Source organism: Amphiura filiformis, chromosome 3 (genome assembly GCF_039555335.1).
Source record: "Amphiura filiformis chromosome 3, Afil_fr2py, whole genome shotgun sequence".
NCBI classification, from domain to species: Eukaryota; Metazoa; Echinodermata; class Ophiuroidea; order Amphilepidida; family Amphiuridae; genus Amphiura; species Amphiura filiformis.
This window is the reverse complement of record NC_092630.1, coordinates 72,895,268-72,961,871: the sequence shown is the minus strand read 5'-3', so window position 1 is coordinate 72,961,871 and position 66,604 is coordinate 72,895,268. Positions and strand designations below refer to the sequence as shown.

At 37.5% G+C, this 66,604-nt stretch overlaps 3 protein-coding genes across 3 annotated transcripts in view; 1 reads left to right on the top strand and 2 right to left on the bottom strand.

The window, feature by feature from the left end:
• Positions 1-12,616: 12,616 nt before the first annotated feature.
• On the bottom strand, positions 12,617-34,649 carry LOC140149080 (ATP-dependent RNA helicase SUPV3L1, mitochondrial-like). Its single transcript, XM_072171243.1, has 15 exons — positions 34,024-34,649; positions 33,095-33,172; positions 31,917-32,139; positions 31,322-31,490; positions 27,989-28,100; positions 27,350-27,427; positions 26,123-26,266; positions 25,467-25,595; positions 23,582-23,675; positions 22,960-23,050; positions 21,777-21,986; positions 17,485-17,661; positions 16,427-16,575; positions 15,516-15,640; positions 12,617-13,216 (listed from the first exon to the last, which is right to left on the bottom strand). The coding sequence occupies exons 1-15, from the start codon at positions 34,481-34,483 to the stop codon at positions 13,041-13,043; spliced, it is 2,415 nt and encodes an 804-aa protein (XP_072027344.1). The 5' UTR covers positions 34,484-34,649; the 3' UTR covers positions 12,617-13,040.
• On the bottom strand, positions 23,866-25,440 carry LOC140149312 (uncharacterized). The gene is made up of 3 exons (XM_072171578.1): positions 24,846-25,440; positions 24,708-24,776; positions 23,866-24,569 (listed from the first exon to the last, which is right to left on the bottom strand). The coding sequence occupies exons 1-3, from the start codon at positions 25,438-25,440 to the stop codon at positions 23,866-23,868; spliced, it is 1,368 nt and encodes a 455-aa protein (XP_072027679.1).
• Positions 34,650-65,954: 31,305 nt separating the features above from the next.
• The window catches only part of LOC140147486 (uncharacterized), a 21,334-nt gene continuing 20,684 nt past the window's right edge, over positions 65,955-66,604 (top strand). The window contains exon 1 of the mRNA XM_072169263.1: positions 65,955-66,071. Within this exon, the coding sequence (XP_072025364.1) occupies positions 66,008-66,071 (64 nt within the window). The 5' untranslated portion in view covers positions 65,955-66,007. The remainder of the gene's footprint in view (positions 66,072-66,604) is intronic.

Sequence of the window (66,604 nt, the reverse complement as noted above, 5' to 3'; positions counted from 1 at the left end):
GCCAAAGTATTGTGATATGTATGCAACCACAAAGCTTGTGGAGAAGAAACTACAGCCCTTTTAAAAGGAGTTTCTGTTTGATTACGATGAGCGACTTAGGATGAACTGTTTAGACAAAGTCCAAAAAAAGATGTGAGTTAAGGTGATCTCCAAACTGTCCTTTTTAGTTGCATTTGATCATCTGCTATTTAGCCAGATATCATTTCACTTGTAGTCGCATCAAATTCTGATTATGTGATCACTTTTGGAGTGCAATGTTTGTCGGCAAAGTGGAATAACTCAAACTTGTTTTCCTTTCGTTATTTTATTCACTACTTCCACTCTTCTAAATTCTATCCACATAACATTTGTTCAAAAATTGACCTGTTTACAGCATTTAAGAAGCTGAAGTTCAAAGGGGTCAATAATTCAGTTGCTGATGTATAAGAAGAAAGTACAGTCCAACCCAACTTTTATATCCGGACCTTTCTTATACTGATATTTCAGTTATCAGACAAATGATCTTCAATAGAAAACATGTTTGTCAATTTTTATAACAACTTATTTCAATTCTCTGAAGCATTTGAATAACAACTCTTTGTTGTATACCACACTGTATTTTACTCAAATACCATTTTTTCAGTGTTATTAACCCATCCCTAATATCAGAACAGAATTCAGTGCAGAATAATTACACTTAATTAACTTTTCCAGATGTTTCACTTTTCTGGCCAATTTGAGGTTTAAACTGAACATGGATGTATTGGGACTAGTACTAGTCAATTTTTAACTCATTATATTATGTTTGCAACATGAAGACATTTTATTATTAAATAAGTACCAAAAAATATGATGTTATCATTAATAGCTGTTATTGCATTTGAAACTATGGCAATGAGTAGAATGCCACTTCCGCATGGCATGCCACATGAATTACTACAAATGTCTGTTTTACACCTGAAATTGTTTGCCAAAAATGTTGAAATCGGCAATGAATTATTCAAGATTCCATTTCATTTGATATTTCATATGAAAGATGCTCAAACAAATCTTATGTTAAATGTGTTTACTTCATTAACTGTCTCTAAATATGATTTTTCTTTTCTTTTCTGGATTTGTAGAATTTGTATATTAATTGTAACTTGTTTGAATTGCCTAATTGACTTCATGAAAAAAAAATATTAAAAAAAGTAATGTAAACTTGGGGTTTTTATTGACAACCTGTCATCAAAATAAGCTGCAAGCTGAATTATTTAATAAAAGCTGCACTCACTGTATGATGATCTGTAAAGTATAAAACTTTGTGTTGACTTTTATTTGTGTGAAAATGTATATCTCTTGTGGTCCATTATCCAACTCAAGTTGTTATATCCAGTGAAGGAATTATACAGTAAGCCAAAAAATTAAGGTACCAGTTATGTATACCCCTTGTATATCCTAAACAAAGACAGATATGTCAAAATTGGAACCAGCAGTCAATAGCTGCATCTTTTAGCTCAAATTTAAGACCTCATTTGTTGAAGTTGTTCAAGAAATAAAGATATGACGATCCAAAAACCCAAGGAAGATGCCAATGTAAAAGTTGCAGTTTGTTCCATTGCGAGTCCTATTGATTTGCACACAAAGCGTTCACGAACAAGAGAACCAGCGCCGTGCTTCCATTGATTTACACGTTAAAATGAGAGATGTGCTTTCATTGATTAGAACACAAAAGTGCAACTTTTGATTTCGTTTCTTTATTAGGTTTTAGACCACCGTTTCTTTCTTTTTCAACAAATGAGGTCTTAAATCAGAGCTAAAGAGCACAGGTATTGGCTGCTTGTTTTAATTTTGACACATTTTTCTTTATATAGGATATACAGGGGTGAACACAACTGGTACCTTAATTTTTTGGCTTACTGTAGTACGCTTGGAAAAGTTTTTTTAGCAGGTGAGGATTTTGTGCACAAGTGTTTTCAAGAACACCAACTGAAGAGTGCTATCCCAAAACTTATTCAGTCCACCACCAACTTGTTGGCCATTAACATTTATTATTGGAACATTAGATTACAAATCAATATGTCAAATGACCAATTACCATATCAAAATTCATGCATCACCTGCCTATTTTCATGGGAAAGAATTGGTTTGTGGTGGAGTGAGCAATCTAATCTAAACACAAGGTAAACAGTGGTGTTTAGCTTGTGTTTATAGATTATAAACAGGTTGATGTTTAAGGGATCTGGAATGAGCGTTTCGAAAGTATTTTTTGTGGGACATGAGCACATCGGACATCGAATTGCATTCAGAATACGAAGAATGTCTTTCTGATATCAAATCAGTTTCATTTTCTTGAAATTCAAATTTTATGACAAATTATTAAAATTTGATATTTTTCACATTTTTGATATATGATAGTCCTCGAAGTAAATTTTATAAATCTAATGATATATTCTTAAAGTGTATGTAGTTGAGAGGAAAAGCCGTCGATCAATTGAAAATTTTGACCTTTCATATTGAAGATATGGATTTTTTTCCCCCAAAACACCTAAATTTTTTTGGTGTTATGGGAAAAAAGATCCATATCTGCAATACGAATGGTAAAAATTTTCAATTGATCGTCGGCTTTTCATCCCACCTACATACACTTTAAGTAGAAATCATCAGATTTATAAAGTTTACTTCGAGTACTGTTAAATATCAAAAATACCAATTTTTAATCATTAGCCATAAAATGTGTATTATATTACAAATTTCAAAAAATCAAAATTATTTGATATCATAAGGACGTTCTTTGTATTCAGAATGCGATTCAATATGTCTGATGTGCTCTAATGTCCCACAATAAATACTGTCCAAACGTTCATACCACATCAATATCTAAACATGTAGATTATCTAAACGGTAGAACGGTAACACTTTGTAAACACGTTAGGCATTTAGGATGTCTTTAGATACAAATTGTGTGATAACATTTAAACCAAAAGGACAGTGTTGATTTTATTTTGGATTTGTGATGTGTAGGAGAGTATGCTTCAAAATATGAAACCTTTTTCCTGAAAAGGTACATATAGATAATAATAACAATTTGGCTGAACGCCTAACATGTTTAAAAAGTGTTACAGCTAGGAATTTACAGTGTACACTTGGCTAAACATAAACATACTGCACAAACATAATATCGCAAGAAGATGTTGTCCAGGTACACTTTACAAGATTGGAATCACCCAGCAACTCGTAGGTGGGGAACCAAGCCGGGAGGAAATGACAAGCTACCGGCAAAAGGCAGACCACTCCACCACCCTGAGTCACTATGCAAGTCCAATCAGGACTATAAGTTCTTTACTTCATGGTGATGGGATGAATGTCTATGCATGAACAAGAAGCTCAAATTCAAAGTGCAGCAATTGTCGTAAACTTCTTTATGAATCATTTCTTAAGCTGTAAACATTTAGGCCTACTTATTAAAGTAAAGATTTCCAGAAACTGGGTTTTGCGTACTTTCCTCAATAATACAACCGGGCTGTATCCAAATGATTGGTACCCATTAATTTTCGTTTATTGATAGGACGGTACCTTCCAAAAGCCAAAAAGTTATGTTTTAAAAATAATCTACAAATTAGGTGGACATTTTGCTTTTTATGTGGCAGGCTTGTCCATATCACTGGAATCAGTACCAATCATTTTGATACAACAGCCTATTAAAGATGTAATTTCCCCAAGACAACATTTGGTACCTTTCAGTTATTTTCTGGATGCACAAAATCTTTACTTTGGAAAAGTTTACAGTTATGCATCTAACTTTGAAAACTCCACAAAATATTGAAAGAACACACTTCACACATGGCATCCATTTGATATGTTCTATTTATTAAAAAAACAATTCAATATTTTATGTTAAAACATGATTTCAATCAAAACCCTGTGACTTCAAGAATCAACATACAGAAACCAGATGCTGTCAAGCATGCATGTCAAGGAATAGGTTCTTTAAGAGGCTGGTCGAGTGCAGATCCGGCGGAAGACATGTTTCAATACGGAATAAATGCTAACCTCATCAATGACATCCAAGCAGCACAGTTCATTTCCCATTGAAAAAGCGTTATCCGACGGATCTGCAGTCGACTGTAGAGGTTATCCGTGTTCTATAAGCTGCATATCCTGTCAGCAACTGCTATACCTTGTTTAATACTTTCAAAATAGCCCGCCAAAGTCATGCACGTAACTCCCGAGGTCGTGCATTGAATTGGTTTGAATGGGGAATACTACAGGAACCAGTACCTTATGTTATAAATCACACACGAGTAAAGTGGATAACCTCTATTCTGTGACCAATATTAATACAATACAAGAAAAACAAATCTCAACTGACCTGTAGCCTCTTTCAATGCTCTACCAACCAAGTCTTTGCAAGAGTTGATACAAGTGTAAAGAGTTGATAAAAGTCTATTATTTGGTACAATAGAATGCTGTTTTATTTAAATAATGCTATTGTCCCAAATAAGAAACCAGGCCAGGGTTTTGAAGCCATCCCTAAACGGGTCTGTGGGTTTAGGTTTAGGGTTATTTGTAATATTAGAGTTTAATAGACCATCATTTTGGGTAATTCCCAGATGTCTTTGCAATTGAAACTGAGAGTATGTCATCATCATTGCACACTTTTGACCAGCAAATGTATGTAGTAACGGTATGTGCATCAAGCTGCAAGGGATTCGTAGATACACCTGACTTGAGTAGAAGGTGAATTGCATGTTGTATGGTTCACTTAAATTTCACTCTACTCCCTATTCCAGAAAAACACAGCACTAAATATTATCTTCTTTTGCCAAATGAAACATGGCTAAATCCTAATCCTTGAGTTAAAGTCAAATTTTAATATTTGCTCAATTTTTGGAAATAAGGGCCAAAAATGTGTGTTTTTAGGGCAGTTTTCATATAATGTGACTAATTTTAAGTTTATGCATTCTAATTTTGTATTCAAATTATGAGCAAACTCTTAGCCTACATTGTATACTCAAGATTTTGAATGCTTAGAATTTTGTGACTACAATTGTAAGAAAACATGCGAAATTGCCAGTTTGAACTAATCAAAGGATTAGGATTTAGCTATGATTTGGCAAAACAAGGTAATATTCCAAAAATAGACCTTTTCACAATTCCTGTTGAGTTTTTGCATCTAAAATCCCATTAATCCTGATGCCTACACTAGGCCTGTTTATTCATTGTACAGTAAAGTGTGTCAAGGCTTGTGGATCAACGTCTAGGCGTTTTGCATATGGCCCTGTGCGTAGCGCACTATAAATCACTATGCTTTATTATTTTTTTTACATTCGATTGCATTCATGTCACAGTTCAGGTCAGATATTGACATTATATTTATCCTCAAAGTTCTGCAAAACTTGCAGAGCTTCTGGGGGATTCCTCTGGACATTTAAGTGGTCCACTGGACCCATGCACATTGGATTGTGCTTTTCACATTGGTTGGTAACATTAACTCATTAACTACAATTTTTCAACATGAATCTATCGAGATTACCTGCCCCTGATATTAATATGCCGTATGAGCAAAACTGATAAAAACAATGAGTATTTTTGTTTCACATCTGTTGCAAATACTTGAAAAAGTCCTATATTATACATATAAAATTCCCACCTTTTTACTACACTCCTCAAAGTAATTAAAGAATCAAAAAATTTCATCCAGATCATCTTGACCATACTTGTACCTCATTGAAATATCTTTTTAAATTATGTGGCCTTATCCATGCTCTACTAAACACTGCAAAAAGTCTCGTCATGACTGCTTCATCTGGCTTAAGGCCAGAGTAATGGAAGACACATTCGTTCACGCCCGAATTTGAGATTTCTTGATATTTATCAACACTAAGATGTATTCTTTCACTTGAAACTGATAAAATACAACTTGCTAATATTTACTCGTATTTTTGCTTGATTTGTTTCACTCTTTTCAACTCTAAAAAGTCACATGGCACAAGACAGCTTAGTAAATTGGCGGGAAAATAATGAGTCAGAAAATGCGAATGCTAAATATTGTGATTACATCGCGCGACACGCCAGTAGCATGACGCGCAACTCTGCGAAAGTATGTCCAACGCAGTCAAGGCGATTCGGGTATGTTGTTCACGCCAGCAAATGTGGTGTAAACAAAACAAAAATTTACAGTCAAAATGCCACTTAGATTTTTTAATTATTTTGAATTTTGGCGCACTGAAAGCAGACATTATAGATTTATTGGTGCAAAAAGATACATATTTAGACCATGCACCAGATACAGCTTTTACAAGCGTGAAAGTCTGACCGTTTTAAAATATAAGGACGTTTTGTGCATAATTTTGACATTTTTTACTAAAACATCGATTTCTCGGAGTTCACTTTTGACAATATTGCACGATTTTTGTGACAAGATAACTCGAAAAATATGTAAGCAAAAGGTTAACTTTTTGCACTATCGTTTAGAGTACATTAAAGCCTAGGGAAGGTTTTCTCATTTTTTCAAAATATTTGTTTTAAACAAAAATATACACTATTATGTGCAATTTTAGCTTAATAGAGTGACAAAATTGCTTTTTTCACATGTTTTTCAATATTTTGAAAAAGAGACTTAATTTCAAAAAAATAAAAAACCTTCCCTAAGTTCATGTCTCTTCTTTATGAAAAGCTAACTGAATTTTTTTTACTCCGAACGGATTTTTTTCTAAGTTGTCACAAAAAAATTGGGGTAAAAAAGTGAATTTTTGTGATTTTTTCAAAACCTCGAGATTTTTGAACAAATCTGACGTCACCATGGGATTCCTTGACTCATTTCCTTTCCAAAAATGTATAGTTTTATATACTTTTGACATACAATTCAGAAATAATGATGTTCTAAAAGGTCCATGTTCGCTCCCATTACACTGCCCTTAAAACATCTTGAAAATTTTGAGGAGTGTATATATTTGCTCTATATTTTTGGCAAAATTTGCCTGTTTTTATCCCTATATTTTTGCAAGGGGGGACACTTGAAGCCCTGAAAAAGTCTTCCAACTGATCCTCATATCCACCTTCGGTATTTACCAGCAGATACTTCAGCAGTATTAAAAAGTAAAAGTGATCAAAAGTAAATGTGATCCAACACTTGCAGCATTCAAGTACATGATTACCCTTGCACACAAAATCCCAACAACAAATCTGGTTATGCATAAAAAAAATCACGACTTAATCTTCTGATAATTGGTCACACAACAAAATGGTAATTTGTTTAAACCTCTTGACCAATTATAAAGCACACACATACACAAACATATCTTCAGCCTTCAAATTCTTCATAATTTGATTCCAAATCATTAAAATCGGTTGCAAATCACCCTGCCATCCAGGAATTCAAATCCAGAAACTTACCAGCTTAATATATGGGCGAGTTCATAATTTGATGTTTTGCCATTGGTGTGAGAGTGTGTCAACGCATCCTATAATTCTATATAATACTTCATTAAGAAGTAAAAGTATCACAGACAGCTATACAGTGCTCGATACCAATAAATGGTAGAGCTATTTTAAAAATATAGACACAGATATTAATACATTTCACAACACTGTGTTTCACCTGAAGATCGCTTTGGCGTGAAACACAGTGTTGTGAAATGTATTAATATCTGTGTCTATATTTTTAATACTTCATTAATATATTCTTGTTAATTAATTGGTTAACCCTAACACCCACCCTGCTTTTTGCTATCAGAAGTTTAGTTAAAGAAGAAATGAAAAAGGAGAGAAGATGAACAAAGAAGTCACTTGGCCCCCCTGGGATTCGAACCACACAGATTCCGTGAGCATATAGCACTTAAGGTGATTGCTTCATCGCAGACCCTGGGATTCATGCATGCGCAGTGGTTTTCATCATGGTATTTTGTGGTATTTATGGGTGTTAGGGTTAAACGAGTATCATGTGACCATAAATAGTCAAAGCAGTCAAAAAGCCGATGAGGGAATGGGGTACTATTCAAAGTACTATTTCCCAAGGAAATAGTTCTACTATTTCCCTCTGAGCACGTATGACCTCAATTTACGTGTCACAAGTTAATTTCCATGGTAATGATGTGTCAATTTTATGACACTAGAACTTGTGATGATAATAAGTAAGCTCTTATGTAACAACGCTAGGCGCATACTCAAGTTATTGCAGTTATATCGCTCACACCTAACTTTGACGCTACGATGAGACTATTTTTATCTCAAATTTCAACTTTGACCGGCGAGAGCAGATGACTGAACAATAACAATAATGGCAGCCTCCAGTGATACTGCTGTTGGTACAGAAACTCCCAGCTTTCACATCGTAAATGAGCATGAGTTTACTCAATTTCTTGTCTCGGCAGATAGTGCGAATACTAAGAAACAAATACGCTAAGGGGTGTCTGTTTTTAGCCAGTTTTGTAAGCAAGGCAACGTGAGTCATGCTGACATGGAGGGTGCGGAACTTGATGTGTTGCTGTCAGTTTTACGCCGGTGCGCGTAACCAGAAAGGTCAACTCTACAGCAAAAAGAGTATGCAATCAATCCATTTTGGATTACAGCGTCATTTTCTTGCCAAGCATGACATTAACATTGTGAAGGGGAACTACCCCAAGTCCAACAAAGCATTCAAGGCCCTGTTGGTTCAGCTGAAAGCAAGTGGGAAATCTAATGTAAATCATCACCCACCAATTTCAAAGATGGACATGGACCGTATACATTCCAACTTGGATATCAGCACTGCGGAGGGATTGCAACATAAGGTATTTGTAGATACCATGAATTATTTTGCCAACCGTGGCATGGAGAACCTAAGAAACATGAAACTCAATGATTTCAACCTGCATCCAGAAGGTGAGAATCAAGGTGAAAGTCGCGAATACTTCTCTCTAAGAGACATGTGAACAAAGAACCATGCAAATGATGACCTAGAAAGCCAGGGAGGTCATATGTATAGAATTCCTGGTAACCTTCGCTGTCCTGTTGAAACTCTGAAACAATACAGAAACAAACTAAACCCAGGCTGCGAATGGATGTGGCAAAGGCCAAAGCAGCATGTACACGAGGAAGATGAGGTGTGGTATGATAACATTCCATTAGGAAAGAACTCATTGAGTAACTTGACCAAAAATATTTCTGCACATGCCAAAATGCTCACAAATTTACACAAATCATTGATTGTGTGCAACAAGCATTACCCTACTGGACCACGCTGGTTACTCTTCTCGCGACATAATGACTGTGTCCGGTCACAAATCTGAGACATCCATTAAGAATTATGTCCGGACAAGTGAAGCTAAGAAGCAAGAAATGTCTGACACCATCTCATTTGTAGTGAGCCATCAAGACCCAGGCCTAGGTGAAGTTTCTGTCGCTGCCGTGGATGATGATCCAATGAGCGACAGCCAAGTTGAAAGGCTCCTCAACGAAATCGCAGAAACCCCTTTGATTCTCCATGATATCACCAACACAATTGGGAATGACACAGATGCATCTCGTGCAGTTGCCCAACACAGTCCACAAAACCTCAACATGCTCACCACCAACCAGCACCATGGGCAAAATGCTTCATTTAATTTTCATGGGTGTACGGTGAACATTTATAATAACTAGGCTTAGGAAATGTGCCTGTGGAATTCACTACTAGTTAACTGGTAGTGTGTTGCTTGAAAGTTTAAACTTTTGGATATCATTGCTTGAAAATTTTGTCAAACTGTTTGAATTTTGAACTTTGGATTGAAAGAAACCTTTATACTGCAAGAAGAACTAGACAAATTGGTGAGGACTGATTTTATGTAATTGTTCATGTTTCACAAGAATATATTAATGAAGGATATAAAACAAATATTTACTGCTCTAAATTTGGGATCTGGTGGACTCTACTGGTCCCCTCGGTGAACTGGAAACCGCAAGCCTACTATTTTCCCAAGACCGCCAACCAGATAGTTGTATACTATGCTATACTATATTATATCACTCATACATAAATTCTAGACAGTTCATTGGTTGATTACCATTTATCATTTTTACCATCAGCCTCTCCGTGTTTTTACCATCATAGTGCTGCGCCAGGCCGTGCGCTGACTTTTAGACTCGCTGATTTAGTTACGGGGTGGACACCAAAATGTGACGTATGTCACGACGAAACATGGTGTTATGTTGATGAAAATATGTATTCCATATCATAAATAGTATTTTTAAGTAATAGAATTTATGTATGAGTGATATAAAACAAATATTAACTGTCTTAATTTAGTGTAATGGTGAAATATAATCACTCGGTGAAAGATGTATTGTTCCATTCCACTCGCCCGCTTGTGGAATGGAACAATCCATCTTTCACCAGTGATTATATTTCACCATCACTCATAGACAGTTAATATTTGTATATTATATACTTCATTAATATATTCTTGTTCATTGATTGGTTAAAAGTGGATCACATGACCAAAAATAAACACACTATTCTGTGAGGAAGTGCAAAAAGTATATTTACGTCCGTAAATAGTACATCCAAGCTGTAAATAGTATTTCTGAATATTTACTCTATATACGGATAGCAGCATACCCACGTCGCAATTCATTTAAAGCATGTATAACATTGAACCGCGACATTGACTATGAGAATATTTTGTCCTACTGACATGCCCTGGGCGACATCATTGCAAACTGCAAGCTGTGCATAGCGTAATTTTACCTTGGTGCAGACGACAATTAGCAGAGGTCATTTCCCACGAAAATCAAAACATGGATGCTACAGAACTGACGAGTGAAGACGTGGCTACACCTCCAGCACAATTTCAGCTATTTAATGATGAAGAACTCGCCAGTTTTATCGACAGTGCCAATAGCGATAACACCAAGAAACAAATCAAATACAGCGTGTCTGTATTTGATGATTATTGCAAGCAGGCTCACATCGATTATGCCGACCTTGACAATGCAGCCCTGGATGTGCTTCTGTCGAAATTCTATGCAGGAGTGAGGAATAAACAAGGAAAGCTATACAGTAAGAAGTCAATCCAAGCCATTCGATTCAGACTGCAGCGTCATTTTCTATCTCAGCGAGGTGTAGACATCGTCAAGAGTCAGGAGTTTTCTGTGTCTAGCAAGGCATTTAAAGCTTTATTGGTCACACAGGAAAGCAGTGGTAAACAAGCATCCACCAGTCAGCAAGCCCGATATGGATCGCATTCAAGCTAGCGCTAGCCTAGATACAACTACAGCCAGTGGTCTACAGAACAAGGTATTCATAGACACCATGGTATATTTCGCAAACAGAGGGATGGAGAATTTAAGGGTGTATGAAACCCGAGGACTTTCTGTTACAGACAGAAGCGGAGAGTGGTACATGTAGGGAATTCTACAGTCTGAAAGACTTTGGCACTAAGAACCACGCGATGGATGACACCGCCAGCCAAGGCGGAAGAATGTACGAGATCCAGGGCAATCCTCGCGGCCCAGTCGCAACTTTGAAGAAGTACTTAGTTGAATCCACAATGTCAGTGGATGTGGCAACGACCAAAGAAAATGGTCACAGAAGATGTCAGTGTATGGTATGACAACTCGCCTCTAGGCAGAGACACGCTACAAAACATGATGAAAAAGATCAGCGTGGCTGCGGGTTGTACAAAAGTATACACCAACCACTGCCTCCGAGCAACTACGGTTACTCTCCTTGATCATGCCGGTTGTGTCAACCGTGACATCATGACGGTATCTGGCCACCGATCGGAGACTTCCATCAAACACTATGTAAGTACAAGTGAGGGCAAAAAAGAGCAGATGTCAGACATAATATCAGCTACGCTCAACCATCCAGGTCCATCTGGAAGTACGCTCAACATGCCACATCATAAGCTTAACAAATCCAGTCCATCTGATGGTGATATTTTGCCTTCTGAAGATACAGAGCCTATGAGTTTGAGCCAAGTGGACCAGATTATGAATAGCATAGCCAATAGTCCCAATGTGCTTCAGGATGTCAGCAACACTGTTTGCAATGTGAGCAATCAGAATCCATCAGCCTTCAATTTCCATGGTTGTATGGAGTTATTTATTGAAACTGTTAAAACTTGTCAGAACCGACTTGGAATTTTTACTGTTGGAACATTGCGAACGTTGGAACTTTTGAAACATTTAACAATATGTTGGAGTTACGAAACTGTTAAAACTTGTTGAAAGCTACTTGGAATTTCTACTGTTGGAACATTAGTTACTACCGTTGGTGTTGGAATTTTTGTTTATCAACATGTTTGTTGGACTTGAACTATTTTGATGCAAGCAGGAAATGTCAAGGTCTAGAGCATCAGGAATGGCTGGTAAGTTTTCACTAAATCTTTTAATTTTTTCTCAAGAAAATCTTTTAACCAGTTAACGAACAAAGAATATATTAATGAAGTATATAAAACAAATATATACTGCCTTTATTCGAGGTTCTGGTTAAAACTATGGTCCCTCGGTGAGATCAATAGTTTTAACCAGAACCTCTCATGGCAGTATATATTTGTATACTATACTATATTATACTATACTATACTATACTATACTATACTATACTATACTATACTATACTATATTATAGAATGTAGTATGTATAATGTGCTAGCGGCAAAGAACATGCAAACCATCAAACTATGTTTCCATTTGTAAATTCATGTTTAATTGTGCTAGTGTGCGATGCGTAATTCTTCTTTCCCCTGTATATTGATATATTAAGAATACGATTAAGCATCATTAATTTGATCTCGTGCGCTAGTTGGTAATGTTTGAATGTTTCCATGTTCCTGTGTATGATGCGTAGGCCTCTTCCCTTGTTTGCATCAAACTATCCTTGGTCTTAACAGAAACTTGAACTTGTAATAATTACCAAACCCAACTGGCTTGTATCATTAAAAAAAGATACAGAGCCCTATCAATCCCTTGATGATGGCTGTTTTATACACTGTCTTGAGTCAGTGAAATCAAGAAAATTGTAAGGTGTACGAATAAGGGTAATTTCAGTTTGAATCTCTGATATTTTTGACACAAAAGCTGGTGTCACAGTACAGGCAGCTGAATACAATACACATTCATTTCCTTCTTCCTTTCTTCCCAGACTGTTTCACTGAACTGGAAAATTCATATCGCAATGCGTTGAGTTGTTTTTTAGAAAGCACACCCATCTCAATCAGTTTCTCACTTGCTTTTGAAGTTCCTACGAGATCTTTTCCAACTTTCCTTCTGCCAACATTTGTAGACTTTTCACCTGTGGGTAATGAAGATGAAGAAAATTTTTAAAAATACACAATTAGAAAGTCTTGCAATGATGTTTGTGAAAGCCTACACTCAGTTTTACAAAATGTTTTGCTGAAGAATTGTAAATTCATGGCATCATTTGAAATAAGATTTATTGCAGGTACATACTATAAATTTACATTGACTTTTAAGTTACATGAGTGGGGAGAACTTATAAATTTATGATGGCTTTTAGATTTAAATGTCTGGTAATCTGGCGGCAATTATAACATCACAGGTAACAACGTTTGGACTGTGGATTCGTCGATGTAAGTGTGAAGATGACATACAGATACGGTACAGCAGACACGTCGCAGTTAAAAGACGGCTTGCATCTAAACCAACGTGGCTTCGAAACTATGTCACAAACTTTTGCTGAATCCATCCCGGGACTAGCTTTGGCAAAGGAAAAGTATTCAACAGTCACCAAGAGGAAAACAAATCCAAGTAGGGTCAATTCAAGGTCCGGTACCTCGCGATCGCGCAACATTAATCATAATCACCACGAACACTATCAAGCAAGAAATCGTAGACAAATGAACTTTTCGCGTCACAATCAACATAGGCATGAAAAGGACAAGCCTAAATTGAATTCTCATTCAAGTCGGAAACTTGAATCGCGTGATCGTGACTCGTACTCAGGTTGTTATAATTGTGGACTCTCAAACCATAATAAGAGCACTTGTTATCATAAGCAAAGAATAAGATGTCATACTTGTAACCGTCTTGGCCACTACAAATGAGATGGTGTCAGACATTTCTTGCTTCTTAGCTTCACTTGTCCGGACATGGCCAACTACCTTACGTCTTCTGATATAATGTTTCCTATATTAGGATGGGAATCACTTCTAAATCGTGCAATGTATTTCAAATCACTGTTAATGTTTAAATGTCTTAACGATATATCACCACAGTACCTTATCAACAGGTTTTCTTATGTGCATGAAAAGCATAATGTGAACACCAGACAAGCTGCGTCCAATTTATTGGCTCTACCGCCTTGCACAAATGGTTATGACACTGGGTACTTTAAATCATCTTTTTCATACAGTGGGGTTGAGGTTTGGAATAAACTGAGTAATGATGTAAGAAGTTCTATAAATGTGCAGACTTTCAAGCAAAGGTTCAAGTCTTAAAAAATTGAGCATGTACTTGTTAATGATGTATTTCTTGTACTTTGAAAATTGTATATATTTCTGTATTTTAATTTTGTATCTAATAGTTGTATATTTTATATAAATTGCATGTTGAAAATTGTTGCCTTTTAATGTTATGTAAATGTATTGCAGGGCCCCATGTAAGACCAGCTATCGGCTGAATTGGGCTACCCTGGATAAATATGAATTAAATAAATAAATAAATAAACAGGGATTTATTACAGGGACTCATTTTAAAGTTATGCTGACTTACAACTTGATGATGCCTCACCTCAGAATTTATATTTCTGGTAAAGTGGTAGCAAGGATAGCATTATATGCAATAGGGATTTATTGCAGGAGCAAACTTTACACTGACTGGGAAGAGCTTGATGATGGCTTCAGGATTTGCCATTTTTGCAGCATGAAAATCTTATTATTGTTGCAATTTAAGAAGCTAAACCTCTATGCATTGTTAATACTAAAGGTGCCACTTCTACAATTTTTGTTACATAGTAAGTTAACAAGGTAAATCAAACATTACACTTAAGATATCTAAACAGATTAGTACTGGTGCATCCAACAACCTCTTCGAAAATATTGCAGAATCAATATATTATTGAACTTCAATGTCAAAGCTTTGTAAGCATGAGCATACAGCACAGATGGATGCAAATTTAGCCAAAAAAAACCAGGATGTTTGGTGTGTCCCCCAGCGCATGAACCAAATTTGGAAAACTGCAAAAAGGTTTTTACTACCATGATTTTTTTAATTCCTCAAAAAGTGGCAGAATCAGTGATTTTATACGGTTGTGTCACCAGAGTACAAACAAATCACCCTCCTATGCGTGTGTAATATGCCCCACAGGATTAGGTTATCCAACATGGCATTACTCTCAACTTTAGATGAGACAGACTATAGTTTAGAACATGAATGAAGGGATATAAAATATAACAGTGGTATAGCTTTATTCACATCTTAGTTTCTTATGCAGTTTCCAGAAAGGCTGTGGAGGATAACTACTGTATACGTTAACCATATTGATGGTTGAGTAAAAGCCATACCATATCACTGTCACATGGGTGGAATGGGACTATTAATTTTTGGGCTCACTGTAGTGTCAAGTCTCTTACCTTCTTGAGTAACTTGTACCAGTTTAGTGATATTTGCTACCCCTTCCTGAATGATGGAAGTATCTAGCTCCTTTTGGATATTCCGCACATGATCTCCATCAGGAAACATATCTATGAAACGGTAACTGTAAGATATCAGAGATAAAACTTGTGTTAAGACAGTAATTTTTTCTTGTATTCAACATCTTGATAATACAAACTTATGTTTTGAGCTCTTGAATCTTACCATTTTAAAATCATGTTATATGCCATCTTTTCTTAAACAAGTTCTGAGCAGGCTTCCTGGTAAATATTTTGACCACCCCCAAGCAAGCTGTCCATCTTCCCCTTCCCTCATTCAACATTGAGGCCTTAAACAGTGTTCATACATACAAGTTAGTTGCCTAACAGTATGTGTGATTGGTTGTGCGCCAGTCATAAATGTTAATAGCATATGCTGCTTAGCGTGGCAATCACTAAATGCACAAATGGGGTTCATTCACCTATAGATCTATAGAAAATGTTGCGATCTATAGAAATAATAGATCTAGAAAATACAGATCTATAGAAAACATTGTGTTACACAGAAGATGCACCTTTTTCAGCAAGCACACTATTCTCGGACTGTCTTTGTATTTGAATGATATTTAATGTGTAATGTCTTGATTTCTTGTAGAAAAAATTAGCATCAAAATATTTATAGTCATTGGATTGCTGTAGAGTCACCAATCGGATAAAAGTTGCTTTGCTTTTCGCAACTGTTCCACCCATTTACTTGGGGAGGCAAAAACACGGACTGCTTTAAAAAAATATACTGTTCTAAAAGCATATTTTTGATTTTCAATTAAGTTGAACTATTTTTTTTCTGTCATAAACTTCTGTGCAAATTTAGTAAAATCAAACACACTAAGGAAAAAGTTGTAAAACTGTACCTGAGCCAAAGGTAGATGTCCATAACATCATGTACAGCTTCCAAGTGGACCAGGTTCTCAATTGTCTTGGGTATATGTGGAGGCCACTTGATCTGACTACAAAACCAATCATATGTAATGGGTTCATGACAACTGAACTGGCGTGCAAACTGTGGAGCAAAAAGTAACACAAATTATAAGTAAGTAAGCATACTCTTTAAAAAGTGTCAGTGTTGCAAATCTGTTAATTACTATTATTCTAATAGAGGACAAAAATAATCTTTCATTAAAAAAAAATTAATAGCAGTTCTATTATCGTCAACTCAAAAGCCAACAATTTAGCAACTTAAACTCTTTTAATAAAGACCAACCTCACAGTGCTGCCTCTCATATGCAATGACCACAACCCACTTTGTGAAAGAATAACACTCTTGTGTGAGTAATACACATCACCTAATTTCTACCAGATGTAATGTGTAACCAATCATGTACCACAATCAAAGGCTGATCCACATATACATATAGGCACAAATGCAACATACCCCCCATAATTTCTGCATGTTAAAAAGAAGGGAAAAAAAGAGGAAAAGGAAACAAGGAAAGGAAGGAGGACCTACGAAGAGAGAGAAAAATTCTAGAGCTTTACCCACACTACCTACTAACCCCACCCCTGACTGCCTACTGGAGCACACCATACACCTCTAATTGCATATCTAGAATCTACCTCTGACAATAATGCCAACTGGCACATCTATGCACTTCAGTTTCAGATGCAAAAATGGTCTAGTTTGTAGGAAATTATCACCAAGTTGCAAAAATAGTAACTCTTCAGAACTAAGATCTTAATCAAATATCATACTAGCAATTGCAGAGTGCGATTGAAAAATTGCCAACGATCAAATGCTGGTAGCACTTGCACACAATCGCTACTAGTCATTCAGTCATGGCTAACAATGTACTGTTTGTGATCAGATGTCAGCAATTGCTTTTTTAATAAGCGCCAGAAATTATGTAAAAAAAACCCCACTACGCTCCTTACGATTGCTTAGTATGATTTGGCATTCGAATCTTTGACTAACCTTGAGGAACATGGTACATACAAATGGTTGTCTCCTATCAATAGGTGCACAGCAGAAGACATAGCGAGCTCGTAGTGATAGCGGGATGTGGTCCAGCATCTCAGCCAGTGCTTTAAAGTCCATCATATTGCACACAAAATAATTGCTTTCTAACTGGGATAACTTGATGAAGATATCCTGAAAATAACAACAAAATGTTTTGATTAAGAGTTAAGTTCAACAGTCCCATTGAGCTTTATCAGGTGACTTCATATGGTTAATTTCAAACACACACGTTACCGTATTTAAAATTTCAAACATTTGTATCACTTTTGTGCATATTAACATACACTAGATTGTTTCCTATGCATGTACATGTAGGTTCTATGTACACCATTTGGATCAATAACCTATTGGTATGACATCACACTTGCCTAAAAGGACATAGTTCTGTAGCCTCAATATACTAATATACTCATAGAACAACCTTTGCATGTTGGGACAACAACTCATACCCCAAGTTCAATTTATTTTTAGCAATGAATATTGAACTTCTGCCACTGGAAATGAGACCAAGACAAAGCAGGAGTTCAAAGTGAACATCTCAAGCTATACTTTGGTTCACCTCAAGTTTGGTAGTGACGTCAATGCTCTTTCGCGGTTGCGCCGCAAGCGTGCTTACAAATCGCTCATGTGCGCGTGCGTGTACACTCGGGGCGTTTAACTTTACGCGCACGATTTTATACTGCAGCAAGCGAAATAAGCACCTACGTCACTACCGAACTTGAGATGAACCAAATTATAGCTGGTAATACTCTGCTTCATCACCTTGCTAACCTTTTTACCACCATCATAAATAAGAGGGCAAATCCCGCATGCCTTCAAAGAAGGAGTTTATCGTACCGATCTTGAAGAACGGAAAATTCAGCCTCCACCATGATAACTATAGAGGCATAACAATCACCTCTACTATAGGAAAGATCCTTATGAGCACATAATCCTGGATAGACTCAAAATATCCACTGCTTCATTTCACAGCAGCTTTATTCAGTGAAGGTACATCTTGTCTCATAGCTGCGAGGATATGAATGAAGCCCTGGACAACAAAGCAGAAAACTTTATCGCATCGCTAGATGCTAGAAAAGCATTGAACGTTGTGTATCATCCATCACTCATGAGGAAGCTATAGGGTCAGTCCATGTCGAAACAGATTGAGTGTACACCCACCCTCTTGGATTTTGCTCTCCTTTGGCTCAGGGGTACCTTTCATGGATCCCTAGGTGAGGTCACAAGAAAAAATTCAAATTCCATTTCGCTTTTGAATGGCGGGCAATCAAAGTTTGGCGACCTCGACCAAAATTGTGAATTTAAGGGGTCCAAATGACAAAGTGCTCTCTTTGAGGGGCACTTTCTTCTTAATTGAATCAGTTGTGATCCTCTTTTTGAATGTGGTCACTCCTGGCTGTGTCTGAAATACCTAATGCCAAAAAAGATAGATTTGAATTTCGTTGGGATTTCAGAGGGGTCAAAATCAGCACCGTACTGTTCAATCAAATTATCTTGATTTTGAAGGACCCATGATAATGTCACAGTGCACTTATAGGTCCTAATTATGTTCAGAATGGATTAACCATATGCCAATGTCTATGAGCAATTCAAATAAAAGAGAAATTTCTAGACCCCTACAGAATTTTAGGCCACCCCCCTAAAGTGGTTCAGCCACAAATGGCACTTAAAGTCGGCAAATTTTGACCCCTAATAACTTTAGGTGTACACCAGATATGAATTTCTAGTCTTTTGCATCTGAAAGAATGTAGTTTAATGTTACTAGGAACATAAGATTTGTTTTGTATTTTTGTGTTTTAGTATTAAGTTGACGCTTTCAAAAATAGTCATTTTTGCCTAACATACCATGCATACAGGATACGGTACAAAATGCCAATTTTAGTATGATATTTTTTTATATTTTTGATCACTTTGTAGCCATTTGTATTATTTATCCTGATATTTCAAGTTGCTCTTGAGTCAAGTAATAAGAAAAAACTACTTTCTAATCCTCTGTATGGATTTTTAAGGGGTCAAAATGCACTTCCTGGCAACGATGCACATGCAAAGTACAGGTTATGGGGGTCAAATTTTCAGAATGCTCCCAATTATGTCAAGTAATATATCAAATTACTCGTATGGTCATGAGGATTCCAAAAATGTATAGTTTGTTATGTGTCAGACCTTTCAGGAGGCGCTATGACGAAAAATGTTCATAGGTCAACGACCTTTTGAAAGGAGCAAAACACAAAAAATACAAAACAAATCGTATGTTCCTAGTAACATTAGACTACATTCTTTCAGATGCAAAAGACTAGAAATTCATATCTGGTGTACACCTAAAGTTATTAGGTGTCAAAATTTGCCAATTTTAAGCGCCATTTGTGGCTGAACCACTTTAGGGGGCCTAAAATTCTGTAGGGGGTCTAGAAATTTCTCTTTTTTGAATTGCTCATAGACATTGGCACATGGTTAATCCATTCTGAACATAATTAGGACCTATAAGTGCACTGTGGCATTATCATGGGTCCTTCAAAATCAAAGATAATTTGATTGAACAGTATGAAGTGCTGATTTTGACTCCCTCTGAAATCCCAACGAAATTCCGAAATCAATCTTTTTTGGCATTAGGCATTTCAGACACAGCCAGTGAGTGACCACATTCAAAAAGAGGGTCACAACTGATTTAATTAAGAAGAAAATGCCTCTCAAAGAGAGCGCTTTGTCATTTGGACACCTTAAATTCCCAATTTTGGTCAAGGTCGCCAAACTTAGATGGCCCGCCATTCGGAAAAGAAATTGAATTTGAATTTTTTTCTTGTGACCTCACCTAGGGGTCCATGAAAGGTACCCCTGAGCCAAAGGAGAGCATAATCCAAGAGGGTGGGTGTACACTCAGTCTGTTTTGACATGGACTGACCCTATATCTATCCAACACAGATCCAAAAACCTAGAATGTTGTGAACAACTAGTACCAAAACCTCGTGCCAAGTCATGCGGAACAGTGTACCATCATCTGAAAGTTATAACATCAATCTCAATGTCAGACAGAATATTGTCTTCTCATCGGAAAACTACAAATCCTAAATAAACCCTCTGCTTCTTGACCTGGAGAAATCTGGCATTTGTGCAAAACCAATAGAGGCATATGCTGGTGCCCCTACTTGTGTAGACAATGTACTGTTAGCAGCAAAAAAATGAGTATGATCTACAGCACATGCCCAACATTGCCACTGATTATGCCAACAACAAGCACTACATCCTACATCCCGAGAAGAGTGCTGTGACGATCTTCAACCCAACCTGTGAACTGAACTGTCAACACATATGTCAGTTGATGCTGCCATCTACCCTCTCCTTGGTGCTCTCCTCCTTATGAACAACCTCAATATGTTCAGCTTGGTCTGTAGAGAACAAGGTGTGGAAAAAGACATTGCTCTTACTCAAATCGCAACAAAGAACCAAAAATCCACAACTGGATCAACCAGATCAAGAAATGTCAGCAGAAATATAAACTTCCTGATGCTGTCATGTTACTTCAGGACCCAATAGTAAGGATAAATTAAATAGTGCTGTTAAAAATGCTGTTGAGACCCACCGGAACTCAAATGAAAGTTTCATAATGATGCTGACACTAAAATATCCTTGATGAAACATCTCAACTATCAAACCTGTAGCATAGGCTGTATCGGCATCCAGTATGGAGCACTCTGGAACCAGTGGTTGGTGCTATCTGCCCAACAGGCCAGGTTGCTTAGTTCCCATATGCTGTACATAATGTATTCATAAATGTTTTTTTTTTTAAATATTTGAATGTATTTTTGATGCAGAGCTTTTGAATGTGCAATATATGTATTTTTATGTATTTTATATGTTTACTGGCAAATAAAATGAAATGAAATGAAATGCGCCTGAGAAAGAAAGAAAGCCAAAATTAAAGTACCCTTACCGGTACTTACACACTCTAAGCAAACAAGGCCAAGTTTTTAATCAGTTTGAGGTTGACGGCCTATTTGTGACTACTAGCAACCAACAAGCAGCTATGGGGAGTACGGTACTTTTTGAAAGAGAGTTGAACTGTCCCTAGATATCACTACAAGCCTAAACAATTTGTGACTTTTATACACTTTAGAGACTATAGACATAGACTTGATTTGAATGGTGCTCTTGTAGAGAGGAGGGACTTATGAAATTTATACTAGTGTACAGAGCTCTCATTGTGTGCAGTATTTGTGTGTATCTCTAGTCCAATATACAAGTCTACTTACAATAAGGTTTGGCAAAGTTGCATGTGGCAAATGATATGCAAATAACTCAATTTGTTCAGCCGTTGGATGAAGCCCTGCCATCTGAATAGGTTCAACATTCTCTGCTAAGACGTTCTTCAGAATGAGTAGGTCTGCAGGCTTGAAGGTTGTTGCTTCCCCATCTGAAAATTTGGTTCCGTATCGCCCAGCTCTGCCTGCAATCTGAAGAGCCTGAAATACAATAAACAAAAAACTTGTAAAAAGAAAGTGTTTGGTGTAGATTAAAACATAACACTTTGTCTAGATTACTTGTTGAAGACACCAGGACAACAGGGTTAAATGACCCCCCCCCACTCCCCACATGTGAAGTCTTTTGCAAGTATTCAAAACCCCTTTGATACTAGAGCCAACAATTTGCATTTCAAGGTCCCATAAAATAATGTGTGAAGGGGTTAATCCACCTGGACACATTTTGGTTCACAAAATCAAAACAAAACACCACCAAGCCTTAATATTTCATGGGGTCATATAAAAACAATATGTGACATAATCTGGTCCATGGAGGCCAAAGGAGGCATTATTGAAAATAGAGTTACTATGGTCATTACCATATACTAACATTAATCTATCATATACTGAAAACACCAAAGGCCTAGCATACTAGGGTCTGAAGTTTTGTGATGTTTATTTTCCCATGTACTTTATTGCTTTTTTTACTCCATATTTTTGCCTTTATCTCAATTTCAAATTTGCTGTCTTTGGCCTCCATGGACACCAGTTCGTGTCACATATGGGCTTTTCACTGATCCCAAAATTACTATTCTGATAGGGAAAATTGTTATGAGGTTGTTAATTGGACCATTCTCCTTTAATTTGCCCATATAATCTAATTTCCAATGTGTGTATTGCTACAGGATAGTCATCTTACATGTCATATTTTCACATAGTGTTTAAAATAGTACCTCTGGCTCTTTTATTGTCAGTAATTGATAATTAATGTCTTAGAAAGCATGTGCATTAGAACGGATTGCGCATACAACAATAAATACATTTTGTTAAAAATTTAAATGCACTGTGATCTTGTGTTACTATACATAAGCATGCACTCATAATTTACGATGTGGAGAACAAAAACATATATCGAGTTACCAAAAAAGTGACTCTAGTTTAAATTCTGCTTCAACTAGGTCTTTGCATAATGTACCTGTGATGTAGACAACAACTCTGTCCTTCTCTCTCCATCTTCATTTATAGTGGACTTGGTGATTGAATAGAAGATCATTCTCTTAATGCATCTATGAAGAGCAAAAGTAGGATAACGGATTATAAGGTAAAAGTACAACTTTTACAATTTTTCATGTCACCAATATTTTCTTGGTTTACATTAGAGAAGACATTTTTGGTGAAAGTGATAATTCCTTAAAGAGGAAGCCCTGTCAGTTCTGGGATGAATCAAACCTGCCTGGTTATCAAGTTAATCAGTAACAAGGTTATCTCTAATTTTGACAGGTGCTAATTGATGTTTTAATGTTATTGCATCAATAAGCACCTGTCAAATTCAGAGATAACATTGTCACTGATTAATTTGATAACCAGGCTGGTTTGGTTCACCCCGAACTGCTCTGTCGGGGCTTTCTCTTTAAAGGCATTATATAGAAAGAAAATAAAAACAACATGCAATGATGATGACATACTCTCAGTTTCAATTGTAAAGACTTCTAGGAATTAACCAAAATGAAGGTCTATTAAACTCTAATATTACAAATAACATGAAATGAAGGTGGGAGCCCACAATATATGTAGTCACATAAAATAATGTTACTTACAGATTGAGGCCCATACCAACAGCATCAGTAGCAACAAGTATTTTACATGGGTGATCGGGATCATTAAATCTCTGGGCTTGGTTCAATTTTGTACCTGCAAAAACAAACAGTAACAATTTTCTCTTAACCAATGGTTTCTATGGGACCGAGAGGAAAGTACAAAAATTGCATTGGTCAATGACAAAAAGTCAATCTATTTTTCTCTGAACCATTGGTTTCAATCAGACAGGAAATGGTTGAAAAATTGCAACAAATCTTCCAAAATTGCCCAATTCATAAGTTTGCTAAGCATGCTTACCTGGTGGTAGACTTCCATATATGACAGCACATTCCTTCCCCATAGCCTCCAACTCCCTACTAATCTTACCTGGTGGTAGACTTCCATATATGACAGCACATTCCTTCCCCATAGCCTCTAACTCCCTGCTAATCTTACCTGGTGGTAGACTTCCATATATGACAGCACATTCCTTCCCCATAGCCTCCAACTCCCTGCTAATCTTACCTGGTGGTAGACTTCCATATATGCCAGCACATTCCGTCCCCATAGCCTCTAACTCCCTGCTAATCTTACCTGGTGGTAGACTTCCATATATGACAGCACATTCCTTCCCCATAGCCTCCAACTCCCTACTAATCTTACCTGGTGGTAGACTTCCATATATGACAGCACATTCCGTCCCCATAGCCTCCAACTCCCTGCTAATCTTACCTGGTGGTAGACTTCCATATATGACAGCACATTCCTTTCCCATAGCCTCCAACTCCCTACTAATCTTACCTGGTGGTAGACTTCCATATATGACAGCACATTCCTTCCCCATAGCCTCCAACTCCCTGCTAATCTTACCTGGTGGTAGACTTCCATATATGACAGCACATTCCTTCCCCATAGCCTCTAACTCCCTGCTAATCTTACCTGGTGGTAGACTTCCATATATGACAGCACATTCCTTCCCCATAGCCTCCAACTCCCTACTAATCTTACCTGGTGGTAGACTTCCATATATGACAGCACATTCCTTCCCCATAGCCTCTAACTCCCTGCTAATCTTACCTGGTGGTAGACTTCCATATATGACAGCACATTCCTTCCCCATAGCCTCTAACTCCCTGCTAATCTTACCTGGTGGTAGACTTCCATATATGACAGCACATTCCTTTCCCATAGCCTCCAACTCCCTACTAATCTTACCTGGTGGTAGACTTCCATATATGACAGCACATTCCGTCCGCATAGCCTCTAACTCCCTGCTAATCTTACCTGGTGGTAGACTTCCATATATGACAGCACATTCCTTTCCCATAGCCTCCAACTCCCTGCTAATCTTACCTGGTGGTAGACTTCCATATATGACAGCACATTCCTTTCCCATAGCCTCTAACTCCCTGCTAATCTTACCTGGTGGTAGACTTCTATATATGACAGCACATTCCTTCCCCATAGCCTCCAACTCCCTGCTAATCTTACCTGGTGGTAGACTTCCATATATGACAGTACATTCCTTTCCCATAGCCTCCAACTCCCTGCTAATCTTACCTGGTGGTAGACTTCCATATATGACAGCACATTCCTTTCCCATAGCCTCCAAATCCCTGCTAATCTTACCTGGTGGTAGACTTCCATATATGACAGCACATTCCTTCCCCATAGCCTCCAACTCCCTGCTAATCTTACCTGGTGGTAGACTTCCATATATGACAGCACATTCCGTCCCCATAGCCTCTAACTCCCTGCTAATCTTACCTGGTGGTAGACTTCCATATATGACAGCACATTCCTTTCCCATAGCCTCCAACTCCCTGCTAATCTTACCTGGTGGTAGATTTCCATATATGACAGCACATTCCGTCCCCATAGCCTCTAACTCCCTGCTAATCTTACCTGGTGGTAGACTTCCATATATGACAGCACATTCCTTCCCCATAGCCTCCAACTCTCTGCTAATCTGGTACAGATCATTCTTTTTGAAGGCCACAATACAGTCTCCAGGTTGAACATTATCTAGTGATCCTATATGAAAGGCAAAAATATGTATTCATTATTACAGGTAATGCATACTGCCAGGACTGATTTATATTCCATTTTGCCATTAATGTACTTTTGTTTGAATCTTGCTGTTACTATTAAAACCAATTAGCCATGGCTAGACTCTGGTACTTTACTATACTGTTTGAGCACTGGAATTAACTATATTCGCAGTCAGAGATGAACTCGGATGGTTGTATCTGATGCCATCCTTGAGGGGTGTGGAAACTTCTGAACTCAAAGGATGCCACCGGTATAGTGACTCAGATCCAATAATGTATTAGGTCAATCTGCAAGACAGACAATCATCTCTGATCATAGCATGTGTATACTTTGAGATTTCACAAAACACCTGCTTAAAGCTTTCACAAAATTGACACCTTGCCTTCCTAAAGCTCATACATCCAGTATTCCTACAAATTTTACATGAAAGTTTAACATCTCATATTAGGTTTTCTGTAAAACCAACATGGTATTTATATCTTCCATAATGAACCCATTTGAAATCGTACCAAGTGCTTTGTTAAGGATCTTCAGTGGAGTTAGCCGTTCATAGTTTTTCACTTCCAATTCATCTCCTGTTGACAATACTAGCTCTTCAACTATGTCAATGGCTGCTGCCTCACCACAAAGATGAACTTCTTCTGCACATAAACCTGATATATAAATATGAAAAGAACTCAATATGAGGGAGTTTGTACATGAACTAAGGAAAAAGATATTTACATGACCATGTAATTTTAAATTAATAGATGTTATTGTGTATTTAGATCCGGTTCAAACAGGTAGACAATTACTATTGTCAAATAATGCCAAACCTATACAATATCCCTAGTACATGTAGGTTACCTAGATGGATTAAGAATGGAAAGATGGAAACAAAGGAATGACCACTAGAACCTCCATTACAAGTTTTGACAAATTTGTGTTATATGATAAACATTTCATTACTATCAATCAGTATTAGCGTGGTTTGGTTCCCAAAAGAAAATTTCAACCCTCCCTAAAACCAACCCCAAAGAAAATGTCAACCCCCAACCCAATAGCGTAAAATCTTTATTTTGGGTTAAAAAGTGTAAAATTGGAAAAAAAATAGAGCACTTCACATGCTATTGTTGCAGTAACACAGGGGCAACATGATACCTACTGGGAAAGTTTTCAACTTTGCCCCCTTGGACAACTGGATTCACCCCAAAAGAATTTTTACAAAGATAGGCATGTTCACAAAATTTTCAAGTAGGATATTTCACATTGAAATTATTTTGTTTAAAAAGGTGATTATTTAACTTAAAAATGAGGGGCCAACCATGTCTGTAGGTCAAAAATTAGCGAAGTTATGGGCAAATGTCTGTTTTTAAAAAACTGCACTTTTTTGCGCCCACCATTGACAATGCCTTACACTGACTTACTGTACAAAAAAGCATGTAATGCACCATTTTTTACCACGATGATCCATTTTACACAAAGGCGATTTTATTTTATGAAATCTAACTTTCACTGCATGCTGACTTCTGTATCAAGGATAAAGTACCAGCACTTTTTAGACTACGTCGTCAAGTTTCTGGTGTCCAAATTTCAAATTTTTGTAATTTCCCTATGGGGATTACACAGTTAAGCCATTGACTGTGAGCTACTGTGGACACAAGTTTTTGGATTGAATGTCGCCCTCTATAACAAGCAATGTGGACATGTCTAACAAAGACCATCAATTCAAACAAATTACTTTATGTCAGACTTACCTAGAAAGGCCCTGGTCCAAGCCCATCCTCTGCTTGTGTCTCTCAACATTTGAATCTCATCAATTACAGCTACTTCATCTAAAAGTAAGAAATTAAAATACAAATGTATTTGATCTATTCATATTACTCTCCTCCTACATGCATGTATATGTACAAGAAAACTGCAAATATATTTATAATATAAAAAAAATGAAGTATCAAGAAAATATTGATACACTTTGTTGTATGCAAAATAAAACAAAGCAAGTTTTTAAATATATCTGTCTGATGTCAATTCAATTTGATGAGCTGGCGCTGCTGAGTCTTTGGTCAGTAACTCTTGAGGAAGTCATTCTGGTGATGACCCGTGGGGTGACATGACCATTTTAGAGTTACCAATTTATAAGAAACATTCAAAAGATTCTTGCTTCTTTGTTACCTTCACTCTCTAAACATGTACTATACTATATGTTGTACTTTGGCAAGTCAGTAACATCGGTGCCCATTTTATTGGTCAAAGCTTCAAATAGCAACTATTCTCTCAAAGCGCTGGCGTACACATGGCATACCCTCGCATTAAAAAAAGTCACATAGATGTGTACAACAAACAACGCTTTGATGTCACACGCTACAATGAAAAATAATATAGAGATTACTTACAAGGTATGGTGACATTGGTCATTTCCACAGTACAAGCTATGTGATCAGAAGGGGATCCATCTGGTTTGGCATATCTCCTTTCTTCACCAGTCACCATGTCACAAAAGATACCCTGGGAGTGGTGAAAGTACAACAACTAGGTAATCAACTTGGTAACAAATTTAATGAGTATGACAATATCAAATGTCAATGTAATCATGTGTGTTCTGGACAATATTGTAAAGTAAATAAGTTTAAATTTAACAAAATTACATCTGAATTTGTTTATAATCATATCTCTAATACAGTATACAAATCACCAGGATTGGATCAATTTAATGTCAGGTTGTTGAAATTGGCTGGACCCTTCATTTCAAAGTCTAGCTCATATGTAACTTGTCATTGAATGGATCTACATTTCCTGATGCATGGAAAAAAGAAAGGTGACACCAATATTTAAGTCAGATGATAAAATAGATGTAAAAAACCTTTAAGCCCATTTGTGATCATCCACAACGAACCCAGTGTAAAGTCACAATTTTGAGTTTCTGAGATTAATGCTTAAACAGTTCAAATCTCTTTAAACCAAGCTTTAAAATGATATATCACTTGTCATAATTGTTTAAGAAATAATTGCATCAGAATGGCAAAGCGAACCTTTACAGTGGAGCAAAGGAAGAAGAGAGCCTTATAACCATAAATAAATGCAGAGATGCTAAAAAACAAAAAACAGAATGGAAAAAAACAACAGAACACCACAAGAAAATGTGGTTAATCACAAGAAGGCAGCCTCACTGAGAAGACTATGTCGTAAGCAAAGTCTGGTGGCAACAGCAGCGTCACCAGCAGTAATAGCAGAGGAAGGTAGATTATCAATGTCAAATAGTATATAATTTACATCATTGAAAAATTGGTATTCTAAATTTACCTTAATGTATAGGCTAATTTGAGATTCTGAGGAATGCCTTTAATACTAATCTTTACTCATTTCTTTGTTTATTTTCAGCAGGTACAAACAAGAATAACAGGTGTTCAGAATGATTAAAACTCAAAACCGGGCTCAAAACACCCATTGAATAGCTAATCCCCGATCTCCAGTCAAAGCATCATCCGAGTCAGAGGTGAGTGACGAAGATCCATCTTCCACACCACCGATGCTGTCATCACCTGATTCACCAGAAACATCAGGAGAAAACTTGATGCAGGTAACTGGTTCGGCTTGAATTCTACAGCAGCCTACAAATGCTAAAAATTGTATCGCACAGGAAAACAAGATCATGAAGTTTCTTTGAAGAGAAGACAATAGTTCAACCGTTACCAGTAAGAGAAGCACTGAAGCAAGGTAAGCTCCCAAGAAATACGTAAAATGTTGGAGAAAGTATCCAGATGTACATTTGCCAAAGCCAGGAAGCCATTTATGAAGCTAATAGAGTGGGCCTCTAGGTGACAATGCTTGTGCAAGAAATGCCAGAATGTGTCATTAAAACTGACAGCACTGAAACGCACACATTCCCCTTTCCAGTTGATTAGGAAACACCATACTGCAGAACAGGTATTCGATCTATTAACTTCAGTGTATGATGAGAGCGTACATTTCATGGAATGAAAATGGGTAGAAGTGAACCTTGGAGACTAAGTTGGCTGGACTGGTGAAAGTCAAGTTTAAATGTAAGAGGCAAAAATGCATTGTTTGCACCTTTTTCAACATCGGCACAAAGTTTGAGAGCATCAAAACCAAGGAAAAATTAAATCGCATCAAACATCACATGCAAATGCTCCTTGCTCACATATCTAATCATATCAGTTCGGGGGCACTGCTAATTCAAAGAAGTCTCTGATATCAAATACTCTTGAAGCGTCATGTCACATAACAGTATCATATTTCAGAGACGTCTCATAAATCACATACTCCCTAGTTTCAAAACCCAGTCGCAAACGATATTAGTAATTTTGGTGAACGTGCCAGCGCAGTGGGAATAATTTTGTGTATAGGCCTTATCAGGGTTGTAGCTAGCCCAAGTTGAGCATGTTGAGTGCCTGCTAATTTTACTATCCAATTCATGAATTGGATAGTAAAATTGGGATTTTTTTACTTCAAAACATTTGATTTTGGCCATTGCAATCTAAGTGTGTTCTGGGACCATTTGTGACCGTACACCACGAATGAGCCGTAAATGTCCTCAATTGTATTCTGAGTTACAGTGTAAAATGGGCATGAAGGTCAAATTCAAGGTATTTCAATTTATGACCTTCATGCTCATTTTACACTGTAACTCAGAATACGATTGAGGACATTTACGGCTCATTCGTGGTGTACGGTCACATTTGTCAGAATTTGCACAGATAGATATAATTTTTGCACAGGTAGATATTTGCTAAACATAGGAAATCTTATTCTAATACACTCAGCTTCGTTCCGATGTGCTGCATCGAGTGCCCAGCTGTCAACAAAGCTCGACGTATGTGATATCACAGACCCCCGTATGTGAAATAACTGACCCGTCTTTGAAATCAGAGACGTCCGTTTACTACGAGTGCCCCCGAACTGATATGCAATAGATGCCAGAAACAGTATGCAGGCAAGACAACAACATCTCTCTACACCAGATTCAACAATACTCGTTCAGAAATCAAACACAATAACTTCAAAGGTGGTAAAAAGTCTTCCTTATGTATTCCATTTTAACTCTGGCCATTCAACATAAGGTGTAGAGTACATGTATGTTGGATTGCTGTGAAAGCATATGTATTATTATAATCATATTGTTCCGTTTTTCTTGTTAAAATCCAGGTTCACCCTGAAGGGCTTTTCCATCCATACCCAAACTTTAGCTATGAACTATTAAAGTGTTTATAGAACTGTTACGTCTGAGTGTACCATTACCTACTTCATTAGACTATAAATAAATATATAACAAGGAGGTTCACAAACCACAAGTCTTGCCTGCTTTTGCGATTACTTTTGGTAACTGAAGCAAAAAGCTAGGGATGGTGGTCCTAAATACGTCCGATGACATAGGAAGCATAGTAAATATTCATTATATTGAGCACCTATGTCACTACCAAACTCAAGCTGAAATATGGTAATGCTAGTCTAGTAGTATACCAATCTTGACATTTCTTATTGCTTCCAGTTCACAAATCATGCCAACCAAATTCATATAAACACACTTACTTCTGTCTATCATTATTAAAACCAGACCAAAACCTTACAAAGTATAATGAATATCTTACACACACACAAAAAGAGTTCCATTATTTAATACCAAGCTTAAATGGATGTCAATTACAAACATCATCCCTTTTCTCAAGATATGGCTCAACTGTTTGCCAAAGGAGGCCATTAATACCTACCCTGTCATTTGTTTTTCCATGCACTTCACTGGCTAATAATTTGAGTGGGCCACAGTAGACACCAGATTTAGCTTTACAGAATCTCTCCAATGCATGGAAGGTTTTCCCACTGTTAGTAGGACCCGCATGGAAGACAATCTTTCTCTTGATGGCACGGGCTTCAGGGTACCTGTACGTATAAAAAATTATAAGTTAATTAAATCTAGTCAACCAGGATTTAGACGGTCATCAGATGGAATCACAGATGATGACCAAAAATATTGACCTTCAGCTGTGACTAAAACCTTGGTCTTCAGCAACACAAGGTCATTATCACCCCAGGTCAGCCAGCAAGGTGGAAAATACATACATTTCCAAAAGAGGAGGCTGCAAGGCATGCATTAAAATTGATTTTACACTGTTTGAACTCACAAAATTGTTATTACTATAATTTGGTTCGCTTCAAGTTTGGTAGTGACCTCAATGTTTTTTCGCGGTTGCGCCGCAAGCGTGCCGACAAAACGCTCTTCTAATCCATTCAGGCCATAATCTGCAATTGTTAAAATTTAGTCTACAATCAATGTAATATTATCACCAATTCCCAAAAAGATCTTACCATTGAGCTGGATCTGTTAAATCACTAATCTTCATGAGATCATCCATACAATTCAATGCAGGGTAGACTTTCAATGCATGCTTAATGAAATAGGGATAGATGTCATCAACATGACCAGATCCAACCAATAGATCACTCAGGATGAAGTGCAATTCTGCCTCAAGTAACTCTGATTTCACAATGTAATTCTGGAAACTCCGCAGCGATTGGTGAAAAAGATTACCTGCAAGAAGGCGATTTATATCTTATGACAAAAGTTTTAACGCAAGCCTTCACATAATATGACAGCAAAGTGAAAACATTCACTGACCATCCACGATTTGAACCAGGGACCTTCAGATCACATCACTGCACTTTTCCATTTGACTCACTACATGTACAAATGTAGATCAGTTGGTAGAGCATCGGCCAGGTGATCCGGAGGACGGGCGGAGGTCTCAGGTTCAAATTATGGATGGTAAGTCACTTTTTTTTACTGGCTGTCATTTAAGTATGTTGAGTGTTGATGAAAACCTATCTCTTAAGGGGGTACTACACCCCTTGATAAATTTGTGTCTATTTTTGCATTTTTCTCAAAAACTAATAACACAGTGGCAACAAAAGTTATGTATATTATAGGGGCAAGGAATCCAATTACTACACTGGAATTTCAGTGACCCAAGACAAGCGGTTTGTTATTTATGATAAAAAATAAGGTACCGCTAGGATGTACCTTGTTTCCTATCATATATACTGAACCGCTTATCTTGAGTCACTGAAATGTCAGTGTAGTAATTGGATTCTTTGCCCCAATAATATGTATAACTTTTGTTACCAGTGTGTTATTATTTTTTGAGAAAAATGCAAAAATAGTCACAAATTTACCACAGGGGTGTAGTCCCCCCTTAATTTCCCACATATTCCCATCTCGAATATGATTTTGGAATGATTTCCATCAATACTTACATGTAGCACCAGAATCATCCACCTCATACATTCAAGAGCATCCAAACCTTACCAGGTACCCTTAGAATCTATACTTTCAAAGCTGATAAGTAATGTTTTTTGTTTGTTCTGTTCACTTTGTCATTTGGGCCTTCTCATTTTATTTCTTTGTTTCATTATTTTGTTTTGTAGTTCCTGAGGAAGACTGACAAAAACTATAAAAAAATTGCATGTACTTCTCCTTGGGTACTTACTATCCAACCCTCTCTCTTCTGCTAGCATTCGTATTGTCGGCCTCCTTCCAAACGCTTCTAAAATTTTAATGAGTTTAGCTGTAAAGAAAGTAACAGATCATTGATCAAAATTATTAATGAAACAATAAAAAGTATAAAAATATGATAATATGCCACTACACACAATCCACTTGACCTCTTTTCATGATAAATTTTAGCGAAGCCATGTAGGGTCATTTTTTCTACTTGCTTTCTGCCATTTTACTAATGAAAAATGAATGAATAGGTTGGTCAGACTATGGGTAGACGAGGTATTGTTGGTCGAAGCAACCTAAAAATCGATTTTCATTATCAAGATCAATATATTATTGAAAAATAACACCTTGATGTTTTGCAAAAGTTCATTCTACAAATCGTATACTTTGCAAACTTGCTTAATTTATTGTTATTAATGAGTTATGTACGTTTTACAAAAGTGTTGTTGTTTCAGCCCTCTTTACAACGTAACTCAAGAACCGCAGCACCTATAAAAGTATATATGATATTTTAATTCTTCTACACGCCGCTATGAATTGAGCAATGCAGTTTTTGCCAAAGCTCACTACCATTAAGTAAGATGCTGTGAACTACCAAATTGCAACAGTTTAAAATAATTAATAACCTTAAATAACTCCTCATAGGGCTGTTGCTAATTTGCATTTAACGGCCCACTAGTTCCAGTAACTGTAACCATAGATGTCATTATGTTTTAATGATAAAGACTGAAGTCTTGCTGGCAAGACTAACGGCCCACATGGTCTTCAATTATTCATATCGGCCTTTTCTTCATGCGGGATTGGGAGTAGATTATTCAGTAAAAAAGGAAAATGATTTGCCCAAAACATGAAACATACAGTGTTTCAATCATGCTATGTTTTTACACTATGACTATTAGTAGTATAACTATTGACCTTGCACTTTTTTTTTTGTCTTCAGACTTCCACCTAGTTCTTCTCCAATATTGCTTTCTCCAGGGTCTTCACTTGTTTTTATAGGAACATCAACTGGCACAAAAAGAGCTGACACATTTTCTTCTTCCTTCGGTTTCTGCTCATAGATGTCATGATTTGAAGTTTGTCTCCTTCTTGGATAATTTCTTGTAAAAGTTAAATTGAAAGATTTTGATGAATAGTTACGTAGTGTTATGTGTGACACTGCTGCCTTATGATTGAAGTCAGGGTGCTGGTGTTTGTCAGCGAGTTCACATAAGAATCGGACTGAACATTGAAACATTCTAACTGGGAAACTCCTGTTGATGCATGTTGCTATACACCTGTTCCTGCATAGCCCAACAGCATGACCAACCAAAATAAGCTTACTCTCAGAGACCGTCGGACACAAGTGACGAGTGAGTAAGTAAAGACGACTCATGATTACGTCTGTCTTTATAAGTTAATTCTACACCCACGAATTTTCATCAGTACATTGTACGAGTGTCGAAGAGTGGTGCAAAATGTAAACATAAAACATGTGTGGCTCCTGTGGAGGTCGCCATTTTGGGTCAGAACACCACATTGGTGTCGCTATTCATTTTGTATTTGACTGTCCAGGTGGTGTTCGACATGAATTTACCAGGGATTTACCATTTCCCTACGAATTTGGCATTATTTTGACGCTTTAAGGGACCGTTCACAAACACTTGTAAGGGAGGGGAGGGGGGCCTGATGCAAAAAAAATTCATCGCGAACATTTTTCGCCCCCCCCCTTTACAGACCTCAAAAATTTCAGGACCCCCCTTTTTGACATGAAAATTATGGGTCAACCCTGAAAAGCATATAAACTCAATTTTCCAGGAACATTTCCGGGGAAAATGTGTGGTCATTTTTTTCGGCCCCCCCCCTAGGAGGGTCAAAAATGTTCAGGGCCCCCTTTTTGCATCAGGCCCCCCTTCAAGTGTTTGTGAACGGTCCCTATAAACCGAAAACAAGTAGCCTACTAGCCTGTGTTAAAGGAGTATTTCGTGATCCTAGCATCCTCTTTTTATGACATTTTCAGTAGATATCCACGCAAAAAGCTTATTCCCAAATATTTCAGTTGATTCCGATGATTCTTTTGCGTCTGAACCCTGGAATTATGGAAAAATTCGGGCCTTTATAGGCTTAGGCCTAACTGCTAAATTGTTGGTCTAAAGTATATAAAAGATTTAAAAGTATACGGTACATATTTAATAGAATGGCAAAGACTTGATAAAGTTCATCTGTGAGGTCAAATTTGGCCCAAAATGCTAATTTTTGCCCCAAAATCCCCCAAAACGGTTTTTTTTTTAAAATTATGTTTTAAAAACTAGGTAAAAATATTTTTTTTTTTTGAATTTCGACCAACTTTGATCAAAAAATGCTGAATTTTCGAAAAAATCATAAAACAGCCCGATTTCAAATATTTTTGGTGATGTTTGTCAAAATGAAAAAAAAAATGAAAAAACGGCTTCTAGATATTTTTATCTAGTTTTTAAAAATTAATAAAAAAAATTTGGCCCAAGAATTTTTTTGTTACGTTTAACGAAAACGAATTTGACTCCACAGATGAATTGATCAAGTCTTTGCCATTCTATGCATACTTTTATATACATTACACCAACAATTTAGCAGTTATGAGGCCTGAAAGTTTCCATAATAGGATTCAGACCAACCTTAAGGGAAGGAGTATGAACGTTTGGACAGTAGGCCCCTATTTATTGTGGGACATTAGAGCACATCAGACATATCGAATTGCATTCTGAATACAAAGAATGTCACCTTCTGATATCAAATAATTTTGATTTTTTGAAATTCGCAATGTAATAAACATTTTATGGCAAATCATAAAAATTGATATTTTTGATATTTAACAGTACTTGAAGTAAACTTTATAAATCTGATGATTTATACTTAAAGTGTATGTAGGTGGGATGAAAAGCCGACGATCAATTGAAAATTTTGACCTTTCGTATTGAAGATATGGATTTTTTCCCAAAACACCAAAAAAAGGTCTTTTGGGGAAAAAATCCATATCTTCAATATAAAAGGTCAAAATTTTCAATTGATCGTCGGCTTTTCCTCCCAGTTACATACACTTATATCATTAGATTTATAAAATTTATTTCGAGGACTGTTATATATCAAATATTTGAAAAATATCAAATTTTAATAATTTGTCATAAAATTTGTATAATATCGAATTATATTTCCAAAAGTTATTTGATATCAGAAAGACATGGTTCGTATTCAGAATGCAATTCGGGGCATTTTGTGATCCACAGCCTCATCCCCCCAAAAAAAAAAAAAAAAAGTTGAGATTTTTATACCACTGGAAACCTCAGGCTATACCGGGTACATAATGTTTATGTGTACCAAAAATTTCTTGCAGATTAATTCGTTTAGCAAAAATATCGTCAAATTTGAATTTCGTTCTGGTATTATACCAGAACTAGCAATGTTTAGAACTAGAAATCCCATTTAAAATAGGCCTAAAGGTCATGTTCTCACCCAATAACCCCATATTGTTTACCGTACATTTTGCTCTCACCGAATGCCAAAAATCATGCTCTCGCCCAATCATGCTCTGACCCCATATTTTTTACATTTTGCTCTCACCGAAAGCCCCTTACTGCTAAAGTGCTAGCCCTACACCTATATCCATTTCATATTGAAGTGCCCCCCAGATTTAGACCAAATACCAAGCTTTGTGTGGTGGAAGTGGCAAGTAGCTCCACATTACGGTAGAGCGATTTTCATACCAGCAAAGCAGTGGCGTAATAGGGTTGGTGGCGCCCGGGACAAGAAACAGAATTGGTGCCTCTACCCCCCCCCGAGAATATCTTAGACGCGGGCAATTCTTTTGATAGTCTTTTGATATAAAATTGGATGGTTTGAACCCAATACACACATTTTTTGGTCGAGCTATGAGTTTTAAAATATTGGACGAGACGAAATCATCATTGTGTTTTCAGAATCTTTTTTTGGTCAAAACATGTATTTGAGTTTTGATCAAAATTTTTTGGGGAAAAGTGAACCTATCCAACACAGTTTTGAGTCCAAGTGTTGATTATATTGGACTGGACTCTTCAACTCTGTACAAAGTATAGGAAGGAAGATTCTGAGAACATAATAATAATGGACAAATACGGCCTACCACTAATTAATTTTGGTTACTATAGAAGTTGAATATCGGTCTTAAAAATGTTCTTTAATTTATCTTGTGCTGAAATGCGCGCTTTCATCGCTTGGAGGGGCGCAGAATTGATGCTGAATTGGTCAATTTTATTTTAGTCTTTCTGCCCGGGGCATGTTACTCTCAGATGGCAGCCTCAGGCTGAACTGAGCCTCAGCAACAAGAAATGGTAGAACACTTTTAACACCCTAGCTGGTAAGTCCACTATAGAGTTAAATACACTACATCAAAAGACAAAGCTGGAACATTCTGCCAAACCTTTGCCGCTAAATGTCAGCTTGCCAGCGCAGAAGAAAACGCTAATGGAGTTCAGCATTCAGCAACATGCTCAATGGAAAAGATAGCCTTCAAGGTCAAAGATGTTAGGAAGCAACCAGATAGATAAAGCTACTGGTCCTGACGAAATCCCTGCAAGAGTCCTGAAGGAGTGCAGCGAAGAACTTGCAAGACCACTCAGCCTGATGTTTGAGCTTTGCTTCTCCAAGGGAGTTTTCCCGAGCTAATGGAAGACTGCATCTGTCATCCTTATTCACAAGAAAGACTCGAAGTCTAGTCCATGTACCGCCCCATCTCTCTGCTCTACATCATCAGCAAGGTCATGGAGGCTGTTGTACAGAACCAACTTCAGAAGTACCTCCTTGGAAACCAACTCATTTCAGATAGACAGTTTGAATTTAGGCCACACCACAGCACAGCTGACATCCTCACCATTCTGACTCAAGGGTCCAACTCCCTGGACAGAGGCATCGAAGTGCGCCTGATTGCCCTGGACATCAAAGGAGCATTTGAGGAGAGGTGATGGGACGCGCACATATTTTGTCAATCTTGCAAAATCATTAATGTATTTCGTCTATTTTGTGCAATAAAGAAACCGTATGTAGGCCTATATATCATGGACCGCATCACCTCAACGCTCCTGGCCAACATCATTGTAAGCCCAATAGACCGGCCAATAGGGTCTATATAATGACCAACTTTAACCCCTTCTCTCTCACATGATGTTAGAGATACATCTCATACTTTCACCGCTCTTCCACCTCTCCCCTCTCTCTCTCCCCCTCTCTCCCTCCTTCTCTCTTCCCTTCCCTTTTTTACTCTCCCGCTCTTTTCTTTTAGGGATCGCCAGGGGTGTCGCATCCCTACCCCCATGGCGACGGATCTTATTGACTGCTGAAGAACACATCAAATTCAACTCCTCACCTCCAACACTATACCTGCTTGAGCTTGAGCTTGAGCGGATTGTTCTCCAGAATCCCGCGCTTATGAACAAAAACATCTTCATAAATGTAATTTCTGGTAATGAAGTCATAATCGTTTTTCACATCAATCCATTTACATGACCAGATTCTTTAGGTGCAAGGAAAGTTTGATCTCTGTTTTCAAGTGAAGTGAGTGGTCGCAAATGATAGCTGATGGTAAAAGCGCCGACATAAAAGATGCTGCTGTCTTAGATAGGCGATTTCCGATTCCAAACAGTCCACTCTATAAATCAAATCTGTAGTAACTGATAAGTCCCGAGGGTCGTGGGAGCCCTGATCCAATTTGTTGAAGAAAGTTATTGCAAAAGTTATCGTCAAGCGAGAATCGCTTTGCCCCACGTTGGGCGCCAATGCAGTAGGGTATAGAAATTTTGATGAAAATGATGGTTGCTATTGCGATGATGGGTATCAACAAAACATGGATTCAGGGGCTTTTACTCGAAAGACAAAGTTAAAGGCACATTCAGTGAATTGCTCATCCGGACGATCGTAAAAGTCATAAAAATTCAGATTTTGGTACCTTTCATTGTCATAGATGTGCTAGCATAAACTGCTAGTGGTTCAGCCAAAAGCTGTATATCAAAAAAAAAAAAATTTAAATTAAACTAAATTAAATTGAAATTTTTAGCTGTATATTTTTGTCTTAAAAGAGAAAATAGGTATGAATCTGTAATTTATATACTGACAGTATATAAATTAGCTACATGTATTTGAATGGGGCTTCGTCAATACTGCTTTTTTCTTCGATTTTTTGCCAAATTTTGCATTAAAAAAATACCAAATGACAATTTGAATTACTTATCTTTCACATTTAAGCAATTTATAAACAATTTTAATTTTTTTACATCTTTGCTGAGATCACTGAATGGATCTTTAAGTCCTGCTACACGAAAGAAAATAAACAGAAGACATGCAGATAATGTGATTGATGCCCCGGCTTTAATATAATTTTGAATTGATGTTGAGTAGTTAGAAGTGAAGTGAATCTGACACTGACAGGGCCAAACCAATCTTACTCAGGCTTATTTATATGTTGCTTAGTTACACAGATTAAACTTCGACCGTTTCAACGGAGTTTATATTTGTATTTGCTCAAGTAGCGTTTTATGCTATTTTGTCCTCCATACAATACCAAATTGTATGGGGTTCTTTTTATGTGCATTTAAGTGCCTAAAATGGCCTAAAATGAGGCTCTAATATTCATCTCCATAGACGTCATGTAAAATGAAAAGATCCATTAAAAGAGCCCCATTCAAGTTTGTAATAAAATTGAACAAAATGTTAGTTGAGCAAATACATATGCAGTGCAATTAGTTTCGAGAAGGGGCAATTCAAACTATTTTTAATGTGTTGTATATCACTATGTAGTTACTGAATACGGTATTATATACGAGTATAATCTTATTCGTTTTGAAGCTCCCTGTGAAAACATACAATTTGTTTTGCGCTTTGGCGCAAAATCATTTGACAATCATCACGGAATCTTGGATTGATGGTAAAATATATTATAAAATTCACCGCGTAATTTATTGAAAATAATGATTTCAACAGTCCAAGAAAAACGAGCGACTTATACGTCAATTCTGAAAACGCTTCCGGATAAATAAATGGTATTGTTTCAACTACCATCGATGGAAACCAAGTTATAAATGTCAGTACAGTGATTGTAACAAGCATTCGTGTGTTTTTGCGTTGATTTAAATTATGTGTTGAACATTTCTTGTTCTTGTTAACACCTGCAAGTGTTATTGCTGGTTTGCATTTTGATTCTATTTTATGCAGCGGTATATTATCCATTTCACCATCTTGACCATCACCAGCTTTAGTTTGTCTTCCGGACTTGCCTTCTGATGCATTTGTCTTCTGCAATGTCGACGAAGCCTCACATACCTTGTTTTCCTTTATGTGTAAGTCATGCATGGTAGTCCCGGAAACAGAAAGTTTGCATTTTTGAGAAACCCCGGCTCCTATTTTGTCATTTGCCAAAGTTTCACTTTGTGCATAGTTTTGATCATTGTGTGTTGCAAAATTTGCAACTTGGTTTACAATAGCATCTAAGCCCATAGTGGCACGCACTCTAGCTTGTTTACGGATTGCCCTATATACCAAACTGTACAAGATTCCCATTGTAAAAAATAAACTAATGATAACGAATCCAATAATAACTGTGGTTGCTTGGTATGCCCACTCATCTTGGACATTTGTGCACGTAGTACACGCATCAAAGGTTGAGTTATCAGGTGTTTCAATGTTGTACTCGAGAATTTCAGATGTTGTGCATGTCAAACATGCTAATGGCAAGGCGCAGATAAAACAGGCTATTGCTATTTTTCGAGCTCGCCGTGGTGTAATTTTTCTTGTTAACGGTTTACATACGGCAACGTATCTGTCTACTGCGATGAATCCGGTGAGAAATAAAGAATTCAAAATTGATAGGCTATTAAGATAAGATTCACCCATACAAGCCACGTAAAACATGCGAGGACATCTGACAATCAAACGATACAAAAATGGTAGCTGTAAACTGCAAAAGATCAAGTCGGATATTGCCAAACCTGCTATCAAAATATCGGTGCTACTTTTAGCCTTTTTCTTTGCCGAATATACACGAATAATAAGCGAATTTCCAGGTATGCCAAGAAAAGAAACCACTAAGTAGAAAAATATCAAGGTCCAATGTTGTACTACAATTTCTCCCATTGCGATAATAACCATGACGTAGTACTATTCTTTTAAAATGCGATTTCCGTTATGTAAACCTGTATTGTCAAATTATATGGTACACTACAGTTTGGTCCAGCTAAACGTACATTTATGTGTAAAACGTTAAACATATTTCGATTCACCTAAAAATGGAACATGAAAGTAGACTGAGAATGGCAACAACTAGCGCAAGAATAATTATATTAACTTATACATCAAACCAGATCTTTCATCAAAAATCGCCGAAATCTTTCAAGTGTGAAATAATTAACTTTTAGTAAAATCGGTTCCAAGCAAGTTTTTAATACAAAAGATTGATTGGAAAGCAACATTTTCAGACGTGCCTTTCTCAAGAAAGTATTTGCATTAATTGTGCTTCCCTTTTTCTGAGCAACAAGGTCGCCTTCACAGAACGAACGTGACAAGTCAACAAATCGTATTTATTAACCATGTAACTCATTTTCATATATTTAAATTTAATTAAAAATATAATTTACACTTCAAAATTCAGCGTTACATGTTTGCAATTAACATTGCTAATAAACGGAAAGGCGACATTTTTATGAATATCCTGACATTATAATGATGTATATTCATACGTAGCGGTAAACGTATAAGTAGAAAGCAAAATTATACTTCTACGCTACTCAAATTTGGTACACTCACCGGAGCGCTTTCACTGGGTCAACCGGCGTCTTCAGCGGAACCGAGGGGTGCCACAACATCTTCTTGTTAGACGTCATCTACATCTGTGACGTCATTGGATGTGTCTCAACATCATCACTAGTGTTACGAGTCGTACTTGACTCAAGGCCAAAATCACCTTTTCCCGAACTCACACGAATGCACAACACAAATACACTGTTTGTTTAAGCTAACAAAATCCAAGTCTTTAATTGAAAACAGAGTATGATTGGTACATATAATAACAATATCGCATATACAATAAAATCACACAATGACAGTTTTACTATATCAGTACTTAACCAGCTGTCTTCTTGTTGGTGATCCTAGAGTTCTTGCAATGTTCTGGACGACTGATGTAATATATCCTTATTGTCCTGCGAAAATCAGCGAAGTCCATCGTACACTTGCATTTATAAATCCTTGCACATAAAATCCTCATACGAAAATGATGATGCTTCCTCCAATCTCCTTTGCGCTGCTATCTCCACAAATATATCTCCTTGCGCTGCTTTCTTCACAAATATATCTCCTTGCGCTGCTTTCTTCAAAAATGGTGTTTCTTTCACCAATCACTCTTTTTCCAGGGAACAGGTTTCTTTAACACAGCTCCGCTGTTTTTTTGACAGATGCGTGGCCTTCACAAACCCAGCAAACTCCAGCAATTTGACAGAAGAACTTTTAATCCTTTGATGAGGAAGAGCACTTTTGTGTGCTCGCTGTCTTCTTCGTTGCTGTATTAAAATTAGCTCAATTATTGGCTATATAAACTGGTTAAAATGTACTTCTTTTTTGAAGCACGAAGACCATCACACACATGTGGAATATCTCAATCTCCCATGGCATTCTGTAAAGTCCCAACAAAAACCTCCAGCTTTTTATATCAGTACTCATGCCAAAAAAACCATCATCTATTAATAAACCATTACTTCAATCACATTTTTACAACATTGCTGCAATCTTGGGATTTCCCAAGATTAATTATACACATTCACATTACATCACTTCCTGGGGGGTTTTCCTGATGGTGCAATAATGAACTGGGGCTTTCCAAGTTCTAAACATAGCTCTGACTTTGTTTACAATAATTTGGGGAATTCCAAAATACAAGGGGTTTCCGTCTCATGAAATACTTTCAGCTTGTAAACAAAGTTAAATAATTAAATTAAATCAAATTACTCAGGGCACATCACACCCTCCCCCTTAAAAGAAGAAAGTTCGAATGTAATGAAAACTTTCTTAAATGCTTTCTTCTTTTACATCAACTTCAACATATTATCAACTTTGAGTATTTAACTCATCATACACAGTGACTACTTGTCACACACAACTTCCCTTTTAAAGGAAATTTTTGTTTGTCAGGTTTTATGCAATTCTGGACAGGGCATCAGCCATTACATTGTCTTTTCCCTTAATATGTTTGATGTCCAGATTGTACTCTTGCAAGGTCAAACTCCACCTCACCAGTCTTTGGTTTTTGTTCTTCATCCTGTTGATGAAGGTGAGGGGATTGTGATCTGTGAAAACAAGCACAGGGTATACTGTAGTAACCAAATACACATCAAAATGTAGCAATGCTAATAGCAATGCTAGACACTCCTTCTCAATTGTGGAGTAATTTCTCTGGTGCTTGTTGAATTTCCTTGAAAAGTAACAAATGGGGTGATCTATTTGATCTTCACCCTCTTGCATCACAACACCTCCACAGCCTATGTCACTGGCATCAACAGTCAACTTGAACTGCTTGTGAAAATCAGGTGCAGTAAGTACTGGTGAACTCATGAGTATTGATTTGACTTTGTGAAAAGCATTTTCACACTGTTCTGACCAAATGAATTTTGCATCTTTCTTCAACAAATCAGTCAAAGGACTTGCTATCTCTGAAAAGTTTGGACAGAACTTTCTATAATAGCCAACCATTCCTAGAAATCTCATGAGTGCCTTCTTGTTTACAGGTGTGGGGTATTGCTCAATTGCTTCAACTTTGGCTTTAATAGGTTTCACCTGACCTTGACCTACAACATATCCCAAGTATGTGACTGTGGCATGGCAAAACTCACTTTTTACCAGATTGACTGTCAACTGTACTTCAGACAGCTTCTTAAACAATTGATGGAGTTGTTTCATGTGTTGTTCCCAAGTTTGACTATAAACAATCAAATCATCTACATACGCTTCACATCCCTCTATGTCTGCCACAATTTGGTTCACCATTCTCTGAAACGTTGCTGGTGCATTTTTCAACCCGAATGGCATAACTTTGTATTGGTAAAGACCAAATGGTGTACAAAAAGCCGAAATCTCTTTGGCACGGTCTGTGAGCGGAACCTGCCAGTACCCTTTCAAAAGATCAAATTTGCTAACAAATTTTGCATTCCCAATTTTGTCTATGCAATCATCAATTCTTGGAATAGGGTATGAGTCTGTCTTTGAATGAACATTTGCAGCTCTCATGTCTGCGACCAATCGGTATGAACCATCAGGCTTGGGAACAAGTATACACGGTGAACTCCATTCACTACTACTTGGTTCTATGATATCATTGTCTAGCATATAATTGATCTCATTTTTGAGATGTTCCATTTTCAATGGATTGACTCTATACGGATGCTGCTTGATTGGTTTTGTATCACCAACATCTACATCATGAAATGCAGCATTTGTTCTACTTGGCGTATCAGGAAATATATTGTCAAATTTGTGAATCAAATTTGCAATTTGACTTTGTTGATCTTGAGAAAGATGACCTAACTTTGAGTCCAAATTAGTGAGCACATCAGAATTGTTCAATTTTACATTATACTCTTTATGCTCTAGCTCTTTATCCTGGTCATATGTGACATCAGAATTGTCATCTTTACTCTTGTCTACATTGGCGATTTTGTCTACATCGGCATGTTTGTCTACATTAGCATGTTTTACTGTACACACAGGTTTTGGAATGCCACTGTCACTTCTTTCAACATACTCTTTGAGCATATTTATGTGGCATAACTGCCTGCTCTTGCGTCTACCAGGAGTCTTGATAATATAATCTACTTCACCCACTTTTGACTCTACTTCACATGGGCCATGATATCTGGCTTGTAATGGGTGTCCTGGAATTGGAAACAGTACTAGAACTTTGTCACCTGGTTTGAACACTCTCTCTTTGGCATGTTTATCATACCATTGCTTCATTTTGGCCTGACCCTGTTTCAAGTTTTCTTTGGCGATATCAGTTACTCTGTTAAGCCTATGCTTAAAATTGGAGACATAATCCAACAAATTGATATCTGATTTCTCATTGAGCCACTTTTCTTTCAACAACTTTAAGGGCCCTCGCACTCTGTGTCCACACACTAACTCAAAAGGACTAAATCCTAAGGTTTCCTGAACAGCTTCCCTAGCAGCAAACAACAACAAGTGTACTCCCTCATCCCAGTCCCTCTGAAATTCCAAACAGTATGTTCTGATCATGTTTTTCAAAGTTTGGTGGAACCTTTCTAGTGCACCTTGTGATTCTGGATGGTAAGCACTTGAGGTATACTGTTCTATACCTAATTGATACATGACCTGCTGAAATACTCCAGATGTAAAGTTTGATCCTTGATCTGACTGTATGGACTTGGGGAGCCCCACAAATGTGAAGAACTTGGTTAAAGCTTTCACTATTGTCACTGCTTTAATATTTCTCAAGGGTATGGCTTCAGGAAAGCGTGTTGACGCGCACATAATTGTCAGAAGGTATTGATTACCTGACTTAGTCTTTGGTAGGGGCCTACACAATCAATAATAACCCTACTAAATGGTTCATCAAAGGCTGGAATTGGCTTTAATGGAGCAGGAGGTATTTTCTGATTTGGCTTCCCTACTACTTGGCATATGTGACATGTTTTGCAATATTCAGAAACATCTTTTCTGAGAGTGGGCCACCAGAAATGTCTCAGAATTCTTTCATGAGTTTTCTTAACACCCAAATGCCCTGCCATGGGACTATCATGTGCTATGTTAATTACTTCAGTGTGGTAAACTTTTGGTACCACAATTTGGTGCACTACCTTCCACTCTTCATCGGCAGGTGCATCAAGGGGGCGCCATTTTCTCATTAGCACACCATCTTGTTTGTAAAAACAGACAGAATTTTGTTCTGCTTCTTCTAGGGTCAATGCCCTTTGATTGATCTCTTTGAGTTCTGGGTCATTTTGTTGCTCCAGAATTAGCTTGTCATGACTTAATGGGTCTCTCATGGTTTCCCCAATTTGTTCATGCTCAGAGGCTGTGTCATTTTGAGGGGTCTTTTTATCCCCTGGAGAAGGAAGTTTATCTTCTTTCTCATTCAACTGTGACACAAATGTGTCTTCCAAATTGTAGCCTAAGTCATCAATTTGGTTGTCCTCAATTGTTTCTAATGAAGCTCTCTTACTCATTGCCCGTGTCACTGCACATGCAGGAAATATCTCCTCTTCCTCACTATTATCATCCTGTAAACAGGGCTTATCTGTAACTATTGGGTCAGGAAAAACCTTCCCCCCTGCCAAATCATTTCCTAGCAACATGGACACTCCTTTGACTGGCAATTCATGTCTAACTCCTATGGTTACAGGACCAGAAACTAAGTCAGATGTCAAGTTAATTTTGTGGAGAGGTACATTCAGTATTTCCATCCCAATACCCTGGATCAAAGCATTACCTGCTGAACTATCCTCATTAAAGGGTAAAGTTCCTTCCAGAATCATAGACCGTGCACAACACGTATCTCGCACAATCTTAATGGGCTTTGGACTACCATTCTCACCAAGTGATACTACACCCTCTAACACAAATGGTTCAAATTCTTCACACACCTTGTCTGTCTCACCTCCCTTTTGTGGGAATTCTTGTTTCTTGATTTGACTGACTTTTTTCTTTGACTCAAGTGACACTGCACATCCCACAGTATTACTAGCAGTTTGCTGCTGTTTTTGTGCATCTTGTCTGCCTTTTAAGAAATAACACTGGGTCATCGTATGCCCTGGTCTCTTACAATGAGTACAAGTTACTTTGGCTTTAAATTCAGTCCCAAATTTTGCTCTGTTACCTGAACTCCCTGGGGTCCCTCTACCACCAGCACTATGCTGTGAATTAGACTGAGATCTCCTTCTTGTGTACCACCCTGATTTGTTCTAGGTTGATTATGGCTGAACCTGTTTGAATAACTTCTGTTATGACCAAATCTACTCCCATTCAATTTGTGAGTTAAGCCATAGTCGTCCGCCATTGTCGCCGCTTCATTTAGCGTCTTAATTTTGCTAGCGCTTTCATCCAAGTGAGTTTTTATGTCAACGTGGACACATTTCTTGAACTCTTCTATAAGAACTAATTGCTTAAGTTGGCCGAAATCATCTTTGACTTCTTTTGACCCAAGCCATCTGTCAAACATTTGTTCTTTTACTCTAGCAAATTCTACATGGGTTTGATCTGCTTGCTTTCTTGAATCTCTGAACTTTTGTCTGTATGCTTCAGGCACCAGCTCATAGGCCTTAAGGACTGCCTGTTTGACTTCTTCATAATTATTACACTTCTCTATTGGTAGAGCTGAGTTAGTCTCCTGGCCTTCCCCACAAAACTACTTTGTAACAGTAGGGTCCAATGCTCTGGAGGCCATTTCAAATTTGTAGCTACCTTTTCAAAATGTTGAAAGTACTCGTCAACTTCTTTCTCTTTGAATTTAGGCACAAGCTTTACATACTTTGTAACATCAAACCCTGACTTTGACTTTGAGGAGAAACTTGATGAGTATTTGTCACCTAGTTTTGCTAACTTCTCTTGTTCAAACTCAATTTCTTTTTCTTTCAAATGTGCTTCCATTTGAATCTTAGCTAGTTTTTCCTTTTCTTCCATTTCCAATTTTTGGTGTTCAAGCGCCATCTTTTCATGGCGTGCTTTGTCTTCCATTTCTAGTTTCTGTTGTTTTTCTTTATTTTCATTCTCTAACTTGATCATTTCCAGTTTTTCTTTTTGGTCCATTTCTATTTTCTTTTGGTCCATTTCCATTTTCTTCATTTCTAATTGAATTTCCAGCTCTTTCAATTTAAATGCCGAATCCCCTCCAATTTCAGTTTCTACTGCACGTTTCTCTTCCAAATAGGAATCATCAAAAATATCTTCCCCGACCAAAACATCAATCAAGGCATTTTTGTTTATTTGCTTTCTTGTAGCTTGCTTTACTTTCAAGTCATAATGTTTAGCAAATGCTAATAAATCAGGCTTCTTCAACTCATCAAACTTCTCCCAATTTATAGTTTCAAGAAACTCTTCTGCTTTGAACTCTGCCATACTGTACTTTCACTTTTAAGACTTTAGTAAATTAATGTTAACTTTTTTACAGTGTATTTCCCGGACGACGAGCCGCCAATTTTTGTTACGAGTCGTACTTGACTCAAGGCCAAAATCACCTTTTCCCGAACTCACACGAATGCACAACACAAATACACTGTTTGTTTAAGCTAACAAAATCCAAGTCTTTAATTGAAAACAGAGTATGATTGGTACATATAATAACAATATCGCATATACAATAAAATCACACAATGACAGTTTTACTATATCAGTACTTAACCAGCTGTCTTCTTGTTGGTGATCCTAGAGTTCTTGCAATGTTCTGGACGACTGATGTAATATATCCTTATTGTCCTGCGAAAATCAGCGAAGTCCATCGTACACTTGCATTTATAAATCCTTGCACATAAAATCCTCATACGAAAATGATGATGCTTCCTCCAATCTCCTTTGCGCTGCTATCTCCACAAATATATCTCCTTGCGCTGCTTTCTTCACAAATATATCTCCTTGCGCTGCTTTCTTCAAAAATGGTGTTTCTTTCACCAATCACTCTTTTTCCAGGGAACAGGTTTCTTTAACACAGCTCCGCTGTTTTTTGACAGATGCGTGGCCTTCACAAACCCAGCAAACTCCAGCAATTTGACAGAAGAACTTTTAATCCTTTGATGAGGAAGAGCACTTTTGTGTGCTCGCTGTCTTCTTCGTTGCTGTATTAAAATTAGCTCAATTATTGGCTATATAAACTGGTTAAAATGTACTTCTTTTTTGAAGCACGAAGACCATCACACACATGTGGAATATCTCAATCTCCCATGGCATTCTGTAAAGTCCCAACAAAACCTCCAGCTTTTTATATCAGTACTCATGCCAAAAAAACCATCATCTATTAATAAACCATTACTTCAATCACATTTTCACAACATTGCTGCAATCTTGGGATTTCCCAAGATTAATTATACACATTCACATTACATCACTTCCTGGGGGGTTTTCCTGATGGTGCAATAATGAACTGGGGCTTTCCAAGTTCTAAACATAGCTCTGACTTTGTTTACAATAATTTGGGGAATTCCAAAATACAAGGGGTTTCCGTCTCATGAAATACTTTCAGCTTGTAAACAAAGTTAAATAATTAAATTAAATCAAATTACTCAGGGCACATCACACTAGCAACAACAAATCTTCAGAGCAATAACATCCGCTGAAGACGCCGGTTGGCCCGGTGAAACTTGCTCTCCGCTGAGTGTACCAAATTTGAGTGGCGTACATGTATAATTTTGCTTTCTATCCTGCCTGACATTACTTTTAAGATAATCTGACGCTTTAATAAATGATCAAACGTAGCAGAGAAAAAATGGTGAATTCAATTTAGTAGTCGCGATGACATTCTAAAAGTTTTAATTTCTAATCCAAATTGGATACGGATACTCTAAATTGCCAAGCGGGTAAGAATGTGATCTGAGGTCCACTACCAAAATGATAATATTTAGGACAAAATGCGCGCGACAAATTGCAATTTCTTGCCATGCCACATTTGATTAGATATGATAGCTTTAAGCCTTCAAACCCAATCTCTATCCCGCCCTTCAGTTGGTACGACTTTTATAATGTTCAAAAGATAAAATTAAATTATTTATACATAAATTTGAATGCAATGGCATTTCTTTCCGCGCATTTGTCGAACTTGCAAATTGTTTATAATGATCCTTTGTAATTCTATCATTTCATCACGGTTATTTTTCCGCAAAGAAATGCAGCTTGTTGTATCTGACTTTTAAATTGCACAGGTTTTGACTCAATAATAAAAAGATTTTTTTTATCAAACACGAAAAAGTCACGCAATACTACACGAAAAGTATTCTTCACCGTATTACTTTTGTTCAATACACGTACGTACTAAACAACAATAATTATAAATCCTATCGAATTTTAGTGCGGGCGTTTTTGTCGAAATAGTTTTATTTTTAATTTTATAATTTTATTTTTATAATTTGCAAAAAATATTGAAGAAGGTTGAAAACGCTGTTATTTCTTCCTCCATTTGCGCACATTACCAATCTTATTGGTATGTCATGGATCATATGGGTGGCGACTGGCGAAGTTTGATGTAAAATGCAAAATGGTATTTGCGGAGCATATGGTCCTGAAACATCAAACGGTAATTTGGTAAATCTGAATCCTGCAGACGAAGAAAAGTGTTTTGTTGTCTCGTGATAAGCATTGGCATGATTTTTTATAATATTTGCAGAGCGAAAAATCTGCTTATGCTACAGACTCCTGAATCATGTAGGCTACACCAAATAGATCCCATTTGACCGCGATTGTAGCCCGGGGATTTTAGCCGAAAAAGGGCAATAACTCACTCAACATCATGACCATACTGGCCAAAAAAACCTTCCAACGTGGCAACTGTAACCGTACCAGATGAAGGTTACTTTCTGGAGAGCGGGACCGAACAAAGTCATATGGTGCAACTAATTTCTCAACTGGGTCATATTGACTGTAAAACAAACATGTAAACTGGTCATCGCAGAGACAGGGAAATAATTCCTTTGGAAACAAGTGCTGCCAAGAAGAATGGCTGAAAACTTGGCTGGAAATGGCTGGAACTCGATGTAACGATGGCTTATTTTGACGTAGCTTGGTTCTTTGGTTCAATGTACATTATCGCAGGTGTGATAGGTATTCCAGGTAATATCCTCATCGTTCACATCTACATCAGGAAACGTAGTCGTAATAGTACCGATATTTTGATTACATGGTTGGCCATATCAGACCTCATATTCTGCGTCGTTCAACTATCTTTCATCCAGTACTTGCTTAATAACTGTCCGCAAATGAAACTCTCTATTTGTATTTTTCAAGTTTTCTTCAGGTACTTTGCTCTGATGTTTTCGATATTCTTGACGGGAATAATAGCTGTAGATCGTTTCTATGCCGTTTGCAAGCCCTTGATAAAAAAGATAACTCCGAATCGCGCCCGTTTATTGACAGTGTTATGCTATCTTTGCGCAACATTGATTGCGTTAATACCAACAACAACCACCGAAACAGGATACACAATACCACCCTTCGGTACTTATTCGATTGGAAATTCGACAGAATCTTGTACTGTATGTACACATGGCAGTAATACTACATGGGTGTACAAGACAATGAGTGTAACTCAGATTGCAGTTGTGCTCATTTTATTTACCACAATGTGTTTACTGTACTTCTTTGTGTATCAGGCAATAAGACAGCAAGTAAAAGTGCGAGCTGAAATGCGAGCTGGTATTTCGTCATCGAACACAACGACTACAGCAAGTCATGAACATAAGGACGGGTTAACAGTACTGGAGCTTTCAAACCTAAGATCTAATACAATTAAAATGCCCGATCTAAACATACCTTCGCATGACCAGACGAATTTCCGACAGCAGCAGCAACACTCGCAACAGCATCTACAGCATGAAGAACAACAGCAGCAGCAGCAAAACGTACAACAACAACATCAACAAGAACACCAGCAACGAAGTAAGCAACTCCGGGAAGAGCAACAGCAATTGGAGCAGCAAAATAGTCAACAACAACAGCAGCAACAACAACAACCTCAGCAGCAGCACCAATATGAAGCGCAACAACAAAACCAACAGCAACAACGGCAGAAACAACAATATCACCAGGATAAAAACACTGTTCAACGTCGAACTACAAGAATGCTTCTTACAATAACTCTACTTACAATAATAACATGGTCTCCGTCAGTCCTGGTCAACATTATCAGACAAATAGACCCATTTTTCTATAATTCTTTGCCTTACAATACCGTTGTATTTCTGTTCTCTTTAGAATCCATGTATTCTATAAATTACTGCGCTAATATTATAATCTATTTAACCATGAATAGGAGATTTAGAGCTGACTGTATTCGTGTGTTTCGACAATTGTTCAAACGAAACTAGCAAGGAATAAGAATTAAAATGATTAAAGGAGTTTAAAAGATCTTCATAGAACTAGGGCCTGAGAATTGATGAAGATTTCAACATCGCTGGATTTATGTTGTTGATGACTCCATTATTAACGTCATTAATGGCTGTGAGTATTAATGGAAAGCCCATGTTTTCCCATTGACCCTGTGAAATACCATGTCGAAAAGATGTGTTGTTTTTCTGTTTTTTGTTTTTTTGCTTGATTTTGTAAGTCAAGCTAAGTTTGTGGCATTCCAAAAGATTCCGAAGGTCTTAAGGCATGGGGTATGGGCGAACTTGAAGTACAGGTATCTGGAGAGGGGAAGCAACGAATTACCCCCAAATCACAGCGGCAAGTAGTGACTGGGCCGCCGAGTGCGAATATGTATATATTTTGGAAGGTTCGTGTTTGTTTTAAATTTTGGGGCATTTTTCAAAAATTTGATATTTTTGGTGATATTTCAAAAGAGCGACATGCCAAAGACAACTCTTTGGGCTGGGCACATAGTTTGTTATTGTTATTGCAGTTCTTTTCCACATACCTACGTTGCCATTTGCTTTGGTAATTTAGTAATATTATATATTTTTATGACTGCAATGCGTTTTAAACATATCATGAAATTAACGCAAATATCTAGTTACGCTCCTTTTAGAATTCTTACCTGATCGTCGGCTTTTGCAGGCAACAGAATGCAGATTGGCTCACGATAGATGTCATATTCCTCTATGTGGATCTATTGATAATAAAATTACTTTGAATTCCTTGTAACAAGATGATAACTTACCTCTGTATATAGGGTTCGACGCTGTGTCTGGAAAAGCTGTAGTCTTTAGCGCCGTATCAATATCTAAAAAAAAAAGGCACGACTAGCGAGAATGTGTTCATATTTCCCGCATGAAAGCTTGCGTCAACGCCTATACTATACTATTATGGAAATGTTGGTTGCCCATTATCAAACATGTGCTGTGATTGGTGCTGCTTGAGATATCTCTTTGTATAACGCCAGAACCTATCAGCAAGCCGCCAATGACCGACCTTGTTACAAATTCTTAATCTGTTATTATGGTTAAAAAGCATACAGATAAAAGACTTATTGGTTTAGCAGCTGGTCAATGCATAATCCGTCAGGGCACACAGCAGTTTGACTATGTAGTGTATAAGGTGTTTGCACAGAAGATCATTAGTTCAAATCATCTTCCAGATATGCTCCAGAAGACATGCAAATGCATGGAGCACAATACCAATCACCTGTTTAACTGGTATTGATCAAAGTAATTCTATTGTACTCCATGCATTTGCATGTCTTCTGGGGCGTGTCTGGAGGATGATTTGAGGTGCAATCACTCTATAGCAGAAAATTATAATAATAGAATGTTTGGAATTTGGTAAGTAAAATACTAACTGCATTCTGCATTCTGTATTTATTTATTTATTTACGGGTCCTATGCCTATTTATTTAATTGTTTATTTACTGACATATTTATTTATTTGGAAGATTAGTAAGTAATTAGTAATATTGGTTTATTAATGATTGCTGATAACTTGAAAACTGAAACTTGATTGATTGATAGCCATTTCACATAATTTATTCCAAGTGTATGTGGAACGTCCAAATTTGATAAATATCAGTATTGATTTACTCTATTCAGCAATATCAAGGACTACTATCAAACTTCACAGCAAATAGCTAGTTGGCTTAGTGGTAATGCATTGAGTTTCAGAACCTAATTTTTTTAAAGCTGGGAAAAATATCAATTTCTGAACTGCTAACTTATTTGGCTCTCGATCTGAGCTATTCCTTTTCTGATGGTTGTGTCTCTTGCAGGCACACTCCCTCTGGAATCCAAACCAGGTTCCTGCCCATTACACATCCCATAATGATTCAGAAAATAATATACAAGTGTAGTTGGGCTCAAAAACAGAAAATATCTACTGATTTTGATGAAAATATTCTAAATAGATTGTACTATCTACGACATCTTTCATCTGTCATCCATACAAACTACTCTAAGATGCAATCTTAGACGTCTAAGGTTAGGCGTATGAAGAAGGTATCCGTCATCCATACAAACTACTCACATTCGCTTATAAAAGCAGACATGAAACAACACCACTATAGATACAAAATCTCCTAAAAACTCACACAGTTTTGATGGTATGATGTTCCTACGATCATGCTGATGGCAGTCTGCTTGAGTGTAATATGTGAGTGGACGCGGCGAATCAACCGTAAACTCGGCAAATTGTATTCTGAGCTTCTACCTATTTCTATAGAATAGTTCTTGTCTTTGTTTGCTTTGGCTAAATCCTGTTCAAGTGGTAGATAACAAAGCATTGTATTTTGTCTAGGTATGTATAATCAACAATGAACAATGAGAGGATATATATACCTCATCTAGTCTGGCCACTTCTAAATCTAATCTGAAAACCTATTTGTTTCCAAACTAAGTTTTTTATTTGTAATTAAGTTGTACATTTCTTGTAGCCTAAGTTTTTCACTTAGAAGGTTGCTAAAGCTGGAGATGAAAGGCAATGATAATGGTAATATAAGTAGTCATGTATGTTTGTCCAACTCCGTTCCTCCGCTGAATAAGTTTTCCTTAGTCACTGCAACTGAAGTTCAAGAAATGGTAGCTTCTGCTGAAAATAAGTTCTGTTCTCTGGACACAATTCCAATGAGTGTTTTAAAAATAACCTCGTTTGAGCGCAGATTAAAGGTCACCTTGAGTCAAATTTTTGTGCCTACATTAGTTGTTTGGTTTATCGTGTCTGTTTATATGCACAATGATTTTCATCACTTGTTCTAGTGCACTTTTGTATTCCGATTGATCCTTGTTGTTTTTGCAGGTTTAGCGCTTCTTGGCCTTTGGCCTTGGTAATTTTTGGCTATCAAACTTTGCCTACTTCTAATGCCTACATTTGCTGTTTTTGTCTCACATGCATACTGTCTTGTCTGTATTTTACTTGTTTCTCCACATCAATTTGGTGTACCTTGATCTTTTTCTTTCCTGTTGTTCATATATATTCTCTTGTATCATTTATCAAATTTTATTTTGGAAAAATTTGTATTAACTTGACCCAAAAATTTCCCAGTGTCACTGAATGATCCTCTTTTTGGTAAGATTTTCCCCAGTCTCACGGAAAGACACCCTTTATGGGCCTTCTCGCTGAAAGACCCCTGTTTTCGGTGTCTTGGCTCTCACCGAAAGACCACTAGTTTCAAACTGCTGTCCACACATCCCCGTCACTTCCAAATTTGATTGCCCCGGGGCTAAATACATACCTCAGCAACCGTTATTTTCGTGTGTGTATTGAAGATGGTTTAACTGCTGTACAAAGCCTCGACTATGGTCTTCCACAGGGTTCAATCATCGCGCTGTTCTTTGTTCTGTATACTTATGAAATTGATGCTATTATTTATAACATTAGTTACACCATGTATGCTGTCATCATGCAACTTTATATAACATTTGACCCGAAGGTTGATGGTAATAGGGTGTGGTCAAGTTAGCATCGTGTATCAAAGAAATAAGTGACTGGATGTCGAGAAATATGATGATAAATCGGAATTTTTTTATCATCTGGAAATTGGTGATACCCGTACACTACGTTCTGAAACAATTAAAAACCTAGGTGTTACGTTTGACACCACGATGTCTATGACGCACCATGTATAAGCCCCGGGGGGGGGGGGCACATCAAAAATTTTTGGTGGGTATGCTCCCCCGGAATTTTGAGGTGGTGGGTCTTTGGGAGCTGACGGTGTACCGGTAAAAGGGGGTCTTTCGGAGCTGCAAACCGGGCTTTGAACAAGTAAAATGGGGTCTTTTGGAGCTGCGATAAGTCAAAATCAAGGGTATTTCTTGGCTTTTTGGTTGAAAATCGCTTGAAAAAACACGAAATATGAGGAATAAGCAATTTTTGGGTCTTTTAGAGCGGAAATTATCAAAATCAAGGGTCTTTCGGAGCTTTATTTTGGTCAAATATAGCGGGTCTTTCGGAGCTGCGAAACCCAAAAAGGGGGTCTTTCCGGGGGAGCATACCCGTATGGTCGTTTGTGTTGAGTGCCCCCCCCGGGGTATAAGCCACCATTAAATCTGTTTATTTCCTTCTCAGGAATATGTAACGTATTCGCCGCATCATCACCATTGGCAGCACCTCAGGATCTGTGTTTAGACAGACTCCATTGGTTACCTGTTGAGAAACAACTTGTTTACAAAGTGTTGTTACTTACTTTTAAGTGCCTAAATGGACCCGGCCCTTCATATCTCGCAAATAGTGAATACTCTCACATATTATTCACCTGTCAGAACTTATATTCGGTCTGGAAAGAAACACCTCCAAATTCCACGCACTAATCACACCTATGGTGACAATGCATTTCGGGCAGCGGCACCAAAACTCTGGAACACCATTCCGACTTCATTGCGTAAATGGAACTCAGTTCACACACAAAAATATATGACGGAAAAGGCAGGAAGGCCAAAGACTGAGAATTACCTTTTCCTCACGAAAAAACCAAAGATGTTATAAAACCACCAAACATAAACAGCAACAACAACAATAACCTCCCCCCCCAAAAAAAAAATCCGAAACACTCCTCCCTCTAGCCTCCCTTAAGCGACGAGGGCGCTTTTTTCCAAAATGGCCGCCGGAATCCCATAAATGGCATTTTAATAGGAATTTGAAGTCATTGTGATTTTTTTTTCAAATATGGTGTAATATTGACTCAAGCCTACTTTTGCACACGAAAAACAATGATAGAGGACGCTTTTTTCAAAACGACCGCCAAAATGCCTTAAAATCCCATAAAATGGCATTTAAATAGCAATTTAACTGCAAGTAACTGTAAGATTTTTATTTTATTCTTTTGCAAATATGGTGTAATATTGACTCAGGCCCACTTTTGTAACTGAAAAGCTGTGATAGAGGGTGCTTTTTGAAAAAATGGGGACAGACAATAAAATATAAGGGACCGATCGTTATTTACGGCAGGGGGGAATGGGCGTTTTGGATAAAATATCGACAAAAAATTTCACGTTCCCCCCTCGCGTCCGCGAAAAATGTTCGCGTTCCCCCTTGTTTTCCCAATTTTCTCCATTTAAAATTTAACAATCCCCCCTCCTGGTTCAACTAAAATTTGAGGTTCCCCTAAAGACCCCAAAAAATTTCGTGTTCCCCTAAATTTACCCATTCCCCCTCTGTCATAAATAACGATCGCTCCCTAAAAGCAAACAACGGAAACTACATGCTGTAGTTTAAAACAAATTCAAGTCAAAACTGAAAGCAAGTCAATTGAACTCAGTAGTAACAGGGCTGTCAACTTTTTGAATTGCTTGGCGTGAGACAGAGAGGTCTACCGGGATATACCGACTTCAATGTTCATTTTGACCCATGTTTTGACCCCAATTTATTCATGATGATGCGTGAGATTTTACTCAATTTTCAGCTTTTTGCGTGAGATTTACTTTTAGGCGTGAGATTATACTACCTTGGCGTGAGACCGTGAGAAAGTGACCCAATGCTTGAGACTCACGGCCAATGCGTGAGAGTTGACAGCCCTGGTACTAGTAAACAAGATAACAGACTCAGAATCTCTCAGAGCAAAAATAAGCTGTGTCTTAACTGTATGAAAGCAAGTTCACTACCAAATATAAATCATACTTCCACAAACTCTTTGTTGAACTAGACAATGGAACTGGAACATCGATATGGCTTACGTGACTTTTCAGGAGGTGGGCGGAACAAAGCATGTAAGCTTTGCAGGCCTTACGTCTCATGTAATATGTATGTGGAAGGACAGCTAGGCTGATCGCACAGGTGAGTACAATGTTTGTTTTTATTTCTTTTTAGATGTAATTATGGTTTAAGAATTTTCGGATTTGGGCCTTTTTAAGGCTCACGGGGATGTACTGCAAACCGCAAACATACACGTTTAGCCATTTGTCAAAAATTTCAGTCATTAAATGTTCCAATAAAATTGGTGCTTTCATTTGACAGACAATTTGGGCTTTAGTTTTACTCTACGGCCTTGTATCCTATAGAACTTGGTCAGTTCCCTCGGATCGCGATGTCCAAACAGTAGAGGCGCGTAGCGCCGAGAACTCGGATTGCTTGTGGTATGGTAGTAGTCAGACCTCATATAAATTACTTGTGCTATTGGGCAATGGCAGAGAGGCTCTAGTACTAGAGCTATGTATCCTACTCAGGCGTCCACAATTTGACATTTCCACCTACATTAAAAGCGCGCCTAACTTTGACCACACTACGCTCCTTCGCCGTAAAAAAAACCCGCGATTTTTTCTTCTCATGTTTTTGTGGATCACATTGTACGCACAAATAGGCAAACCATTGCTTTTATCCTTGCAGTGACTTATTTTGTATTGCAGTCAGGCAAACAATAGTTTTCTGTCCTTGAACTTGTAGTGAATTATTTTGTATTATAAAAGCCGTGTTCGGACGGTCATAGAAATCCTCGAGGATCAGCGTGCTCGAGAATTGTGATCCCTAAAGTCCTGTCCATACGGAGGGCTATTTGCTCGAGCACCGTGTTTATCGAGCACAGACCGTCGGGGAAATATGCCGTCTGAACGCTTTCGAGGATTCCAGTCCTCGAGTTTTTCCTCAAATTTATCCCCAAGAAATTTCAGGGGATTTCACAAGTTCCCGAGTGTTGCTCGAGCTCTACTGCCGTGTGAACGCTAAATTTTGCGATTCTCGAGTACTGAGTTTGACCCGCGTATGGAGGTGGTGTTCCATTACTCTACGGTACATTCAATATTGCAATTGTCGATCATTCTGTCCGATCTTCTTTCTAAACAACTCTCTTCCTCCCAATCATATGTCGAAAACTCAACGGTATCGATAGAACAACATCACCACTTTCTAACATGAATTTAAGTACAAACAAGAGCAAAATGCTCTTCGCAGATCGTGACATCGCATCGGTGCCATGATCGATGGTGGTATGGTTTGTTTACATTCTGCCGAGTTCTAATTTCGCGCGATACTACAGAGGTCACATTCATATCAAAACCTTTCTATGCGGAAAGTAACATGTTTTTTACCCAAAATAATATTCACTGCCCAATCTATTAAGCAACCACGGCCTTGAACAACGCGAACTCTGTGTGAGACATGCTAAAAATAGATCATTGGATTTTGTATGCAAGACTAGTCTAGGCAAAGTCTACGCTTGGTCGCACCTACTGTAATGCGAATGAATGCATATTGGCTGTGACTGAGACTAGCTGACCCAACGAATTATCGAAGGGACTGGAATTGATTTCTGATTGGGGGTACCCATAGTTTTTTGTATGCTGCGAGATTGAATTCAGGTCTATCATAAAACATTTTAGATGACCATTAGGGAAAATGTCTAAACAATCAATAAAGCCGAGGACATTTTTAATAGCATGGCGCTGTTTAGTACAGCGACTGTTGGAACAGGGCAGGTTTGACAGTAAAACCCAGAAAACTTGATTTCACGCAGGACGAGAACCAAATTTAGTGAAAAGACGGGATAAATAAAAAAAATTCACAGCGGGTTCGTGGAAGCTCCTACAGCTTCATAATATAAATTTTAGGGTTAAAGAATATCTCGTGGTCATGTACACGCCGGAACACAATTCTGAGTTCACTAGTTCAAAATTCATGGCGATTAAACAAAAATTGGACCATTTAAAACCAGTTTTCTATGGCGTTTTCAGTGGCGTTTTCATGGTACAAGTCTGTGTGGATTCTCTGATTCTGAAATGTTACTAAAGGTTTTGATATGCAGCTTTTGGTTGTACTTTCACGAACTGACGTCATCAGGCATTGCGAAACGCGAGGATTACAGGCCATGACGGAGTCATGTGGACACGCACTCGGGGATTGACTTAGTGATCGCACTCCTCGAGCACGCCGATCCTCGAGGATCATTATGACCGTCTGAACACGGCTATTGTCAATCCCCGAGTGCGTGTCCACACGACTCCGTCGAGGCCTGTAATCCTCGAGTTTCGCAATGCCTGATGACGTCAGTTCGATACTTGCAATCGGAAGCTGAATGTGACCTCTGCAGTATCGCGCGAAATTGAACTCGGTAAACAAAGGCTAGTGTTGCACCGATGGTGCGATGTTTGTATTTTTATTATTCACTCATGTTGCACTTCACAATCCAAAAAAAGTCATCAAAATATTCCAATATTTTTAGCGTTTAGAATCATTTACACAGGATTTTGGAGAAAAAGGTTATAATTTGTTGGAAGTGCAAGTGTAGAATGCTATAACAAGCAAATTAAAATATGCTGGAATGTGTACATCTTATTTCCGTTTCCCCTGATTTCAATACTGAAATACCAGATTCGTACCAGGGTATATCGCTCAAAGTATGTCTGCTTGCTCAACTGAGGATAATTTGTAAACCAGCTCGCATACGCGTTCCCTGGTAAAACCATCCTATTTAAATAAAGCAGCTCACGCTCTGGAAAGCCGTCCGTCACATGAAAATTTTGACCTTACGTATTGAAGATATATACATCTCCACCCCCCTCCCCCAAAGCACCACGAGGATTCAGGTTCCACAAAAATACTGTGCAAACGGTGTTATCCGATACCTTGAATGAATTGTAAAATCATATAGATTTTAATTACGCTATGATATGAACAGACGGGATCATTCAGCAATCAATTGTGGGTGCTGTCCTCCTTTGTCCTTACTGATAAGCAACTATTTTCAATGGTATAATACTATCACAGTTAAACGATCTCTTGGATTATTTAACCATCTAAATCAAGCTTTCAAATGTAGATGTAGCTGTTAGACCTACTCGTTAATATATAGCACTGCCAAATTTAAACACTTCTATACTTTGATCAGGTATTTACAAACCAGGAAATTCGGCGGTCACACGATTACGTAACCGAACTGAAATGAAAACCGAAACTGCTTTCAACAAGTTTTAAGTTTCTAACAAAGTTTCTAACAGACAAAGATATCGGTAATAACGTCAGTCAAGAGCTTAGGTAGAATAATAGGAAACCACGTGACCCAAACTAAAATCAATCCTAAAACATTTAATTTGAAACATCGCACTGATGAAGAACAGTCATTTTGATGTAGAGATGAAGGACATCGACAATATTTTGTGATGAGTTATTGAATCCCGGGACTGAATACTGTATCAAATAAGTCAATAAGGATAAAAAGAAAAGATTTTTCTACCGATTCTGATGAATCTTTTCAAGCACCTCGTTTTAATTTTAATTATTTGGTTTTAAGATAACACCATTTGATGTTTCAGAGAAAACTGATGCTAAAGTTGACCAAAATTTATCGAATTCTTAAACAGAAATATAGATACCTAGTAGGGCCAATCACGATTACCGATGTGCACCGATATCACTCTGGGATAGAGATATTTAAACTTCGCCCACTAGTGAGACGAAAAAAAACTTTACCCACTAGTGAGTTGAAAAAAAAATTGCCTCACTGATGATTAGGTAAAAAAATTCCCTACCCAACTCTGCATAAAGGTATACATTAAATTGAAAAAAAAAAAAATTGCCTCCAAAAAATAAAGGGAGTGAAAAAAAATCTAAACTTAAATGTCGTGTCATATCTAAATTTATTATCTCGTCAAGTCACTAAAACTCTCCAAGTGCACTAGACCATGGAATTGGCACAGGAACGTGGCTTACGTGCGTAAACGCACACCACTAAAATGTCATGTGATATCTAATTTTAATTTTCATTATTACGGAAGCATCTAAGTGCCATACTGTAATAGCGAGATAATAATGACAAGTTGATATATTTTCAGTACCATAGTGATGCGGACATGGCAAGATAATTTATCATCTCTTCATGTCGACTGTCGACATGGCGAGTTAGGCCTATATCAGTGCATATATAAACACTTAAATAGCCAAAGAAGAAGAAAAATCCTAAAAGCATTACCGGTCGGAAGTCGAACACGGTCCGCTACCGTTGCAATTTTGTTTTATCAAAATGTTGCAACTATTATGTGTCAATTGGGTAGCAAATATGGATTTTATACAGATTTGATATCAGTATCAAGCCTGCATGTATGCAATGTATATCAAATAATTTTTTGTCAGTAGGCCCTAACTATATCAAAACTGTCTCAAGTTGTAAGTTGTCAATATTTAGTGTATCAGATTTGTATCAAATTCTATAACATACCTTTATTTCTCCGTCTTCAATGATTTCGAATGATTTCCAAAGCCTCTTCCGAAGCTTCATGGATGAGCAGATGTTAAAAGGCAGGTATTGAACTGTGGGTCTCTAGATACCCAGCAAACACAAAACGTTTTTGACATCATTCGCAAAAGGTTAGCAAAGGTTACCAGACTCGTTTAAATGTCGGGTTATATAAAGGACATATAAAGGGTATAAAACGTTTTCATAACATTCAAAAACAAATATTCAAACATAATATTATTTAAGTGTTGACAAAATATTTGGCAAATAATGTTTTCAAAAAATATTTTCCTATAACATTTTGAAAACATTTTTAAAATATTGCTGTAGTGTGTTTTCATACAAAACGTTTTGAAACGTTTCCATGACTTTCATATAACCCGACACTTAATGTTATTAAAACATTCTTATCTAAACCAAAATCCAAAGTATAACATTTTTAAAACGTTTAAAATTTGTTTGTGTTTGCTGGTAATAACATCACTGCTCTTCTACATCTGACTCATTGGAGCAGTTGGTGGGGCATCGGTACGGTGGTCCGGGGTCCCAGGTTCAGGTCCTGGATATAGTCAGTCGAATTTTCACTAGCTGTCATTTATGTATGTGGAGACATGTCTTAAAAACCTTTCTCATGAAAAGAAGGAAGCCTAGAAGCTCTTGAGGTTATATTTTTGTAAGTGACGTTACCCCCATCAAAACGCCAAGGTATTTAGAACTCTGGACCACTTCAATGATGGGACCATCTTATTAATATTGCACCAGCTAACAATTTCATTTATATATATATATATATATATATATATTATATATATCACTTTGAATGATGTTGATGTCATCTTCCAAGGACAGAGACAAATAACGGAGAATGTCGTCTGCAAAGTGTGGTAAGGGAGACAGAACAAAACTGAGAAGATCTAAAACAAAAGATTAAGCAAAAAGGACCAAGATAAAACCCTGATGGACCCCCGATTTAACAGGAACCCACTCAGAGGATGCCATTCAGAACTGAACAGGATCTAAATGAAAGGAGCATATTTGGCACGCCGTTTGAAAAAACAAACAAACCTGGGGTCATATTTTTTGCACAGCCCTTTATAATCATAGTATTTCTATAGGTATTGCGTGGGAGAAAGTGATTTTTTTTTTGTGTGTGGAAAAGCATAGATATTATGGTTCGGTTTGTTATTTGACTTGTGCGGCTAATCAAAACTGTATCTGGAAGAACAGCGTGGCTGATCATACAGGTAGGTCTCTAAATGTGATCAAATGTTTGTTTTAATCCGTATCTATACAGCTTGGCCCCATTGCCTCCGCTTGGGAAAATATTGTCAATTGTCCGAGTTACCAGTACGAAACTCGGGGAGCTGGTCCTGACTGCAATGAACAGGCAAGTTGATTAGGGTACTGTGTCTGTATAAGCTGTGTCCTCAAATGATGCGTAATGGTTGGCTGTTGGGCCAAAGTTGTCAGTGGTCACAATAATCCGTTGGACCCATGTTATAAAACTCTCTTCCGAGTGATGTTCAGAACTCTGTGAACATTGATGTTGTTGAAAGAACATCCAAATACATACTCAACAAGTACTTTGTGTAATTGACTGTGACGGTGGCACAACGATTCGGGTGTCGAATCATGATTGGAAAGTTGTGGGTTCGAACCCCGACGATGCCATCGTGCTGTGCACTTATAGACAAGAACCTTTTTAATACAAGTCCAATAATTTACTCACGTTTTAGACGTTTCCTCTTCCAATCGGAAGACTTCATCTGTAATGCGTCAATCTAGCAACACTACCTCTCTCATTCCCAGCATGTTCTGTTCTTAGCACTGAGCTGATCGTATACCTGATTTAGTGAATAATTATGTTCCTTTACCCCTTCATCGTTGTTGATAACATTGTTCCCTGCTTTCTGAGTCATAAAGTCATAGACAAAGACTCATGCATGCAAACTAGATGGTTGAGAGAAGCAATGTGGATAAGAAAGCAAGGGGGGGGGGGTAATATATATGTTGCAACCGCGTTAAAGGAACATATTCACTAAATCATGTATACGATCAACTACTGCAAGGGACAGAACACTCTGGGGGATGAGAGTTGGATGGAGTGTTGCTAGAACGGTGCATTACTAATGAAAGTATTCCTATTGGAAGATGTAACATCTACAGCCTGTCTCAAAAAATTGTGCAAGTGAAAAGCGCCCTCTTTGACAATTAGAAATTACCGTTGTGACATGATACTTACATCAACGTCAATGGCGTAGTCTTAGATCTCACATGCCGTTTGTTCTGTTCAATTTGCTTGTTTTAATCTCGAGATATGTTTAGTTAACGACGCAAGGGTAAAATCACATTGTGCCACTTTTACTAGGGAAGAGGGCTTTACATGTAAATCAGTGATAGCATCAAGTTTATCAAGAGTTCGTTCCTTCGTGAAATCAAAAGAATGCATCAATTACACAATACAACGTTTTTACTGTTTTAACTGTTTTATCATGATGCAGGAATAATGATTCTCTTTTTCCACTTAAGACAAGTTAAAAGAGTAAAAAGACAAACAAATATTACACACTTATAGGCAGGGACAAGCGATTTGCGCGGAACTATTTTTTTCCTATGGGCAGGGATACATGATTTGCATTGAAAAAAATTTCCGCTCAATTTGCTATTTTTCCGCGCAAATAGACGCATTAACATCAGCTATCATTGATTTACATGCACAGCTCTCTTCCCTAGTAAAAGTGGCACAATTGTGATTTTGCCCTTTCGTTGTTAAATAAACATATCTCAAAATTGAAACAAGCAAATTGAACAGAACAAACGGTATTTGAGAGCTAAGACTGCGCCCTTGACGTTGATATAAGCATCATGTCACAACAGTATTTTCTAAATGCCAAAGAGTGCGCTTTTCACTTGCACAATTTTTTTGAGACAGGCTGTAGAACGTGAGTAAATTACTGGGCTTGTAAACCAAATTTACCAATAGTATTGTTGTTGTTGTTGTCGTCGTCTTCGTTGTTGTTGTGTTATTACTGTTCTTGTTCAAACTAGCCAAAACAAGCTGACAAAATATAACAAAAAACAAACAAACAAAGAGACGAAACAAGAGATAAGTCAAGTCATGTGTCACGGTCCACAACAAACAAAAAATACAGTGGCACGTATAGTGCTAGTGTACCTAATGGTGGACATGGCGTTGACCTCCCCTGGTTTTGGATAATTTGAGCGCATAATACCAAATGCAGGGGCGAGTTCAGCAGGGCGAGAGAGGCCGCGGCAGGTATCCATGTGGATTTCGCAGCTCCGAAAGACCCCAAAATAGAGTTCCGAAAGATCATTTTTGTTTTAAAAGACCCCTAAATTTCTCATTCTTCACATTTCTAGGGTTTTCAGGGGATTTTCAAGCAGCAAGGAAAGAAATACCCGAAAGACTCCCTTTTACCGGTACGCCGTGAAAGACTCAACACATCAAAATTCCGACTTTGAAAAAAGCTCCTCGATTAATCAAAGAACAGTGACCCAAGCTCATTAATTTTGTTAATTCTCCTGCTTCTTTCTGCTTTTGATGTTTTTAGAAATACTTGCAGAATTCAATTACCCAAGAGTGCATAGTGAGGTTGTAAAGGACATCTGGGAGCCACGATGAATGCAGTTTTAGTAGTAACCTTCGGGGTACTCTTATTAATATACACATCAACTGCTCAAGGTGCTATTTTACCCTAAAATGCTATTCTGACCCAGTGGGCACAAGTTGACAGGTCTACGTTGAATCGACGTTGATTCGATGCTGACATATCAACTCGTCGATCATCAACCTGATTTCAATTCATTTCGACCTATGGTTAAAATCAAGTTGATGATCAGCGTCGATTTTACGTCGATTCCACGTTTACGTATCATCTCATCGGTCATGAAAATATTTCAACGTATCCATCTTCAACCCAACACCGACCCGTTGTCAAGAACAACGTGATGTGAAGTGATATCGGGCCGGTCGAAATTTAATCAGAATGCGGACGGAATTTGGTCGATGTCGATGTCGGGTTGAAATGGTCTGGTTGACGTTTGACGTCGACACAAACTATCAAATCAGATTATCATTTCAATCGCTGAAATTGCGACCTCAACCCTGTGCCCACTGTGGAGGGGTAATCTAATGATGGTCATCCAAACTCAATGTATATTACTATCGTAGTATTGCACTGATTGTCACTTGTCGATTCTTTATGATCTTAGATA

Coding starts and splice junctions, on each gene's coding strand:
- LOC140149312 (XM_072171578.1), bottom strand. CDS start 25,440: ATGGGGACGGAATGTGCTGTCATATATGGAAATCTACCACCAGGTAAG. Junction 24,777..24,845: donor ATATGGAAGTCTACCACCAG/GTAAGATTAGCA, acceptor GTCTACCACCAG/GTAAGATTAGTAGGGAGTTG. Junction 24,570..24,707: donor ATATGGAAGTCTACCACCAG/GTAAGATTAGCA, acceptor GTCTACCACCAG/GTAAGATTAGTAGGGAGTTG.
- LOC140149080 (XM_072171243.1), bottom strand. CDS start 34,483: ATGAGTCGTCTTTACTTACTCACTCGTCACTTGTGTCCGACGGTCTCT. Junction 33,173..34,023: donor GACAAAAAAAAAAGTGCAAG/GTCAATAGTTAT, acceptor CTTTCTTTACAG/CTAAACTCATTAAAATTTTA. Junction 32,140..33,094: donor AGAAGAGAGAGGGTTGGATA/GTAAGTACCCAA, acceptor GCCTTCTTGCAG/GTAATCTTTTTCACCAATCG.